The sequence below is a fragment of the Onychomys torridus genome, chromosome 12 (assembly GCF_903995425.1).
Source record: "Onychomys torridus chromosome 12, mOncTor1.1, whole genome shotgun sequence".
In the NCBI taxonomy this organism is placed as follows: Eukaryota; Metazoa; Chordata; class Mammalia; order Rodentia; family Cricetidae; genus Onychomys; species Onychomys torridus.
The window spans coordinates 60,063,247-60,135,335 of record NC_050454.1 but is presented as its reverse complement, the minus strand read 5'-3'; positions in this window follow the sequence as shown (position 1 = coordinate 60,135,335).

Below are 72,089 nucleotides of genomic sequence, written 5' to 3'. Positions count from 1 at the left end.
TCTCATAGGGTTAAGGGCCCCCTTGGGTAGTCAACACCAGCTAGGTTACCAAGTTGGGGCTGATTAGGCCCCTCCTCCCTGCTCAAGGCTGAGTAAGGTATTGTAGCGAATGGGCTTTAACTATCCAGTTCTTGTACCCGGGATAAGTCCTGGTCTCATTACAAGGGTACCTATAAGCACATCAAGTTACATAACTATCACACACAGTCAGAGGGCCAGAAAATGAAGATATTCTTAAGATAATTGTAAGATAATGAAGCCTAATGCTGGAGAGTGGAATCCTGTGCAGTGAGGATAGTTGACTATCATGCAAAAATCTTTTCAATTATACAACATACTTATTTACTGTACATGTAAACATCTATTTGGAGTAAAAACTCATATCCTTATTTTATCTTATACTTATTTATGAGTATGTGGTATACATATATTTTATACAATAAAATCAGTAATTTCAAACAGTTCAATAGAAAAACACATTTCAAAGGAATAATGAATCTCAACCCTAAAGGTATTCATTAGTACAAAATATGATTAGTATAGCAAACTTTATTCCAAAGGCTGTGAATGATGGATAACCAAATATGCCTTATATTTAATATATAGAATATTAATAGTTAGTATTATATATTTAATTAGGTTGCATTCTCAAATATCTTTCTTAAGAAAGATTTCAAATGATTTTTCTTTTGTCTCTTGTAATTTGTTCCCCATTCTCAGCTTTATTAAGCAAATGTGAAACCAAATTTTAATTACTTTGACTTCTCAGTAAATGGCTACTGAGAAAATGATCTTTGTAACAGAGGACAGTAGTGGCATTGTTTAAGCAATCCTCCAGAAGTTTCCCAAGGTCACTTTACATAATTTTCATCAAATGTAAACTATTTCATCTCACAAACATTTCAATGTTTAATATCTATATCTTTCAGGCAAGAAACATTTTAGCAGCCTTGAAGCCTATTTTATTTCATGAAGGAAAAGTAAATGTTTTAAATGTTATGTATATTTAGAAATATCACAAAAATATCACCATGTTTGACAGAATTTTGTTGAGTTTAATGGATAGATAGATTAGATAAATAGATGATAGATAGATATACAGATAGGTGATAGATTGAGAGATGATAGATATGATATGATAGATACACACATAGATATATACAGATAGTTTAGTATAGTTGGGAGCAAATATTAATAATGAAGCATTGATTATACGGTCTTTAGCCAGGATATAAGGTTACATCACTATTGCTAAGAGAACTTTTAAGAATACTGGGTGGAGATTATGTAAAGTGCCAAGGGCTTATGTAGTGCTCTAGTTTACTTTCTTGCTACAGAGATTAAGGCCACAAGCAACAGAGGAAAGTGTTAGCTCCAGCTTATGCTTGCAGGTAACAATCCACCATTGAGGAAAGCATGAAAGGAACTCAGAAGTCAGAAAGTGAGTCAGAAAACTTGGAGGAAGGCTGCTTCCTGGCTTGAGCTCGGTATGGTGATAGTGCTATCCACAAGGGCTGGGCCATCTGTGGGGCATTTACCCACCAACCCCACAGCTCCCCAGAGTTTTCTTGAGTGTGAGCAGCAGGAAATATTAGATAGAAGGATTTATATTGCAGAGATAAACAAATAGAAAATAAAGGATAGCCTTGAGCGGGCCTGGAACCTTTTCCAACAGTCTGAGTGTCTCTGCCCCAGGGTTTTTATAGAGATGCCAAGGGGGTGGAGCAAAAGACCTCCTCCCCCAGCACAGTGCAGACCGTTTTAGACACCTGCACACAGGCCTGTGGCCCTAATCATCCTCTATGTGGACCTGCTGGGTAAAGCCACAAGGAGCCTGAAGCCATCTCACATCAAATGTCAGTCAAAACAATCTCTCAGGGTAGTGGGAAAAGACAAATCTTGATACAAGTAGACACATGGGGAACTTTACCTTTCTCTGGCAAAATCCGTGTCACACCCTATGTGTAACCCAAATATCTTCAACATTCTCACCTTTACTCAGCAAATGTAAAGCCAGACTTTAATTCTTTTAATTTCACAGTAAATGCAGCTACTCTTTCAGGATTAGATATTTATAATGAAAATTTCTTGTTTAACTCCAGATTTAGGGGGTCTCCCATACCTAATACAAGAAGGTTATGTGTTAAGATATTTTTCCTTCATGTTCTGTCTTTAACGGACTTGCTTTCCATGATCCGTTTTTGTTTTAATTTGCTTTTTCAAGTACCGGTATTTTACTATCAACAGTATCAACATTGGATGGCAAAAAAAATGCTAGCTCTTAAATGTCAGGCCTTGTAAAACTTGCTTGGAGAAGACCTGGTTCAATAAAACTGTGTCAGTGTTTAATAAGTCCTACATGATAGTAATAAAAATTCAAAGGATAGTTTTTCTTTTTTTCCTCTACTGTAATGTCAGCACTTCTGGGAAGGAAGCAAACCATATCATCCCACCATTATTGATTATTTAAGAGGAACCCTTGTTTTTGCTGGCATAATATCATCATTTGTAAAATTATCGTTCCTCCAATTTTGTAAGAAGTGCAAAACAAATATTCATTGTTTAATTAATTAATTAGTGCAGTTATCCAACTTTGCAATGTAAGAGTTTTCTTTTGGCTGTGGACTACAGGAGGCTTGCCAGGTAGGTGGTCAGCACCTGAAGAGCTGTTTGCTAACAGTGATGAATGCCTGTCAGTGGATGCTATCAAAGGGAGGGACAGAGACTGATGCACATGGAGATAATAAGTATGCTTGTCAAAACATCTCTCTTGTAGAAAGAGCTTCTCAATGAGAAAAGTGTTTACTGTGATCTCAATGCCTCTCACTGTCTAATTCTACTATCTAATTCTACTCATTATTTTTCCTTTGTAGGAAAAGTGCAAAATTAGTTCTTCAAATAGATATGCCAAATAAGGAGTGTGATACATCTTTATAGTCATAAACAAAATAATACCCCTGGATACTGTCATATTAACTACAAGTAATGTAATTTGAAAATTATTGTAGATAAGAGGTATTTTATAACAGAAAAGAAAATAGCAACATTAAAATTACTGTAATTTTCTTCTCTCCATACTCTCTCCATATCTCTGATTACTTTGACTATAAATTTTTTAATTTTATAGAAAAGTTTTAATGGCTCTTAGTATACAATAAATCAATTATAAGAAAATTAATATAAACCTGCTTTTACATTTCTTAAAATTCCTGGTTTTATTGAGTGTCCTTTATTCTTTTAAATATTTATACATTTCATCTTAATTTTATCTGCCTTTATTTCTTCCAAACCTCTCTCCTGGCTCTGTCCCACAATTTTCCTTCCTTTTACATGGAAGAAAAAAAAAGCATTTATTTTTTGGTATCTGCTTTATTTCATTAAAAATGATAGCATATACTTTCATCCATTACCCTACAAATGATATAATTTCATTTGTTTCCATTGAATAAAATTATGTATATAATGTATATGTGTGTTGTGTGTGCATCTGTGTGTATATGTGTTTGTGTGTGTGTGTGTGTGTGTGTGTGTGTGTGTGTGTGTGTATGAGAGAGAGACAGAGAGAGAGAGAGAGAGAGAGAGAGAGAGATTCTCTATCCAGTCATTGTTGATGTTCATCTACTTTCATAGTATTATTGAGTTATTTTGAATAATGCCACAGTAAAGGTTGATGTGCAAGTATCTCTGAGGTTCACTGGATCAGATTCTTATGGGTATGTTCCCAGAAATGGTTTAGATGAATCATAGGACATTAAAGTTTTAGTTTTAGTTTTTTGATGTGGACTGCACTACTTTCCACTCACTCCATCTGCATTGTAGAGGAGCCTCATGTCCCCAGGATTCTCACCAGCATCTGCTAGCTGATTTACAAGTTAGTCTCAGTAGAGTAAGAGGGAATCTAAGTGATGTTTGACTTTGCAGGTCACTGACAGCTGATGGTCTGGACTCTTAACTTCTATATTTACTGGCCATTTGTAATTTACTCTTGGATATGGCTCCCTTAATTTTATTTACTGTTGCAGAATGGATTATTCATGCTTACATTTCTGAGTTCACTGTATACTCTAGAATTAATCCACAGTCAAAGGTACAGGAAGACAAGACTTTCTTTCATTCTGTAGCCTGTCACTTCAATTGATTTTTGTTTTTTTCTATACAGAAACTTCATAACTTTATACAATTAATTTATTGTTAAATTCCACTTTTTTTCCAGAGATTTTTGGACTGATTTTCAGAATGTCTTTGTATGTGCTTATTTCTGTTTTCCCTATGATATACTTCAGCAGTTTAAAATATAATATCTTCTGTTGATATTTTGAAAAATTTTGTATTGATTTTGATGATGCTTGAGAGATGAATGTCTAATTTCATTCACCTATATGTGAATTCTATATTTTCCGATACCATCTTTGAAAGGATAACTTTACTCCAAGGTGTGTTTCCAGAAACCAGCAAATATCAGGTTGCTATGCCAACACTGCACCTCTGAGCTGAAAGCTTTGCCCATTACTGAATTTTTGATGTTTATTTTTCCTTGTTACAGTTTCAAAACTGCAAATGGTGAGGATGTTATTTCTAAAATTCATTTTAGTGTTTAATAATAAAATGAGTTTTCATAACTGTTTAAGTAGGGCTGTTGAAAGAAAAAGAGAGAGTATAAAACAGACAGTTGCTAATTCTCCCTATCCTAGCAATCACTAGTTACCTGAAGGTTTTGCCAATGATGGGTCTGCAGGAGATGTTCCTACTTCCACAGTACCATGTCTACTATATATTGCCATTGTTCAATTCTTATTTAGGCAGCCATGTCTAAAAAACACAGTCTCTCCACCTTCCTTATCCTCTGGTGTTGGGTTTTTCTTTGGGCTGCTAGCTCACAAATAATGATATGGAGATTTCTTATTAATTATAAAAGATTGTCCTATAATTCAGGCTTGTTCCACTAGCTCTTTTTTTGTTTGTTTTTGGTTTTGGTTTTTGATTTTTCAAGACAGGGTTTCTCTGTGTGGTTTTGGTGCTTGTCCTGGATCTCACTCACAGAGTTCCACCTGGCTCTGCCTCCTGAGTGCTAGGATTAAAGTCATATGGCCACCACCATCTGGCCTCTACTAGCTTTTATAACTTAATATGTATTTATTAATATATGTTTTGCTATGTGTCTTTTTACTTTTCTTTCATACTGTATGTCCAACTCCAACCGTGTCTTGTTGGTATCTCATCTGTACCTCAATTATCTCCTCTTACTTTCTCTCTCTGCCCAGAAGTCCCACCTATACCTCCTGTCTAGCTATTGACCATTCTGCACTTTATTAAAAAAACACAGCTATATATCTTTATACAGTGTATAAATCACTCACAACACTCTGCTTCTTGCAGTCTTGCCTTCCCTCCCTCCTCTTCCATGATGCAAGACTTCATCCTGTGGCATCAGGGGAAATGAAAATCAAAACTACTTTAGATTTCACCTTACACTGGTCAGAATATTGAGATTAATAAAACAAAGTTCATGCAGGTGATGTTGAGTAAGAGAAACACTGACTCACTCCTAGTGGGAGGGCAAAGTTGTTCAGCTACTATGGAAATCAGTGTATAGTTTCCTCAGAAAGATAGGAATCTATTAACCTCTAAAATACACTATCCCATTCTTCAGAATTTACCTACTAAAAGGATGGTTCATAGTCCTATAGATACGCATGATTAATCATGTTCATCACTGCTGTATTTATAAACCAAAAATTTGAAACTATATAGATGTCCATCAATGAATGATGAATGAATAAATAAAATGTGATATGTTTATATAATAGTATATTATTCAATTGATAAAAAAGTAGAGATAAGGAAAACTGAATCATGAAAATCACAGGTAATAAGTAAATGGAGCTAGAAAAGTCATCCTGAGTGAGGTAACCCAGATTTCAAAAGACAAATATGGTATATATTCACATATATGTAGATGTTAGCTTCTTAGACTTTGAACAATGGGCTATAATCCACACAACCACAGATGTCAGGAATACATTAGGGAACTGGGAAGAGGAGGTTGGATCACCCTTGGAAGAGGAAATATACCAGAGATTAATGGACGGATGGGGACAAGGAGACTGGTATTGGAAGATAAAAGCTAGAAGGAGAGGGAAAGGTGAGGTAAGGCAGGGGACATAGAAAAGGACAGCTAAAACTAAGGAATACTTGAAGGGTCACAAGGGAAACCCAGTATAGTAGAAGCTTCCTAAAAATTATATATTTAATGCAATCTCAATGGATTCACCAATGACAGGGACACAGAATCCTACCTGAGCATCTCTCATCATTAAATGAAGTCTCCAGTTCCAAGAACAACAGATTGAGTTGTTGGCCAAAGGGGCCCAATGGGAAGCCACAAGCAACTCAAGCTATTGTTGCTTGCTCTCCCCAAAGTGATGACAAGGCCATTTTGTTGAAGACAGCACCTACTCAGCATGAAAAACATGGAAAATTCAAGTGGGTGCCTATCCATATGGTTCACCTCCACTGACTAGTGTTCTGCTCATTCATAAGTTACTCCAAGTGCTACCAGCAGAGAAAGTTAAATAGTAACCCAGCTACAAACCTTCAATCCACACTAGTGACCTGCCTGCAGGATTCACTAATGCAATAGTGGCACAAAGCTTGTGATAGTAACCTCCCAATGTCTGTTTGGATTCAAGGCCCACTACATGAGAAGGAACCATTTTCTGACACTGTTTAGGTGTGACTTATGGGCCTGAGTCCTAGGAGAAATACAAACACTACTGTCCTGCTAAAGATACCAATTAAATGACTCCTAAAGACGTTTTGCTGTACTCATAAATCAAGGTCTTTCTCAGCCATCATCAGAGAAACTTCCTCCTATAGTAGATGGAAATAAGCACAAAGATCCACAGTAGCACAAGGTGCAGGAATTGAGAGACAATGGAACACTGGTGCTAAATGGAATGTTTCCATAAAATTCCTCATGCAGAGTTCAGGGAATCCTGCAGAAAAGGCGGCAGAAAAAGTAAAAGAGCCATAGTGGATATCGGACACAAAGGAAACAAGAGTTTGTAAACACAGCAGGACTAATGTACATATGAACTCACAGAGATTATGGCAACATGCATAGGGTCAACAAAGGTCTGGGCCTGAGGAAGTCCCAGTGCTGTGAGAAGTGGACACAAGCCCACATTCCTAACAGAAACTATATCCAATTGATAACTTCTTGAAAATAAAAAAAAACAAAACAAAACATAATGTTCTATAATGGAGTCTCACTGGACATGCCAACTGATCTTAAGGCAAGACTCCATGTCCAACAGTAGATGGCCAACACAAAACCAACTGCATGGGGTGTGAGGAGTTTCTTTGTCTCATGTTTGGTCCAGACTTTCTTTTCTTTTTCTCCTTTCCTTTCCTTTCCTTTGCTTTCCTTTCCTTTTCTTCTCTTCTCCTCTCCTCTCCTCTCCTCTCCTCTCCTCTCCTCTCCTCTCCTCTCCTCTCCTCTCCTCTCCTCTTCTCTTCTCTCTCTCTCTCTCTCTCTCTCTCTCTCTCTCTCTCTCTCTCTCTCTTTCTCTCTCTCTCTCTCTCTCTCTCTCTCTGTCTCCATTTTTCCTCTTTTATTTTTTACCTTATAGGACTTTACATAAATATCCTAGTTTCCTTAAATTCCTATTTCAAAGAAATTATTTTAAGGAATGCACACAGAAATACACAAGATATACCAGAAAACTTCAGGACAATCCAGAGGCTCAGTGTTGACAAAATATAAACTAATCTCAAAAACTGCTCTGTGCTCAAAACTAGCTATGTATGAAAGTTTTTCTCAAAAGTACAGAAAGGAGGAAGAAAATGTGGTCCAATGGAAATAGTATGTATAAAGTCTGTTAGAGAATGTTAGCAGCCTTGTCCATGTGGTATAGTATTTACGCAGACATGAAAGAGTCAGAGTTTCTGAAAATATGGATCCTAAAACAACAATATCAGAAATCCTGTGGCCAGGGTTTTGTTTCAGGGCTAGAGTCATCAAACGTTAACCTTGAGAGGTGACTATATAAAGCTATGAAAGTAAAGCTAAGGTAGCTGTGAATACTCTAGCATGTTTATAAAGCCATGACCACTAGTTATTCACCAAGTAAAGCTTCATACATGGAGTGGAGTTAGCCCAGATGTAAGTCTCCTGTATGTGTGATGTAAGCCTCCTATATGTATGATGTTTATTTCTATATGGAGGAATGGCACTAAGCACTGGGGAACACGGATGTTTCCATTGCCACATATGGAACTATAGAATTTGGCATTTGCCTTTATTGATATTGGTCTTTTTGTTGTTCTCATATTTCCTTGCTATGTTTACATTTTCACTTGCAATGTAAATGTTTCCATTGTTCCATTTTACATTTTAACTATGTAACTTATGACATCTAACTAGCATCTATGTATATTCCTACTTATTTATCTATCCTTTTACTTTTCTGTATTTCTATCATCTAGCTAGCTAATGATTCACATAGGTGTATTAGTCTTATAGAAGAATCTGCATTTAAACTGTTGAGCAGTGTTGGAACTATTAAAGACTACAGAGACTACTGGAATTGATTTTTGTGCATTTTTTATTATGAGATGGTAATGAACCTATGAGGAAAAGTGTGAAATATTATAATTTAAAAAGGAATATTTATAATTTATATTTTAGCATGTTGAAAAGGGAGGACTTGTGAATATTATTCTCACTTGTAATTGTGATGAGATATCAATTTTTTTTATTTATACACACATACACAAATACATACACACAACACACACATATATTCATATGTTTCTGTTTGTGTATATGCACATTTCATATTGTAACTGTGGAGGTCAGAGGACGACCCAAGGGAGTCAAGTTTTCCTTCTACATGTGATCTTGAAAATAAAACTCAGATATCAGGGTGTCAGCAAATAACTTTATCTGCTGAGAAATCTTGCTAGCCTTATATGGTTTTAGAAACACTTTGTATACAAATCTCCTGGTATATCTTTACCATATTTCCCATACCTGATTAACTAAAGTCAGAAGAAACACCCCCACTGAAGATGCCACATACTAGCATCGTATAGGCTTTGTTCCTTAGATGAATAAAAAATAAACAGTGAGAGAATCTCCAGAATTCATTTCTCTCCACTTGATGTTTGTAGAAGCAAGGCAACCAGCACCTCACAGTTCTGCTTCCCTGTCTTCCTACCATGAAAGATCCTATCCCCAAACTATGAAACAAGATAATTCTTTCTTTACATTAGTTTCATGCCATATTTTTATGACAACAATATTAAAAAGAATAACTAACTTGCAATGCTCCTAAAATTATTGCATGCTATTCAGTTGACTGTATGCTTAGAACATATTTGAATAAAGGGATAGACAGAAGTCCTGTGCTGAATGAGGAAGCCAGTAAATTCAGAAGCTCAAGATGAAATTTACAGAAAGTTTTGCTTTATGGAAATATATAAAATCAGTGACACGATGACCTATCTTTCTACTTTCTAAAAAAGTTGAAAGGATAAGACCTGAGACACTGGGCTTTAGAGATGTATGTAAATAAAAGCTACAAGATCACATCTAGAAATATTGTTTCATGTCATAAAAAAACACTTTCCACTACTGCTAATATCTTAGACTTTCAGCAATTTTGATATTGAAAGTAGTTGATTAAAGCTTTCAGTCGAATAAAACGATGGGTATTTATTCTTAAATGGGTTTTAAATCTTAAGTTAGTTCTGTACTCTGCCTTGTAGATTCCAGTATTATTTTTATTGTTCTTTCCAATAGTGATTTCTGGAAGTAAGCCGTTTGTTTGGTTATTGCATAGAGCTATGACCCAGTTTATAGAGCGCAGAGGCAAAGGCCAATTCACAGACTGTACAAAAGTGCTTTATTTTGTCTATTATATAAATATAATATAGTGCATAAAATTCTGCTGTGGTGATAGATCAGAAATATTTGATCCACCACTGTCCTGAACTATAGTAGATTTAAAGATAATTTCAAGCCAGTTACTCCTAATGACCCTGTTCTTAATGTAAAGTAATATCACACGCAGTTTAGATATAAATAAAATATTAATTTCTGTTCAAGTTACATGTACAATTTTAGTACTCTATAAAATTCTGATCATGTATGCCTGACATATTTAGCCACTCACTATTGTATAACATATTAAGAAAAAAAACATGCTGTATATATTGAAAGCATCATATTTTATACATCTTTATTCTGTTCTTAAGTATTAGGTCATGGATATTACAATAAAATAAAATTACCCACTTTAAAAAATAGTTGCAGTAAGTGAGTTCAGTAAAGACAATCCATTTATGTTCTGCCACATAAAAACCTGAGTTCAGATCCTCAATTGTCTTCCAAAAACATTGGGAGTCATCCATCTGTAGCCTTGTGCTAAGGAGACAAGACAGATAGCTTCTGGGAATTCACCTGCTAGGTAATATAGCCAAGCTGTAAGTTACAGATTTTATAAAAACATGTTTTCTCAAAACATAAGCTCCCTGGGGAATGAGGAAGACACATGACATTGACCTCTGGCCTCAACAAACATGGCTATGCACACACAACATATCTAAAAACAATGCAAAATAGTCAGTGTCTCTACATTGAAATGAACTGTAATAAATTAATTAAAAGAGATTAATAATGAAATGACTATTAAAATAATATATTCTGAACATATACTGGGGCTTTATAATCTTTCTCTACTGGTTAGTCAAGCTCTTCCTGTTCATTTTCCTCTGGTATGGAAAATTTGCATATGCTTTACAGCTGTGCAACATCACTATTTAACAGTAAGCAGTCCCTTCCAAGAATAAAATAAATGCCAGGAGTTTCACTTGAACCTGAATTTGGATCATCACAAAATGTAGAGATTGTCATAGAAAATTATTTTAAGACGTGTTACATTTATTTTTGCTGTAGAACATCTGTTTAGTGATGCAAAGCTATGTTGCATTTGTTTAACTCTGTGGAGCTGTGTTACTTTGCCTGTCTCAAACAGCTGATGGTTAATAGACCTGAATGGCCAATAGCAAGAGAAAGGTGAGGCTTGCAGGCAGAGAGAATAAATAGAAGGAGAAATCTGAGATGAAAAAAGGAAGGAAGTGGCCAGAGAAGGAGGACTTCAGGGGCCAACCCCCAGACATCCTGCCACACAGCCAGCCGTGGAGTGAGATTGAAAGTAAGATAAACAGAAGTAAGGAAAGGTAAAAGCCCAGAGGCAAAAGGTAGATAGGATAATTTAGGTTAAGAAAAGCTGACAAGAAACAAGCCAAGCTATGGTCAGGCATTTATATGTAAGAATATGACTCCTCTGTATGTGTGAATTATTTGGGAGCTGGGTGGTGGGCCCCTCAAAAGAGTAAAAGAAAACAAACAAACAAAAAAAAACAAAAACAAAGAAAAAACAATCACCACAAGAAATGTTGATAAAAAAAATGGATGATTAATGAACAATTTGTTAGAACTGTAATTCAGGCAATTAAATCAAACAATTAACTAACATTTTAAAGCATTGTGTGGACCTCCCTCTCTGTGTGTATGCTTGTGCCTATGTGTGTGTGTGTGTGTGTGTGTGTGTGTGTGTGTGTGTGTGTTTGGATCTGTGAGTGTGCAGTGCCTGAGGAGTCTAGAAAAAGGTATTGATTTCTCTTGAGTTTCAGGTACTTGTGTGTTACCCAACCTGGGTGTTGCAAACTGGACTCCAGTTATCAGTGAGAAGAGAAAGTGCTCCTAACTACCCATCTCTCTAGCCTAAAGTATTTAGTAACTTAGTATGACAATTTTGGATTAGAAATAGGAGAAAATGTACTAGAATGTCAGCAACTTGTCAAAAGTTTAGTTCATGTTTCCATGAATAAACACACAATTATATTCCTTTCTATACAGTAATTTTCAAAATGTACTCTTAATAATTTTACTGACAATACTATTTTAGCTTCTTTGACTCTCATTTTTAAGAAAAATTAAAAGTGCCTTGTATTTTGTGCTTTGTCAGTCAGATTATCTGCTGAGCATAAAGTATTAAGAATGATAGATTTGTATTTTAATTTTTTTTTCAATTTTCATTCACTTATTTTTATGGTGCTCTAGCAAATTTGCAAGCATATGTTATTATTTATTTTGTTGAACTTGCTGATGGAAATATTTATTTTTTTATTTGAGATCAAGGTGAACTGTTTCCTTAGACTGGAAGTCTCTGAGTCTTATCCAAATGAATCTCAGCTGAACTGCTGCTCCAAAGCCTAAAAGCTTAAGCAGTCAAATGCTTCTAGTTTCTAGTCCTCACGCCTTATATACCTTTCTATGTTCTACCATTACTCCCTGGGATTAAAGGCTTGCTTTCTGGGATTAAAAGCGTGAGTCACCATGCTTGGCTGTATCTTTGAACAGGTGGATTTCTGCCTCTGGAATGCTAGGATTAAAAGTGTGTGCTACCATTGCCTATCCTCTATGTTTAATATTGTGGCTGTTCTGTCTCTGACCCCAGATAAGTTTATTAGGGTGCACAATATTTTGGGGAATACAATACTACCACAGAAGAGTCTCACTGAACTTTGCATTTATACTGGAAATAAATCTATATTTCAGGCAACATGTTAATTCCTAAAACATTAGAAAGGGAAAGCAGAATTTTAAAACATATATGATGATGTATTATATTATATATATTAATTTGTGGGCCAAAAACTATTTAATATTTAAATATAAATATTGAACCTGTATAAATTAGTGCATATATTATATATACAAATTGTGAGCCAAATATTATTTAATATAGGAATATAGTTACTGAACCTCTAACAAATTATACTATATAATTTTTAAATATAAAATTAATGAACTACTCATTTCCAAATTTTTAAGATTGCTCCATGCACATCTTTATTAAAAAATGGGCCAAACTTTGTAGGAGGAATTGTAAAAGTTATCCCCAAATATACTATGTAAGTTTTTATGTGAAACTTAGGAGAAATATAAGAGACAAAACTACCAATGAAGTTTCCCCATTGCCTCTTTAATGTAAAAGGGACAAATTCTAGATTTGCATAAAACCTACACTTATGCTGTTCTCCATGATGATATTACTCTGTATAATGTTATAAATTTATCTATAACAGTATTATTTTTTAAATTATTTTATTTTTCATGCATTTTGATATTTTCACTGCATATTTGTCTGTGTACTATGTGTGTGTCTGTGGACTTCACAAGATAATGTCAATTTTTCTGGAACCAGAACTGTAGATGACTGTGACTCACATACACATGCTGATAATAGAACCTGGACTTTTACAGGAGAACTCAGTGCTTATAACCACTGAGCTGTTTGAAACTGCAGCACTATTTAAATCACATCTATGCCTTTACTCCAGAAGCATTTATGCCATTTATCCATTTTTTTTTCATGTTTGGTGACTTTAGATACAACCAAACCCTCTCTACACACATATACATACACACACACATACACACACACACACGCACACACACACACACACACACACACACACACACACACAATGATAAACATGTTTGGATATGTATTCATAAGTGCACACAAGCTTGTAGTCTTGGAGAGAGAGAGAGAGAGAGAGAGAGAGAGAGAGAGAGAGAGAGAGAGAGAGATTGTTATCAATTTTAAACTTGGATTAGTGTTCTTTAACAATTTCAAATGTGCATAATATAGGAATACACATTCTGACTATTATTCTCCTAACCTCCATTCCAACTTTGTTGCACACCTGTAATTCATAGTTTTTGTTGTAAATGTTGTTATTTGAAACTCACTGAATTTATCCAGGGCCTTCTGTGCCACTATGGGCTTTGTAGTTGTCTGTTGTAGCCTGACGAGCTCTCAAGTGGGTCCTCCAATGAGAACAATGTCTACTCTGTCTACTCTTCCACAAGAATCCTTCAACAGCCAGTTGTTCAGAACGGGGTGGGCATTGCATATCCCTTAAAGCTTCTCCCAGATAGATACCTTATTGTCTGTGGAAAGGTCCAATTTTATAAACTTTTCATGACTGTCTGTAGCAAAAAGGCAAAAAAGTGTTGGAAGTAGAAGTTGAGCAAAAGACTTCCATTATCAATGCCCTTGAGAAAACTGTGTGCTAAGATATCATTTAGGACATTTTTCTATGAGAAATCATTATACATGTAGATGGAGGTTTAGCAGTATAGAGAGGATTTCAAAGTGAGAGCTCAAAACTGTATTTTCCATAATACATTTTTCCATAATTTACTTTCCAGTGACTCCTCCCTTCCTTTATAACATCATAACAGTGATGACCTCACAAATCTTCCTGCTCTGAGGGCTCCATTAGCTTTATTAGCTAACATGTTATCCTATGGTTTACACTGTTCTTAACTGAGGTGGTTGAAAATTTCCTTTAGTGTGTCCCAAAACTGAAAATGACTGTTAACTGTGCCACTTCAAACAAACACAAGAAACACAACAAAAAACAGTAATGCATTCTTTCAGATGGTGTTCCTGCAAGAACATTAACAATAGAAACTAAAGAAAGCCCTCCCAACTACCTGAACATTATTCACATGTTAAATTCAGAGCTGAGCAAGTTCTCTGGACAGATTAGAACACTCAATTTCTTCCTAATTTAGGGTACACTACATCAGGAAAACCCTAGTGCAGTTACAGAGTGATTCACAGTAGCACATGAACACTTTCATTTATACTGTCTACTTGGTCCTTCACAAAAGCAACCTGATGCATGCCTGACTTAAATGCTCAATATATACTACATTTAAGTGACAATAATACAAACAAGAGACAAAAATAAATTATAGGAATGAGTTAAATTTCCCCAATGCTGTTGCTCAAGTGGAAGATAATTTCCCTTATAAATAGTTTCAGAATTAGACATTCCCTTTTCCTTTTCCCACATTACTGTTTTCTACCTGACCTGTTCCTGTCCTGCTATTAATTTTCTCCAATAAACAAAGCACAGTGAAATAACTGCAACTTGGTCAAAAACCCAGAAAATATGAGACTTAGACTCTAGTGTGAATGACCTAGTTTTTCTATACTTTGCTCAGATCAAACTTCAATCTTATAATGATGGCCCTCCAAATATACTACTTTAGAGAGGATTACACATTTTAATTCAATGAATACTCATTTTAGAAAAATAAAATAGTGTAACTCCTTTTCTCAACTGTTTCTTGACCTTTTGCTTGAATTATCATATACTGTGTGGAAGTCAATGCAAGTTTCTGTGAAAAGCTCACTTGTAGTGGGTAGCTGTTCCAGCTTTGGCCACCTGGAAATACTACCCCTAGTGTGGCTTCTGGTAACTGCCATGCCTACCTATGTCCTGACCCTGAGGTGGGGCCAAGACAGGAACCCTTAAGACCCAAGATCCAGATGTGCCAGCATCTTTGTTCCCCATTATTCTAGATGCTAGATGACAGAATGTGTGAGAGTTCTCCAGAGAAACCCCTGGACTACACTTCACCTCTCCCAGGTCCTATAACCAACCCCTTTACTGGCTGTAAGTTACCCCAAAATAAACCTCCTTTTTAACTATGTGGCGTTGCCTTGTTAAATCCCCACATAATGTGCTGCCCAACATGGGGCATGAACACATGACCCTGAGATTGAGAGTCTCATGCTCAAGTGATTGAGCTAGCTGGGCTCAGTCAGTAGAACAAGAGACTCCCCCTGACTGAGAATTCATACAATTACAGAGTCATATTTGTTGTAATGTACATATATTTCTACTCTTATTTGAATATTTGTATATTAATACAAATGTAAAATTATATTTTGTCATACTGTATGTATGTTCTATCCTTATTTAGGATATTTGTTATATTGGTACATATTTAGGATTATTGTCATATTGCATAAAATAATTGTAGATTCCTACCTCTGTTTTAGCTATCTTGTGTATTGTCACATTTTGAGGTCATTGTCCTTTCACTGTACATTTGCTTACATATTGTTTACCCTGTTTATGTGAAGACTTAGTCCTCAGGTTATCTAGGTAGATAAGATTTACAGATTTATAGTCACCTATGCTTGTCATCTCTATAGTTATATTAGTTAGATTCTCCAGACTTACAAAAACCTATGTCAGATGAATAGGTAGTCTTCAAATACTTCTTAGACCTAGAGCATATAGCATTTAAATGTTTTGATAACTTGGAATTCTGTTGACTTAGACACTATTGCTCCTGGCAGCATTGATATGATCCTGAGAGAATGTTGGACTTGTGAGACATTTCCATGTGAAAGTTTGTCTTTATTTTGGCACAAAATGCCATACTGAGCAAAGAACTGCTTTTGCCTCGACTGCTGACAGTAAAATGGTCTGACAGATACTCTAGGCCTGTTGTAGTCAGAGTTTTCCTGCCTCGCCCAGTCAAGACAAATCTCTCTTACCCGCCAGTCCCACAGTTGCTCAGTCCCGACCAAGAAAGAACACAGAAACTTACATTGTTTAGAAACTGTATGGCTGTGACAGGCTTTTCGTTATCTGCTTCTTCTATCTTCAATTAACCCTTTTCTGTTAGTCTATACTTTGCCACATGGCTTGTGGCTTACCAGTGTCTTTACATGTTGCTTTCCATGGCGGCAGCTGGCGGTGTCTCTCTCCAGTCTTCTACTTCCCAGAATTCTCTACTCTCTTGTCCCGCCTATACTTCCTGCCTGGCCACTGGCCAATCAGAACTTTATTTACACAGAGCAATATCCACAGCACTTCCCCTTTTCTTTTTTTTTTTAGGAAGGTTTTAACTTTTACATAGTACAATTACATATAACAAAACAATTATCAAGCAAGAATTATAGTTACAATATTAAAGAAGATATTCTATCTTATATTGGTGAGCCTAAGGTTTTATATCTAACTTATCTTGTATCATAACTGAGCAAAATTATAACTATCTAGTCTTCAACCATATCAAAGACCTCAGAAGGACGTAATATTACCTGAGAACCAGGAGAAGGATGCAAGCATTTTTCGGGAGTCTTGCAAGAGTAGACAGAGACAGCTGGCAGCCTGGACAGTCACCTAATGTTCCTTTGTAAAGTTGGGGCATCTGTTTTCAGCCCACAGGGCTAGAGTCTCTTGGTCACTTCTCTCCAGTCTTCTACTTCCCAGAATTCTCTACTCTCTTGTCCCGCCTATACTTCCTGCCTGGCCACTGGCCAATCAGAACTTTATTTACACAGAGCGATATCCACAGCACTCTGTAGCCAATTTGAATGCACCAATGATGCTGAGAAAATTTAGATGACTGTCCAGGTGGCCAGCTGTCTCTGTCTATTCTCGCAAGACTCCTGAAAGTTGCTTGCATCCTTCTTCCATTTCTCAGGTATTATTACATTCCTTCTCATGTCTTTGATGGGATTGAAGACTAGCAGTTATAGTTACAATCTTCTTGTATCTTAGCTAGAATGTATTAAGTATTAAACTAAGGTTCTTTAGGATAGGAAACCTTTGGGAATGATCTCTGTACACGCCATTTACCTATGCTCCAGACTTCTCTGGATTTTAGTATGTGTCTCTTGTTTGATGTTGTTCATGTTGTTTTAGTTCCATCTTGTCTAAGTCATTATCCCTTATTCCTTCTAGACAATATTTGATAATCATTCTTATTGTATATAATTTTGTATTAGGTTTATAACTTTCTTATATGACAAAAGGGGGAGATGTAATGGTAGCTGTTCCAGCTTTGACCTGAAAGTATTATCCTTATTAAGGCTTCTGGTCACTGCCAAGCCTACCTGAGACCTGACCCTGGGGTGGGACCAAGATGGGAGCCCTTAAGACCTGAGATCTGGGCATGCCAGCCTCTTGGTTCCTTGTGATTCTGGATGCTGGATGGTAGACCCAGTGAGAGTTCTCCAGAGAACCCCACTGGACCGCACTTCACCTGTCCCAGATCCTGTAACCATCCCCTTTACTGGCTGTAAGTTACCCCCAGATAAACCTTTTTAACTACATGGAGGTGCCTTGTTAAACCCCCACATTACTGACATCTGACTATAAGTATGTTAAAGCATTGTAATAGATAGCTCCTTGTCTTTGAATCACATTTTCAAGATATAGTTACAATTTCTACTGGATTTCTTTTGTAAATATTGAAAATTAATACACATTAATTTGTTAAAGAGAAGTAATTGTGGGTTTCTGTTGGCTAAATTCAATTCAAACTCATACACTTAACAACAGAATGTGAAATGTGAAACTTGAGGGGACTTTTTTTTTTTTTTTTTTTAAAGTATGGCATATCTCCATAAGCTTTTAGTAGAGCAACTACATCTAGCAAGTCAGCAGGATTTTCAGTGGTCTGGAAACACAATAGCAATAGAGAAACAGAGTGGCCTGCCAGTGAAAAGCAGACAAGGAAAGTGCATCTAATACATCCGATCCTGTTGAATCTCCATGACACCACAGAGTACTGGTTCTCTACCTGTAGGTTACAACCCTTTGGACATCCAAAGACACTTTCACAGGGGTCATCTAATGCCACTCTGCATATCAGATATTTACATTATAATTCAGAAGAGTAGCAAAATTACAGTTCTAAAGTGACAAAAGGAAATTTATGGTTGGGTGTTTCCAGAAAAGGAGGAACTGTATGAAAAGACTTTAAGCATTAGGAGTGTTGAGAAACTCTGCTACATAGTGATGAGAAGTGGAAACACTGTGAGCTATTATAATTTGTAACCTGAAGAATTATAAAAGCATATATATGATCCTTATGTTCATACTACATGCCACGACAATGGTACATCACTTTGTAATTTACTGGTAAATAAATATCAAACAGCTAAATTGCAAACCCTGTTACCCACAAATGAGTCCCTAAGGCAAAATCTTTTGAGAATCAAAATCATTAAAGATTAAGAATTAATGAAAAGACCAAATGAAAAATGACTGACTTTAACATAAAGTTCATTATGAAGTTTTGAATTGAATTCAATGCTCAAAAATTGTTTGGCTCTTTCATAGAATGAACAGATATGTGTATGTATGAGTGATAATTTCTAATAAGGAAAAAGAAAAGAACACAGATATGCTTTACTTTCATGTTCATTAAATTCTTATCTGTAGTGGAAAATGAAGATGCCCGATCCAATATCTAAAAATGTATTTAATAATAAACTATATATATATATATATATATATATATATATATATATATATATATGTGTGTGTGTGTGTGTGTGTGTGTGTGTGTGAGAGAGAGAGAGAGAGAGAGAGAGAGAGACTTTTATCTTCAAAAATAAGTTTAAGTAAAATCTATTGTGATGTTACTTTCAAAGTTGGAAATTTTTTTTCTTCAGGGTTTATGTATTATTGTTTTGTAAAAAACAAATACCTTTTAAAAATGCCTGTCATTTAGACTGATAAAGGACACAGTTTGAATAAATGCCCATTTACTAATTTTACTTATTAACTTAGATGGACTGATTGCTTCTAGAGGGTCTACTTTAATTCACCATACATTTGGAACAGTGTTTCATGTTAGCCTATTATAAATGTGTGTGTTTGTGTGTGTGTGTGTGTGTGTGTGTGTGTGTGTGTGTGTGTGTGTGTTTGTGTGTGCGTATGATTGTATGTGTGTGTATTAGCATGCATCACATATTTGTAGTTTATAAACTGTGCTTTGCACTTTATACTAGGAGGATTGGACTGGGGTTTGCTGAGACTTCAGGCCAGGGATATTCTGCATAATAGACATCTTAAAACTACAGGAAATGCAGTCAACTTATTTTAACAGATGGTTATGATGCTCTTGGACACGATTTTGGGAAATCAGAGTGGCAAGCTAAGGCATGGCTGCCCTGCTGAATTCCATTGCATGGTGAAGAAACCACTTTTGCGTTGAAGCTAGAACACATCCAGCCAAAATGAAGATGAGAATTCATGAAAATAATGCTCTGGAAGTGACTTTGGTAACCCCCTTATTACAAAGAGAGAACGTTTTTGAAAAACAGGCCAGGATAATAACTATAAATATTCATATCAAATTCTCCATAACCTCCAACAAAACAAGAATAATGTTTGTGAAAACTGTGTTATTTCAGGGCCTGGATTGTATCTAGCATCAGATAGAGCCAGAGCCTTGTTTGCGACTGTCAAAGTGTTAATTAGTATATGGGCAGATTAGTTGGAGGGAGCTATACATAAAACAAGCAAAACGAAACAAAACAAAAAATAAAGAAATAAGTGGTAGCCTGCCATGAAAAAGTATAAAAGGCTTTTGTGTTGATTTGCTTTTGTCCTTTTACTATTTATTTTGCTACAATAGAGTTGCCTTCTGTGAGAAAGAGGCATCTGTGTCTTAGCCAGGGCAAAATATCTGCTTGTTTTAGAAAACATTGCAGCAGTGGCCAGCACCCAATTTCAGAAGCAGAGTCACAAAATGAACAATCTAAAGACAACAACCTCTGTGGCCATTTGGATTCAAAACCAGCAGTGCTTTGAGTTTCTGGCCCAGCATGCTTCATAAACAAGTACTTGGCAACACAGAGTTGTTGAATATTCAGGGAACATTGCTTAATTTTGCAGAGGAGGATGTGTGAAAAAGTCCTGGAAGTTATGCTAAAATTAGGACTTTCACACTAACTAAGGCTATTAACCCATACACACTTGTATTTAGGAAGACTGGGAAGAAACAGGTGCAAATGGTCATTTCAGGCAATGGCTAATAAGTCCTTTCACTTAGTTCTTTGCTTATTTTCCTAAACTCTGAAATATCTGGGTGATTACTATAGTTTCCTAATGATGTAAGGAATGAACACAGATTTAGTTATTTAAAGCTGCCCATATGATTGTCCTTTTGAATCTGGAGATTAGAGTTTTCAGTGGTTGCCTAGTTCCATTCTTTCTGGAAACTTAAGGTGACAATCCAGTTATTTACCTTGCCAGTGTCCACAGTTCTAGTTCAAACTTCATTCCCAGAGTTACACTCCACTTCTGATCCCTACAGTATAGTTGAAGTCAGTAGTATGGAAATTTCAGATACATATATTCAGAATGGAGAGGAAGAGATAGGGGGAAGATATTTCATTTATTTGTATGGCTGTGTATCTATCCATCATCATCTCTAATATTATTGAAATATCCTGTCTGTAACTTCCTGATCTGCATCCTTGAGAACCCTTGTGATTATAATGTCATCAAAGACTTGACCCGAGATAATCTTTCCATTTGAAAGTTTTTAATCATAATCATAATCTTTGTTATAATACTGTTGCATTATCCAAAGCAGTTTCTGGTGGACAGATAAATAAGTAGTAGTGAATACAAAATAGTTGAGGTCTCACTTTTTTTCCTCCGAAGCTTGAATAAGTAAAAGCAGCAATGAGCCTAGGCCAGGACTTTGTTACCCAGGTTCTGCCCCAGTGTAGATGAAGAATTCTGATTCCTCACACATTTTTTTTTTTTTTTTGGTAATTGAATAACTGAATGCTAATATGATATGTAAGGAGGTGCAGCAACAAACCACTGAACACAGACATTCTCAAGGAAAGAACAACTTAATAATTGAAACAAAAATTGTACCTGGACAGTCAAGTGAGTATTCCTTATAGTAATTTGGTTGGCTTTGTTGAGGACAGATGCCTCAGGGCAGCATCAGTGTTTGCTTGTCAGGCTGGGAAGATGGAAGAGTGTTTCCTTTGGCAGAAGGACTTGGAGGACTGACCTACCTAATGAGACTGAGTTAGGCTGTGAACCCTCCTATGACCTAACTGTGGACAGTTTGGGCAAGACCCTAAGAGAGATAAGGTGTGGGGCAGATCTTTGTACAGGGGCTAATGTTTCCATACTCAAAAAAAAAAAACAAAAAAAAAAACAAAAAAAGGGCTGCGAAATTTAGTAAAATTACACTTAAAATGGTAAGGAAAATACAGTCCCCAGTACTATATTTATGGTTTAAAGTTTATTTTGATATTAAAGGATCTTCAATTCAATATTTACAAATTTTGAGATTCAAATATAACAGGGCTAAAATTATACAATCTTAATTTTATAAAAGTTGTTATATTATTCTAAATTTATAAAGATGATTCAGACATGCAATTAATGGTCAATAACCTTATAAAAGATCAAATTCTTCCATGAGCTCATAACCATCTTTATAGTCATGTTAAATACAAATGTAATTAATTCATTTACAGGAATTTACAAGCGTAGAGGCAGAAACCAATTTATAGCTCCCGTTATAGTCTTTTGTACATACTGTCAAAACTAAGCCTAAACAAGTAAATAAAACAAGTTTAAAGTTTGTTTAACATAATATAATATTCAAAATCAAGTATGTTAAAAACAAGCAAACAGCAACTTAAGAGACTATGTGATAGTTCTCAGATCCTTCAGAAAAAACCAAAAAACAAACCAACAAACAAAAAAAAAACCCTCTTAATTATGGCACTTACAATGTTTATTGGAAGAAACAGATAATTTCACAAATTCTGTATCCTTTCTCTCTCTCCTTCCCTTCCCCCTTCAGTCTATCTCTTTTTATTTTATTTTTTTGTGTGTATGTGCATGTACGTGTGTGTGTGTGTGTGTGTGTGTTTGAATTGTGCTTTTATTATTTTTAATAATCTACTAAATCCAGTTTGCGCTGTTTGGATACTAACGTGTGAAATGCCATCTGCAGATAATAGGTGACCATACCAGGGACTGTACCTATAAAGAAAACTAGCTTGTTTTCTCAAGCAGCCACCAATCATCAATTAATCATCAGGTCGAGGACAAAGGTTCATTCGCCCCCTTTTCCTATTCAAGAGTGATGACTGACTTGAGCTTATGTAGACTTTGCACTGGCTGCCATAGGGGCTGGGACCTGCCAGTTGAATCCATAAAACAAGTCACTATGTCAATCCAGTCCTCCCTGAACTCTGTACTTTACAATTCAGCACACCTCACTCCCTACTTTGAAGTTCCTTATGCCTTGAAGAGGGCATAAGTGTGATATAGATGTCCCCAATTTAGTGTTTAGGACCCATTGACACATTTTCTCTTCAATTTGAGCAATTGTAAGTTTCTGAGATAACAACTCTCTGAGAGGCATATGAATCTATGGGTAAAGGGATGCATATTTAGAGGGCAGTCTGATACTATGTCTATTTAGCAGAATAACACTAGTAGCTTTATCCCTTGGGCCTGTGAGCTCTACGGCATCTATGTTCTTGGTTAGACTTATAGTACTAGACATGCATTTCTTCTGGTGGAAGAAATGAGTCAAATTGGAAAGTAATTAGTTATCTTATAACAGCCATACTTCTATTGCACCAAGTGTGTATATCTTGCCAGGATAATCATTACTGTACTTTATAGGATTCACAACTGAGTAAAATGTTGTAGCTTGTGTAGAAGCTTCTAACACCATGAAAAATAGACAGTTGGTATGTGGCCTCCAGATAAGTACAGCTTGATTTACTGATGTCTTATAACTCAAGCATGCAGTGTCTGAAAGAAGATACTACCGCCAAGTTCTAGAGAGGGTAAACAAAGTCAAAGGCAATGGAACGTAGTGTTTGAGAGGGTCTACTGAACAACAACTAGAAAAGAAGTAATTCATTCCTGGCACTGGAATTTGTTGGCAGCTTGTTATGTTTATTTTCATAATGCAGATTTCATGATACAGATTTTCACACTAGAAATATGAACATAGAATAATACGGAAATGTCCTTGAGAATGGTCAGTGGATGAGGTGAGAAGGATTTTAAGAAACATGATAGTAGAAGACTAGAATGTTTTGAGCAGGACCTTATTATAAATATGAATGGCACTCACTATGCTCTACAGCAGTGGGAAACTCACACTTACAGGAGGCACAGCTTGGTGTGATTTGGGAATCATCTATATAAAATATGATTGAATAAAGCAAGTTCTAACACTAAACTCTCCATAAGAAAATGTCTTTATTTTTCAAAACAGCTACTTACATTCCACAGAATAAAAAATATTGCCCTGAAGCTTTGCATGTGAGATAAATAGGCATTGAATTACAGATAGGGAATTTATACTGAACAGGTGCTATGTGGCAAAATCGTCATACTATTTTCTTTATTTTTGGAAATGAGATTATCAGATATATAAGCATTTTATTTTATGATTTTCCTCTGGGTATGGAAGGCTATGCCAAAAATATTTTAAATGTTTTAAGCAGCTGTAATACAAACCACAAAAAATCATAGTAAGTTTTATTTAAAGAATAAATGTCAGTTTTTCTTTGTTTAGAAAAACTACCTGTGAGTTTTTGTGGGTGTTGATGAAAAAAATACTCATATTTCTACAGAAATGTGCTAATAAATACTTTAGATGTTTTTATTTGTTGTGTGTATGCCCTAGATTGTGAGGTCAAGCCTTTGAGCGTTTGAAAAACAAAGGAGATTGTCAATGTTCCCCTGTATCCTGCTCCATAATATTTCTTTGTAGCATGGTCTGTCACTTAATTTGGAGTTTTGATTTTGTGGCTAAAATGGTAGTCAGCAAGTCTCAGTAATCCTTGAAATTGGAGGTGTGACAGGGATCACATTTGACTTAGGTGCTAGAATCCAAACTCTGGTCCTTCTCTCTTCAGGAGAAGTATTTTTGTCCATGGAGACATTTCCTCATCCCTATGTTAATACATTTTAACTGGGGAAAGTCTATGCTGAATCCTTTAAAGAAAAAAAAAATTGCATATCCAAGATCTAGTTATCTGTAAAAAACATTCTTTATCTTGTCTATGTTTCTTCATAATAGAAAATTTGACTTGATTTATTTCTATATTGCTTACATTACTATTTATCACAATCTATGAAGATTTCATTTTTCATGTCATAGAAACTTTAAGACACTTTTCATTTACAATTGCAGAATATGTTCCAAGTTGTACTCAAACAAAAATACATATTGATGTTTCTAGTTCTCTGTGGAAATATATATAACTACATTTTAGTGTATACTTTGTTTAAGATATCTTCCTGACATTTATTTTCCATGAAATTATAATCAAGTGAGAAAGCAAGGTCTCTGTCTGAGTTCTGAGCAGTTTTCAAGAACAAGAAATGTAAAACCAAACTTCAATTTGCACACCAGGTCATGGATGAAAATTGTGTCTTCCTATTACTTGTATATTTAATTTAAACATTGCTGTTGGAAACTGCTCAAATTTCAAAACCCTCTGTGCCCCCAGCCCACACAGCATCAGCATCCATGTCATCACCAGCCTCCAAATGTAAAACATTTTCACTACTGCCACAAGTCAAATACCCTATGTAAAGTCCCTGATATCAAGGCTTCCTCTCCTTTCTCCTCTTTGTAAATAGACTTTCTTTGTACCAACACCTCTCAAATAATGGCACGGAGACTTTTTTTTTATTAATTGTGAAGCCTTGACCTTAGCTTAGTCTTGTTCCTGCTAATTCTTAAAACTCACATTAACCCCTTTATATTAATCTAATGCATCCTGCCAAAAGTGGTTCACTACCTCTCCTCAGTACAGTACCTCCCACTTCCTTCATGTCTGACTGTGAATTCCCCACCTCTCATATTCTTCTCAGAGATTCTGTCTCTGCCCAGAAGTCCCACCTATCCTTTCCTGCCTAGCTATTCGCTGTTCAGATCTTCAGTGAACAAATCAGAAGACACCATAGTGAGGGAGGACAGAGATACATCTTCACAGTATAGGAAAAGATTCTCCCATAACACCTCTCCATCTTCTCCCCCCCACCTCTCTTCTTTCCCTCTCTCTCACTCCTCATAAACCTCTTATGTGAAGTCTGTTGCATGTCATAATCTTTGTGGTACTCTTTGGCCTTGATCTGCCAAAGTACTTTTCCTCTTTAAAACTCTCACATAAAATAATGTTTCTAAATGCAAAATAATCTCAGAATTTTAGAATCCTGATATAATTTTCTTTCCTCCATATTTCTACTATTAGATAGGAAAACTGAATATACTGAAGACCTATGTTGTGTACAATGCAATATTGGTCTATTTCAAAAAGTAAATAAATACAATTGTATCCAAAATGCAGGTTTGACGAATACTTTTGTCAAGTTACTTTGATTATTCTTCTAGCAAGTATTGAATCCTATAATAAAGTTAATATTTACATTTATTATACATAATTATAAGTGTGCAACAATATATAGAGTATTTCCTCAGCAGTCAATATTCTTGGTACTGGCTATAGATACAAGTAATAGTGGGGTAAGCAATCAAGTACTTGATCCAGATTGTGAGATAGCCTTGGAGGCTGGATTTGAGTCTTGTCTCTAGAATTTACTACTCTTGGGGATGTATAAATATACAGGCTTATCAATGAATCCACAAATTCAGTGACAGAGTACAACAGAACAGGAATTCCACAGACTTCAAATTTATTCTTCCTCTCCAATGTGTAACTGAATTATAGCACCTGATATTCAATGACCTATTTAAAAAGAATTACTACATCTTACTTTCATGCAAGCTTATTTTCTGTAATCTCATATTTAATAGATTATTTACTATTTCCCCTCAAATATTCGCTTTATATTGTATCAAATCAAACCCCTTAATGTTGGGGGAGATTTGTTCATGTTGATTTCTCCAGAACACCATTGGATTTGATCTCCATTCTGAAGATGAAGTCCACATTCCACTGTCAGGTGTGGACCATCCAGTTCTCTGTTGGACTAAGAGGAGATAGAAAGGCACACAGGGAAGGAAGAGGCAGGGCCAAGGGGTTGTCTGCTCTCTTGGATTGATGAAGTGAGGAGGCAGGATCATGTCTTAGTCACTCAGAATTTCTCAGGTTTATTCTTTAGTATGTATCCCCATGTTCTATGTTTCATTAAATGATTAAAAATCATAATATCTTAGTTTTAGGAGTTTGACCTAATCTGAGGTCATCCTTGTGGATTCCTGGGAATTTACCTAGCACCAGTTTTCTTCCTTACTCCATAATGTCTCCCTCTACCAAGATTTCTCCCCCAGCTGGACCACCCTGTTCCCTCATGTTCTCATTTGCCATCCCCTCCCCTTTCTTGCCTCCCTTCCCCTACCTCTGTCCCCAGTGACCAGTTTATTCATGGAGATCTCCTTTGTTTCCCCTTCCCAAGGTGATCCATGCATCCCTCTTAAGGTCAAACTCCAGATTAGACTACTAGCAATAGTGGAAAGGGTGTCTTACAGGTCAACCCTGATAATCGGATTGGTGACTACGCTAATTGTCATCATAGAATCTTCATCCAGTAACTGATGGAAGCAGATGCAGAGATCCACAACCGAGTACCAGGCAAAGCTCCAGGAGTCCAGTTGAAGAGTGGGAAGAGGGAGCATATGAGCAAGGGAGATCAAGATCATGATGGGGAAATCTACAGAGACAACTTAACCAAGTTCATAGGAAATCACAAACTTTAGACCAACAGCTGTGGAACCTTCATGGAGATGGTACTAGGACTTCTGCATACAGGAGACAGTTTTGTAACTTGGTGTAATTGAGGGGCCATGGCAGTGGGATCAGGAACTATCCCTGGTGCTTGAGTGGGCTATCCTGTGCCCACATACTTTGCTCAACCATGAGGTAGGGCAGAGAGGTTTGGTCCTGCCTCAGCTGAATGTACCAGGTTTTGATGACACCCTATGGGAAACCTTAACCTTTTGGAGGAGGGGATTGGGGGATGGTTGTGGAGGAGAGGCTTGGTGTGAGTGGGAGGAAGGATGAGAGGCAGATCTGTAAAATGAATAAAAAACAATTTAAATAAAAAAAGAGTTTGACCTATTGAAGATGCTCAGGTGTTTAACTTGTAACAATTTGGTCAGATTGACTATCCCAGAAGGTGGGACCAACTGCAATTAGTTACCAGTAGAAAGACAGGTGTTTGATAACATGAGAACAGTATCCAGGCAACCTAGAAGGAAATAAGTTGTATTGTTTAAATAGTTATCAAAATTAAATACTTTAAAATATTATATAATACATATTCATGATGAATATACAAATGGATAACTTCAAATGAAAATTTTAAGTACCTATGTCTAGAACAAGAAGTATTCCAAATACAGTATCAGTGTTACTACATTTGTTTGTTTCTTTATATAAAATCAAGATTAATTGTGGAAGAGGAGATGAAGAGCCACAGCAAAAGCACCCTTTTCGGTAGGCAATAGGTAATTATTAAAGTCATTTCACACTCTACAATACCAAAGTTTCAAAGTTCATACTTTCTTCATGACTGCCTTTTTGCAGTGTTCCCAGAATATTATGTTTGCTCTACTGCTTTCACCTTCCTTGTGAGGTACAAATTACCATCCCCCTTCATTGCTCACATTGCTTAGATGTGTTGCACATGGACTATCACTGTCACAGCCCTATTGCTTCTCCCTGGGGCCCTTTAGGACTTGTGTTAGAAGCACTCTGATCTCTCTCTACTCTTCACATTCTACTAGGTATATTCTCAAACTGTGAAAAAGTATCAAGTATAGTCTCATTATGAAAACTAAATAGATAGCAGCAATTGCCATCTTCAGATAAAGGAGCATTCTGTGTTCTATAAGAGTAGGAAGTGAGCTTTAAGCCTCTACTGATTTGGTAGATAGTTTTTTGAGTGGGAGAGAACTACTTTTGTTATCTTTCTGCTTGGGAGTGCCAATACTGGTCAGAACATGCCTAAAGGTTTAGTTAACAGTTTCTGCTATTGCCTACAAAAGTACTTTTCAAAATCTGAGACTATGCAGGTTAAGGCTAAAATAAGGAAATAAATACCAAAATAAATATGAAATGGGCATTTGTTTTAAATGTACAGATTAAAAGAGTCATTTTTGTAATGTCACAATCATCAACCCTGTCATGAGAAAAAGAACTTGACAATTTGTATACTGTGAAACTTACAATTTTAAGACTCTTTAGAATAATTTTACCAAAAATTTTCAATGCAGATGAATTCATATCATATAGTAATACATTAACAAATGTCTACTACCAGGTGACAAAAACACATAATATTAGTTTGTTTGACAACTTGAATATATATATATTAGTTTGAATATATATATATTAGTTTGTTTGACAACTTGAATATATATATATATATATAATAGATTTTAAAACTCACTATGTAGAATGAATGAATTAATTTTCTTTAAAAGTATGTTTGAACTTTCCACAAAATCAATAAGATCTACTGTATACTATGCCTTATATTAAAAAATAAAAGAAAAATAAAATACTTAACAACAGTAAAATATTTACAGACGTTTCCTCAGTTGAAGAAAAGTAAATTACACAAATTAGACATTTACTTGTCTATGTGTGCTAATTTCAAATGTGTCACACCTCATTTTGTGTTCCATGTTCAATCTCAATTAGATAAAGATGCAACCATACTTAGATATCAGGAATTTAAAGAAGAATTTTTAGAGATGAGGCAATTAAAGAAGAATTTATTGTTAAGCAGGTGAATATTGGGTGGATCCTTGTCCGTATGACTTTTTAAAAATAGAACTATCAAAAAAAAGATAGTATTGAAAATGAGGTCAATAGACAGTCAGACAGATAACACACACACACACACACACACACACACACACACACACACACACAGAGAGAGAGAGAGAGAGAGAGAGAGAGAGAGAGAGAGAGAGAGAGAGTTCATAAAGTTATCCTGTGTTCTGTCTGTCTCTTTTCCACACTCTCTTTCTACCTAACATTTCCTATCCTTCTTTCCTCAAGTATACCCTGAGAAAAAATGGGAAAATATGGGAGTAGGCCTCCCACAGTAGGTTCAATTGATGATGAAAAGTCACAAGTGGATTTCATAAGAAAGAAGTTTAAGCAGTATACTAACAATAAGTTAGCTATTTCAAAATACAGATAACAGGTAATATGACATGACTGAAAAAATAAGGTTAATCTGTGAGGAAGGATTTGACCTCTGTGAGTCTGAGATTGTTGACATGTTCTTTGATGTCTGGACATTATACTGATGTACAAAGATGAAGAACATGTTCAGCCTTAGCCTGAATTCCAGAACATAATCTTTCCATGAAGCAACATTTAATTGTACTCCTCTTTTCAAAGTAGCTAATGTCTAGGTTGTGAAACCATTTCTTAGCATTTGAAGCAGGCAAGATCTTTCACTGTTCATCTGGCTCTAGTAGATATTGAAGAAATACATTTTTCTGAAATATTTTATTTCAAGATTAACCTCTTTTTTAAAAGTTTCAATAGAAATTCCACAAGTGCAGTGTTTATATTTTAACATAAAACAAATATCAACAGAGTATTGACAAAACCATGAATCTTCTACACAATAGTGGAAAAGCATGAGAAAAGGGAAGAAACAACCTTGAAAATGAAAGAGCATATCTTCCAGCTTTTCAAAAGGCAGCAGATTAATATCTGGAATATAATTTAGTAAAATAATATTTAATAATAAGAATTCATGCTTAAATTAAAATAAATAAAACTCTGAAGGAAACATCTTTAAAATTCAAATATATTTATGAAACATATTCATTATACTTAGTCAAAGAGAATGTAAATAAAAAAATAATCTGATAATTTATCACACTTAGCAAATAAATTTTTAATAATAATGGCAACTCCACATGAAGATATGTAGAAATAGTGACACTATATTTGAACCAAAATTAGTCACTGTAGAAATGATAATGGAAGTTTCTGGAATAATAAAAATAGAAGTAACATGATTCATCAAGGCTGATGTAATAAATATAGGCAAGAAATATCTGAGACTCCATGTTAATTAAAAAAATGCTCACAACATATAAGAGGTACATGGACATCAGTTTGTGTGTTTGTCAACAGATAAATGGAGAAATCACACTACAGGAATATCTGTGACTATAGTGGTTAGTCTTCATTGTCAAGTTGAAGATCATCAAAGAGACATGCCATTGGGATCGTCTATGAGGGAAGTTTTTTGAAGAATCAACTGAGAATGGACCCTCTTCAAGAGTGAATAGAACCTTGCAGATGTAAAGAGGCCCCAGGGACAAGCCCTGCTACTGCTTGCTTTTCTCTGTTCTCACTTGATGGCTTGTTACTCATGGTTGTTGCTAGTGTCTTAAAAGTCCCTGTTACCCCTTTCGCCAGTATATTCTGGCTTCCATCCTTCCATGCTATAAGCACCACAGACATTCTAGGAATTGTCTACAATTTCTATATCACGTTGGTGCTGTTGAGGCATCTAGTCTTGTAGACTGAGTGTCTACCATGTTCTCAGTCTCTCCAGCATACATAAAGCCACAGTTAGATCACCCTTCCCATATCAAGTTAGCTAATGTCTAGGTTGTGAAACCATTTCTTAGCATTTGAAGCAGGAAAGATCTTTCACTGCTCATCTGGCTCTAGTAGATATTGAAGAAATACATTTTTCTGAATTATTTTATTTCAAGATTAACCTCTTTTTATAAAAGTTTCAATAGAAATTCTGTAAAATTATATACATATATATTTATATATGTATCTATTATACACATACACACATGCATACATACACATAATTGGTTCTATCCTGCTAGAGAACCTTGAATAATATAGTACCCAATTAGTTTCCTTCAGATATAAATAAAAATAAAATCCTGTCTCTTGCACAAAATAAATGGAATTTGAGGATATCAGGTTAAACTAATTAAGTTAGCTAGGGAAGGAAACATTATATATTCTCTCATTTGTAGGAACCAAAGCAAATTTCAAGTTCAAAGAAAACAAGGATCATCAGGAGATGGTGAGATGGTTAATTCTGACTCTGCAGTTGACTGATCAGAAGGACTCCTATATTGGTAAATCACACAGTGGATATCTATGGGAGTGTTTCCAGAGGCATTTCAATATTTAAGTCAGGAAAGCTCTAAAATAGTGAATGATTAAAATTAGCAATGCTTCTAAAGTTGAATAGACCATTAGGAGTTAGTCAAACTGGGCTTAGAAGAGAAAATCTTTGTGGCAGAAGATTGAGTGTGCTTCTCAATTCAGGATAGACATCCTGTTGTTCTACTCTGGTAAATAAGCAGAGCAACTCCTTTTAAGCACACACCTTTGACTTTAAGATATTTCTTCACCACAGATACACAGCAACTGAGGAAGACAACCATGGACTGAAAGTCTATGTCTAAATAATCCTTTCCATCCTTAAACTGTATTTCTCATTCTGAATAACACAAGCAAAAAAATCAGTGAGTAAATGAAAAGTAGTTGAACATTGTTAATGTATATTCCAGCTATACTCCTAATATTATAAATGTGTACAATGAATAATCTGATAAGCATTACTGTGTCACAAAGTCAATTATAAATAAAATTAGTATGGTAGAAATAACATAATGATCATGATGATGTCATATTAAATATGATTTAAGAAAAATTAAAAATTAACGATTTTCAAAAATGTATTGTGATAATTGATATGATTATTATCTATCAATATTTACCTATTTTATGTTATCTACATCCTTATTCTATTAATTAAGACAAATTATTGCAAATGAATTTTATATTTTTGAGTGAAACAATGCAGTATTCTGTATATCTAACAAACTGCAAAATCAGTAAACCTCTTCTCAATCCATCCTCAAGGCAAGTGCATATCCTGTTTTATGAGTTTTACTATAACTGAAATCCTACACAAATCCTAATTGAAAAGAGCTTGACAGTCTGAGTTTTAGGATCCTCTAGACAATAGGATATATTTCCAGACCATATTGCACAATTTGGTGCAAACCACAGTTTGCTCAAGAGAGACTTAAAATGATGATAAATGACAGAATTAGTTAGAATAAGTTACTTTTGACTTTGAAAATGATTTCTAGGCCACATTGGGATGGCATAAAATCAAGTCACATAAGCTAAATCAAATCTGACAGGGAAAACGTTCAGAAGCTTAGAGACAGTATTTGCCATGAGATTCTATGTTGAAACTTAAAGAAGTAGAGATGCAAAGTGCACTATTTGGATATTCTGGACTTTAAGGATCCTAAGTAAATAAATACCTTGGTGAATCCTATGCAAATGTTTTGCAGAAGAAATATAGAAAAAATTACCAAGGCTAAAATAAAATCTATAAGTATTGTTCCTACTCTAAAGTATACTTCCATTTTATTTATTCATCTGGCTGAAGAACATATTAATAATTTAATTGTTTTAATAAAACTACATTAAGTATTATAGCTGATTGGTTGAGGTTCTATATTGCCCTGGAAGGGATATACCACTCCTGTGTTTCCTGTACCCTTTGTCAGATACAAGAAGTCATGTTTATTCATTTATGTCATGAAGAAACAAAGATGGAAATACTAACATATGAGAGAACATATTTTTATTTTATGATGAAATAATTGTTGCCAATTATAGGAGGAGCTTTGTGGTCTAGTTTGGTATGTACCTAATATACATAAAGACAAATACTTTATTTTATTTCACACTTTTATGGTTGAGGAATTAGGAGCTTCTTACATAAAAATATTTGGGATTTCTAAAATTAAGTAATCCAACTAATTAGTAATTAGGCATATTTGAGAGAAAGTCTGAACTCATCTAGTTCATTCCCATTGTCATGACATGTCAAGATGTCTCTTTGTAGCCCTGTCATATTAAACTTTCTGTTGAGAAATAGCGCCAGAATGGAGCATTTGTAGATTCCGTTACTGTAGTTCTCAGTCTCATGAGACCTCTTTTTGGATTGTTTAAGCACATCGCTATGGCCAGAATAGGATGATGAATGAAATATGATCACTAAATGATAATTAAGAAACAATTTGTGGCCAGATTGTACCATGATGAACTTGAAAATGTGATCATTAATGAATGTTAAAATATCTACTTGGCCAGAATGAACATGGGAAAAGCATTAGTCCACTTCAAATGTCACTTGAGTTAAATCCATAGCTCATAGTCTATCACAGTCTAGCTTATCACATATTATATAGTTTGGTTGAGTAATACATGAGAGAAATAAAACCTATGACAAGGACAAAAAAAGAGTAGAATAATATTGTATGATGAGCAGAGAGTATGTTTATTAGGCACTGCTCTAAATGCATAAATATAGTTAAGGATCACTATCCATGGAAAATAATGGCATATATTATGATTTTCCCATGTTATGGATGCCATATATAAAATATGAGCTTTAACCATTTTCAACTTACTATTTGGGTTAGCATTGTACATGAATTAACTGCCATAATGGTCAGGAAACAAACATTATATTTCATTTGTACAGTGGTAATGCACTACATTAAATGTGTAAGATCTTGTTAATATGGTTATTATTATGTAAACCAAAGAAATATTCTCTAACTAAAATGGAAATAGTGACTTAACTCCATAGTCCTAGAATATAACTAATTACAGCATGAAGTCTATGACATCCATGATGGGCTTTTATAAGCACAAAGCACATATAATAGAGTGCAGTTTACATATGCCTACAAACACACAGTTTAGCAGTACTAAAGGACACTAAATATAATTAAAAGTAATAATTTAAAACCAATACCAGTATCAAGAGCTGCAATTATTGCATCATAGAATAATTCTAACAATAGTCAGAAATGTGTTAGAGTCAGAAACAAAATTAAAGAAAAAAAAAACCACCATGTTGCTTTAATAATGTCTTTTACTCCTTTCCTTCTACTGCTTGTTGTAATTATTCACTCAACATAACATATTTAGTAGAGAAAGCAGGGTATTGGCTTTAATTATATCTTAATGATCAGTTTGAAAAGTAATACGTATGATTTGTCCTTATTTTCCTTCAACCTTTGTTAAACATTTCAAAATAGTCTTACAGTTTGCTTCTGTGTAATTGGTAACTATGGTTACTAGATGTGAAGGAGTCCTCCGTGTAGTTGGAGAGCTTCTCTCCAGGTGTCAACAAGCCCTGTTAGTCTGATAACTCACTTATGAAATAAACACATAGACATTTATATTATTTTAACTGCTTGGCCATTAGCTCAGGCCTACCATTGTCTGGCTCTTACTCTTATATTTAGCCCATTTCTATTAATCTATACTTTGCCACATAGCTCATGGCTTACCAGTACCTTATCTCTTTCTTGTCATGGTGGCAGCTGGTGGTGTCTCCCTGCCTCAGCCTTCCACCTCCCAGAATTCTCTTCTCTCTTGACCCACCTATACTTCCTGCCTGGCCGCTTGCCAATCAGAATTTTATTTACACAGAGTAATATCCACAGCACTTCCCCTTTTCTTTTTTTTTAAGGAAGGTTTTAACTTTTACATAGTAAAATTACATATAACCAAACAATTATCAAGCAAGAATTACAGTTACAATATTAAAGAAGATATCCTATCTATCTTATATTTGTGAGTCTAAGGTTTTATATCTAACTTATCTTTTATCATAACTGAGAAAATTATAACTATTTAGTCTTCAACCACATCAAAGGCCTCAGAAGGATATAATATTACCTGAGTACCAGGAGAAGCATGCAAGCAACTTTCAGGAGTCTTTTAGGGTAGACAGAGACAGCTGGCAGCCTGGACAGTCACCTAATCTTCCTTTGTAAAGTTGGGGCATTTGTCTTCTGCCCACAGGGCTAGAGTCTCTTGGTCACTTCTCTCAGTGTCCTGTAGAATGTCTGGCAGTTTCCTCTGCGAAGCAGGAACCTGAAGGACCATTTTGTCAAACAAAGTTTACTGGTCACCTTTCTATGGGTCCTGCATGTCCAGTCGATCAAGCAGTCCAGGCAAGAACAGTTTCTTGTCCAAATGGCTATTTTTGCCAAGGTAAAGATAAACTATATATGCAGTGTCTTTAATGCCCATCCTCCTCTCTGAAGTAAATCAGTGTTGCCAGGAGCAGACATGTCTCACTGTCCAGAAAGTCTAAATTTTAAAAATATTTTAAGTGTCATATTTTGTAGGTCTTTGAAGTATTTGAAGATTATCTGTCTATCTGAAATATCTCTGTGTATACCTAGAAGACTTAACTAACATGGCTATGAGTATGATTATCATAGATGACTAATTACTAATCAGTTTTTAATTATCTATTACAATTTTAAATGAGCCATACAAACATATCTTAAATAAGAGTACATATGTAAACACAGTATAACAAAATTAACTTTAAGTTTGTATCAATAGACTAAAATCTATACAAATGTAAAACATTTTAAATGAGTTGCTGCTCTTTAGAAGTAAGTTTATTAATCTACCCTTTCATCCTATTATATCATATCCCCTTTTCTTCTTTAGAAAGAGATCACATTTAGAGTCAACCTGTTTTAAATAAAAATAGTTTTTTTTTCTGTCCCACACCAGAGGGCTCTTTTGATTTGGGACACAAAAATCTCTTAACCTTTTCTTTTAGCAATATGTCTGGGTTTAGAGAAGGAGTGAGCCAATTCCATGTCCAAAGCCAGTTTGATAATTTTGGGAAATTGGGCGTAGTTTTTTTTACTACTTCCTGCTGGAATGGGTGCTGTATCTTATGGGGACATAAAGAAAATTTTAGGATTATGGGGTAGTCCATGAGGGTATATCATTTGAACCAGTTGCCTTGAAACCATTCTGAATGTTGGATCATCTGGGCCATGGTGTCATCAGAGACCTTTTAGGGGGTCTTGGCTGATCAAACCTGATGTATCTTAATCTGGAACAAATCCATAGCCTCTGGCTTTCTGTGAAAACAAAAGCAGAGACTCTTTTCCAAAGCAACATATCCTTTTATCCAAATTTTGAAGTCAGGATACCTTTAAAATTTACATATTTGTTTAACTCAACAGCTTTTACAATCAAATCTTTTTTTTTGTAGTTAAAAATCCCAAAGACAACACAAACCAGATTCTCAGTGTAATGTCCATCTTTGTAAGACTGAAACACCACGGTGGCTGCTGGCTCCGCCCACCTCAGCATCCCAACATGCTGGTGGTACAGTTTACCGCCAGCTCTGGGTCTGGAGCCATGTGTACCATGAACTATCAGAAGCAGTTCTATCAAAGCAGCAAATAGCCCAGAAACCTTTTTTTTTTTTTTAAACTAGCAAAGACTAAATCCACCATGCAGCAGAGTAAAGTGCCGCTTGTAGACTCCTCATTCCTGCCACACTGCAGGTCAGACTCACAAGCCAGGAACCTGCCATACCCACAGCCGCTGCCATGAGAAGCAACATGTAAAGACACTGGTAAGCCACAAGCCATGTGGCAAAATATAGACTAACAAAAATGGTTAATTTACAATAAAAGAAGTAGATAACAAGAAGCCACACAGTTTCTAAGCAATATAAGTTTCTGTGTGTTTACTTGGTTGAGTCTGAGCGACTGTGGGACTGGTGGGTAAGAGAGATTTGTCCTGACTGGGCCAGGCAGGAAAACTCTAACTACAGCTCCTAGTTCTGTAAGGCCATGAATATCACTATCCTGGCTCTCCCTCCAAAAGTCCTGTGTCTTTGTAAATACTGTCTTTCCCTGATTCTTCCTGTCAAGGTTGTTCATCAGAAAATTTCTGCTCTCTGTTCTTTTTGTTCGTTTAAATGCTAATAGGTACGATGGGGAACATAGAGGCTGATTCATTTCTTTTAGTACAGGTACCTATCATAAATTTGAAAGCTACTTTGTACCCTCAATAAAGTGTCCATGCTCAGAGATCAATTAAAAAACAAAACATGCTGGGCAGTGGTGGCACACTCCTTTAATCCCAGCACTCAGGAGGCAGAGCCAGGCAGATCTCTCTGAGTTCAAGGCCAGCCTGGGCTACAGAGTGAGTTCCCAGGAAAGGCACAAAGCTACACAGAGAAACCCTGCCTCAAAAAAACAAACAAACAAAAAGCCATTATCCTTTAAAATACATTCAAAATAATATGCATATCATTGCAATTAAAAGTTTTGTCATTTCTGTACATGGTCTGTTAATTGATCAGATTTCATTGTACAGGTGAAGTATTTATCAAAGGTATTTATCATAAATTTAAAACCTAATTATCCTGTAGAAAGTAATTGAATCACCAATAATGCCAAAATTCAACACAATTGAAACTGGATCAATTTCTAATTAATACTAAATAATTTTTCTTAGTTACTACTTTAGTATTGGCATATTTAGTGTTATCCCCTTTTTAAAAGTTGAATTTTATTTTATTTTGGCTATGGAAAGTCATCTTAGGCTAACAGCAGAAAGATTACATTGTGCAAAAGGTTAAGTAGAGAAATAAATTCTCATATTTATATTAACTTGAAATTTTCTGAGAATCATTATTTGTGTTGTCAAAAAATCTGTAAAATAATTTTCTTTTGGTGTATTAATATACATTTAAATATTAACTACAAGAAAGTTCCCAGTTTCTATACTATATATGTAAATATATACATCACTATCTTGAATAAGAATATATAGGGATAGATTTAGGTATATCTACATGTGGAAATTAAATTAACAATATTATCTATATATAATCCATTAACTTTCTCAAACTTAATTTAGAAAGCATTGTATATGATGTATTTTTAATTATAAAATATTATGTAAATATGAATTCATTTACTAATTTTAAATATTTTTATATGTAACACAATTTCTCTGAATGTATGTACATGAACCACTTGCATGCAGTAGTTATAGAGACCATGAGAAAGTATCCCATGCCTTGGTACTGTAGTTACAGACAAGTGTGAGGTATCATACAGATATGATGACCAGAACCTGAGTTTTCTGGCAGAGCAGCAAGGCCTCTTACCCATAAAGACATCTCCCTAGGCCTGACCTGGGCCTTTAAAGTTCTTACTCGGTACTTAGGAGATTATTTTGCCTTTATCTTTCATCATAAATCCCTGATTTTATATATATCTTGTAAAAGTTAAAATAACCATTGCAGGACAAGTTAGCAATGCCATTCTTACCTGCATTATTTTTTACTACATGTAAAGTAAGTCTTCTATGAGGTTACTGATGTCTAAGTAGCTGAAATAGATATTTTACAATAATTTTAAATAACACATTAAAAAAAGATCTATCTCAGGATACATGATATGAATCGTTATTTGTAATTATTACTATACGGCATTGTACCAATAATTCACTGACACTCATCTCTAACGTGTATGAGAATGCCATCTAGGAACCATACTTGCTCTTTTTTACACATTATAGCAATTTCTTCAACTATTTTACTATAATCAAGGAAGATAATATTATTTTTCTCAGTTCACAAGGGGTTGGTGTTTATTTACAATATATATTATTCATAAAATGATATGTAATATATTATCGAATTTATGATATCTCTCTATAGTGACATTTTGCCCTGGTGGGCTTTACATTTTACACTTGCAAGGTAAAAAAGGTCATGTCTGGACATGCAGTTAATACAATGTATTAAAATCTGCTAGCTAAAGTTCAAATACCCAACTCTTCTGGATGAAGTGGAAAGGTGCATTTGGCATTTAAAAACAACCACCTCTCAGATTATAATTAGGTCAAGCTTACAGAGGCTGTTATCATAATTTCTACTTAAAAGGCAGTCAATTTCATGAAAAATAAAAATATAAATTGTCTTTTAATGATGTGAGAGGACAAATTAATGAAGCATTTACAAAACTTGTTGTCACAGCTTGATCGCTCCTTTAAAGTTACATCAAAGGTGGGGTGACTCAGCTGAGAATTATTTATTTTGTACTAAGAAATCTTCAAGTAATACATCAATTTAATATGATTAAATTACTCTCCAGAAAACCGCTATTGGAAAAAGGTTTTACTGTAAGAGTTTGCATTATGTAAGTATCTATAAATGCTGTATTTACTAGTTATCATGAATAATATTAACTTTTATAGGCATTCAAAATTGTAAACATATTTTAAAGTAGATTGGCTATATTAGTCATGTCTAAATAAATTTTCATGAAATTAGAATAAACTAAATCATGCATTATTCTGGTGTTATCAACAAATGTAAGAAACCAAGATCCAAAAATCTGTGCATGTTAAAAATGTTAATTTTCACATAGTTGAGGAAGTTGAATAAAGACTGCAATATTATTTTTCTAGTAACATGATCCCATGAGGTTCTGCTTTTTAAGATCGATTAGGTGGGCAAAAAAACATATAAACTTTTGTGAGCTAATATTCACCAGAAAGAAAATATTTATATATCATTAACGTTATAATTTTAAAGTATGTATCATTATACATACTTAGAGAACAGTTAACAATAGTTCAAGAAATGGAAAGTCTAACACACAAACCTAAAAGTCCATGCAAAGAGACACATATCTGCTTATATAGAAGCCCACCGTGCATTAAGTAGTTTATCCCATAATTTAATACATGTGTATTTGCTCCATGATGTTTTGAGGATATATTATTGGAGCAGATTTCTTCAATGTTTAATGATGTCACACTGAGGAAACCATTCACAGATGGCATGAAATAACTCATAGTAGAATTTCAAAGGTAAAGTCAAAAGCTCTTTTGTTCTTTGAGAGAATTTTAATTTCAGTCTTCTGGGTTCAATGTTCAACAAATCAAAAAGGTAGTTAATTGATTTCACAAATCCTTTTTCTTCCCAGCAAAACCACCTTCTAGAGCTCTATAAATTATATGCTCTTTTATTTCTTGGGGAAGTAATTGAGGTGACAGCCACTGAGCTGTCCTTGATTGAAACAGAGAAATGAACACAAATCAGGTTAATCATGACAGAATATTATCCTCATAGCATTCACTTAAAAAGCTGCACTATTACCACTATCTCTTGTCTGGATTAACAAGTATTGATTTAAAAGCCTTGCTTCTCTTCACAGATCTCTCAGTAAGTATTCCAATCTTTAAGTCTCCATAATACCCCAACTTACATAGTACCATATACATAAATATAACATGCTCAATCCATATAATTTTACTTATATGTATATATCTTCAGTGTCAACATAATTTGATATTGGATTCTCAATTGATGAGTTCTTTCCTGTTCAAGATTTTTTCTCCTACTTTCAGTTTTCCTTACTTTCCTGAGTTCCAAGGCCTTTTGAACTATATGTAAAATATATGTGTAATACAAAATACAGCAATGATGCTCATAGTGCTTTCAGTAAGCAGCCATCCACCTACTGGCCAGTGTAACATCAAGGCTCAGACTAACTCAACTTTGTGGAAATGTTGAGTCAAATCTGGCACTGGAAAGATGGTTCCATAGGCAAGTATGTTCCAATAGAGCAGCCAAATAAAATCTCCATACAATTTCTTGGGCCAACCATACCAGTACTCAGACGCAATAAGGGTAGGGACCAGTTAAAAACTGAATATTTCTGTTCAAATAGCCTAGAAAATTGATGTGCTTCATGCTTCATATGAAACCGTGTCTCAAAAAATGAGGTGGAGAGAGACTGGATTTACCATTAAATGATAGCCTCCACATTATTCCTCTATCACAAAGGCTACAGTACATTACAGTACTGAATTGTAGTCATTCAATTTTTTTGAACTTTTTTTGTTATAATAAATGAAGAGATTGAAATAGCAATAAAAAGGCTTACAGTTACAAAAAGTCTATGGCCAAATGGATTCACAGAAGAATTTGAGCATATTTTCAAAGAAACAACAAAAATAATAATAATAATAATAATAATAATAATAATAATACAGCAACCTAAATCAAAATAAAACAGAGGAAGGACTCACATCCTAACTTTTTATATAAGCCAGTAATACTTTAATACCAAAACCAGGTAAATATAGAGCAGAAAAGCAAGACAAAACAATACAAAACCTTACTGGCCAATATCTCTGATGCACATTCCACATGGATATAGATAAAAAATGTACAGTAAAATACTTGCAATCTGAATAATTAAATGTATCAAAAGTATTACCTACTATAACCAGATTGGTTTTATCCTTTGTACACAGTGATGAGTTAACATAAAAAGTCAACATATGCAATAAACCACAAAAATAAATGTAAAGGTACATGATCATCTCAAGATAAAGAAAAGTATGTTGCCGGGCGGTGGTGGCACACGTCTTTAATCCCAGCACTCGGGAGGCAGAGCCAGGTGGATCTCTGTGAGGCCAGCCTGGGCTACCAAGTGAGTTCCAGGAAAGGCCAAAGCTACACAGGAAAACCCTGTCTCAAAAAACCAAAAAAAAAAAAAAAAAATGAAAGAAAGAAAAGAAAAGTAAAATATGTTGACAAATTCTAATATGTCTTCTTGCTAAACGACCTATGTAATACTACAGGGAGAATACTACCACCACATAATAAAAACTACAGAGGAGAAACTCTCAGGCTGCACCATTCTAAAGGGAGAAAATGTAATCTGACAGAAGTCAGGATGGAGACAGAGCTGGAACCAAATGCAAGACAAGGAAAGAGAAAGGATACACATAGGAAAGAAGTCAAATTATCCTTATTTTCAGATATCATGTTATACATTGGAGAACATAAATATTCTACCAGAAATCTTCTGCCAATGATGAACAAAGTCAGTAATACAGCATGATACAGGATAAAATGGCATAAATCAGGGTTGGAGATTTAGCTCAGTGGTAGAGCACTTGCCTAGTAAGTGCAAGGCCCTGGGTTTAGTCCTCGGCTCTGGAAAAAAAATGCATAAATCAATAGCTCTATACACATAAAACACAAAGAAAAGGCAGTCACAGACACACTCCAATCAAAATATATTAAAAGCAAATACAGTATCTCAGAATAAACCTAACCAAAAAAGTGATAGACATCTATAATAAAACTTTAAAATTCTTAAGAAAGAAATAATAAAGACACTAGAAAATGGAGAGACATTGCATGCTCACAGACTGTTAGAATTTAGAGTGAAAATGACAAGTTCATTGGTTTTATATTTTTTCCAAAATTGGTTCTTCAAAATAAATGATTATATATTATATTCTTCTGCATTTTCTTTTAATTATTTTTGTTCTAGTTCTTCATTTGTGGCTATGCATGCAACTTTCAAAATTTGTATGAAATTGGGTTTTGATGTTATTTAACTGTTTTTATTTTAATATTCAATATTTACTTAGCTGTTTTTTTATAAATGTTAAGATTAATTACAACTATTATTATCATTGGTGGTTGTGATTAATAGCTGTGATGTATTTCATGTTGCCAGCACTTGAATTTCAAGTATTCAATAAGTAATTTTGTTTTGTTGTTTCTTTTTTCTGCTTACAGAAAACTTATAACACTAAGAATGGTGTTATACCATTCAAGTGTACGTGTTTCTTTACCACAACTGCATTTTCTCAAAATTTTGAAATTGTTCAATAGTTGCAAAGGAAATCTAAGTTTCAGAGTAGCTCTTATTTTTAAATCTCTCATTGAATTATCATAAATTTTACATGCGTTTGAAGACCATCCTTACATTTTTTTTATTATTCTTTGATAAAATATTGTGTATTTTCCTTGAAGATTTTTATTCCTTTTTATTTACTTTTAGAAGACATTCATATGTTAATAAAATGTGTAATCCTCCCCATGGGAGACCTCGATTTGGGGGATGTGGGGATATAGGGTGGCTGGGAAAAGAGGGCTGGGGAGTGGGAGGAGGGAGGAGGGAGGGTCTGTGGATAGCATGTGGAGTGAGTAGAAAATTTCTTAATAAAGAAAAATGAAAAAAGAAAACACAACATCAAATGTAAGTAAGCAAATTCACTGCTGGAATAAAAATCGTCAAACTTTAAAAAAATAAAAAATTGTGTCATCTGTCTGTAATACATGCTACCAATTTATTTTCATGTTTAAGTATTTTCCTGATGAAATAACTGATTTCCCTGGCCATGCTCCATTGAATATCTTCCATTATATATTTTATGATGGTTCGTTTTGTGACAACTTAAATCTGTTTAGAAGAGGTATCCTGATGAGCTTATGGAAATGCTTCCTCAGAGATGACTGATATGCAAGGACTCTGCTCACTGTCAGTGCTGTCATAGTCGGATGGTGGTCCTGTTTGCTTTGAAAAACCATTCTGACACAACCATGGGATCAAATCAATAAGCAGGACTTCCTCATGGCCTCTATATCCATATTGTCTCCAGGTTCCTACCCTGCTTTTATTTCCTGCCCTGCTTGTTTCTGTTCTTACTTCCTCCAATAATAGACTATTATGTACAAGTATAAACAAAGTAATACCTTTCCTCAAGTTTCTTATGGTAATGGAGTTTTATCAAAGCAATAGAAACCCTAAATAAAATATACTCGAATTATTCTTTTCTTTCTAAAACAATTTTTATCAAGGTGCAGTTCAAAAGTTTTAATTACTTGAGTATGATAAGATTTAATCATGTCTTAAGTGTATTGTAATTTAATATTTTTAAGATTTATGTAACTGATCTCTATGAAATATATTATGGTGTTATTGACTGATTGTATTGTACTTCATTGTCTGACCTTGTACTGTGTCATGATTTGAAAGAAAATGGCCTCTATAGAGTGTAGCACTCTTAGCAGGTGGGACATTGTTGGAATATTCCTTGTTGGAAGAAGTATGCCACTGTGAGCACAGGATTTCAGGTCTCCAGTGCTCAAGCTACACCCAGTGGGAGAAACAGATAATATTGTTGCATGTAGATCAATATGTAGAACTCTCAGCTCCTTCTCCAGGACCACGTCTGTCTGTACACCACTATGTCCCACCATGACAATAATGGACTAAACCTCTGAAACTGTAAGTCATACCAATCAATAAAATGTTTTCTTTCATAAGAGTTGTCATGGTGTCTCTTCACATCAACAGAAATCCTAACAAAAACATCCCAACAATGTTATTTGTCAGAACATCTAGATTTGTCCAAAAGTTTTGTTAGTCATTTTTGTTAGTCATTTTTGTTAGTCATTTTAGATTTGTAATATACATGCAAATTAACTTACTAAGAAAGACATAGTTATAATAAATTATCTTCATGGGTGCCATGTTTTCATGTATATTTCATCCTTGTTAAATTTTATTTCAACCTTTGTACAATGCATGGGTTTGGAGCTTTTCTAATAAGAAATGCTTTTTTATACTCATTTAAGTCCTATTTTGTCTGATTTACATTTAAGGGAAACTCATTTCCTTTATTTTCCACGTATTTGGAGTACTGTAGCTTAAACTCTGATGCTGTTGGAAAATTAAGGTTTTGGTGGTCCGCCATTATTTAGTGAGTGTGATCAGCACAGTAACACATTCACTACCTCTTTTCTAAACTCTTAGTGAGATAGTGGTTTTGTTTCTTCTACTCTCTTGATCGGTGGTTTGTTTGTTTGTTTTTTCAATAGTTAAAAGGCTTAGTATATTCCTTTACACCCTTTGTATAAATTAGTAAGGAACATTCAAAACAAGGTTATAAAATAAAATTTAAAAATATTCCTTTAATTTTTATTCAAGAAACATATATGTCATTCTTCTGATATTCAAGGAAAAGTGCTGAAGAGAGGAAAGAAGGATGTTATGAGGCAGAGGATTAGGATGACAGATGAAAAACACAATTTTCTGAACATGACAGGGATGATGTGGCCATGAACTCCCAGCAGCTGTGGTTGCCTGCAAAAACCTGCATGAGATCAAATCTGCCAACATTCCATGATGTGAGGGAAAAGCACTCTCAAGTTTCTGCTACCAGGTAAGCAGCTGCAGATGTTCTATGACTGCCAGGAAAAGGGAGACTCAATTTTCCTCTCAACCGTCACTGGTATCCATGTGTATACTGACACAACTAATTACACTCAGTAGGTCCTCTTTCTTCCTCTGTGTGCCTGTCTCTATTTCTGTCTCTATGTCCTGTCGATTTCTCCCTCTCTCCTTCCCTCCTTCTCTTCCTCCCTCCCTAGCTTCCTCCTTCTTCTCTCTCTCCCTCTCTTTCCTCTCTATCTTTGTAGTGGCTGAAATAATCATAGTCTAACATAGCATCTGGAATTTGAATTATTGGACTTCAGTTGGTGGCACTGTATGAGGACATTTAGAAAGAATAGATTTGATGGAGGAAGTATGTCTCTGGTGGCAGAACTTGCATCTTGATTATCCTACCACAGTATCCAGAACTTTGCCATGTTTTCCCAACGTGATAAACCCTTATTTCTCTAGAACAGTTAACTGAACACTATCTCGTTTTATAATTTTTGATGGACATTTTTATTTACAGAATAACATAAAATAGCTAATACAGAAGTTGATACCAAAATTGGGACAAGGCTGTCAAAAACCTGATCATGATATTTTTTTTTTGAGAAATATAGAAAGCTTTGGAATTTGGACTAAAAAACTGATTGGCTGATATGAGCCGAGCTTTAATACCCATTGTCATAAGAGGCTGGAGGTGAGTAGTCCTGAGAGCATTGTAGTCTGTGGATGCCAAGCTCATGAGATTTAAGAGGGTAACAATATCAGAAACTGGACTGAAATCCAGTGCTATGATATTTTGGTAAAGAATCTAGCTGCCTTCTGGACTTGACCTAAGTACTTGCCTGAATCTAAATTACCACAGAGTGTGGTAATTTGTTTAGCAGCAGAAATTTCAAGAGAGCAGAATGTTGAATCTGTGGTGTGGTTAATATTGGTAATGCTTATACATGTTTACGATGAGAAAAGGACAAGTAAAGCAGAGAAAAAATAAAGCCAAGTTGTTTCCTGGAAAGAGTTGCTACCACTATGCTTCAAGGTAGCCAGGGTCCTTTGCAAGATGCCAGGAGAACTTGCTAATTTTGTCTACATGGCAGGAAGAATGCAAAAATGAAGGACTTGAAAATTTTTCTCCATGACTTCAGCAAGCTAATAAGCCCAAATACTTTAGAGTATAGGAGTCCTATTTACCTCAAACTTCATGTCTTTTAGAAATAGTCTCTGCATTAGTATTTCCCCATTATTATGAAGAAACAGCTGATAAAAAGCAATTTAAAGGAGGAAAGATTTACAGTCTTCCATCATTACATTAGATACATTCAATAGATGACAAAGGAATGGTGCCTTTGGTTCTATACCAAAATTGTATGCTGCAAGCATTTCACCGGTCTTCATATATCATAAAAAGTTACAGGAAAATGGAGGTGGGACTTTCTCTTTTTCTACTTTTTATTCATTCTGAGTTGTCTGACTATAAGATGAGACATTCCTGGACAGTCTTTCTCACCCAGTTAATTTTCTTTGTAAATCTCCTCACAGACACACACAGAACATTGCCTCACTATTGTCTGTATATCCAGTGGAGTTGACAATGGAAATTACCCATCATACTTTCTTTAATTGGGATAAAACTATCCTAAGGCTCTTTTCAAGAATTCCTTCTTTCATCTGAGCTATAAGAATGAGAAAAAAATGTTCACTTAATTGCAGAGAGATGTATCTCAATTAAGGAAAACCTGTACAATGACATTAAAGGAAAACAATTATATAAGAGCTCTCAATTTTTAGTTTCATGAACTTTAGCTCTTTACATAGAAAAACATTAAAATATGACAAATATGACAAGATGATTATATGTGAAGTGCCAAGTACATGATAGCTATAAACTCAGTACTTTTTTCTTGTTTGCCCTGATTCTATTTTTCATCTGATATATTGACATTTCTCATTTCTCATCTGACATACCTCATCTTATTCATGACAATTCAAGGCTTGAAAACAAATTTCTTTTCTCTCATTGGCCCTAAGTAATAAGGAAAGGAACACACATTATATCTCCCCCTATGCCTGAGGGAACAGAACATGCCAATGTCCACCACTTCCTGTCATTTACTCAAATGGAATCTTGTCCAAGAAAAGAAGTAATTTCACAAGACACTGTCATTATTACGTACATTTTACTTTTTAAGACACTGCAGATTAAAAATGGAATCCTTGGGAAATGTCTCAAACAGCTAGAAGAAACCCAGTGCATTCTTAAACTAAATCATGGTAGTTTCTATTAATGAATTTTCTTACATATTCATTGAGACTTCTAGTAAAAAATGAAGCTCTGCTGATTATCATTTGGCTTGTCATTATCTATCTTTGGATCATATCATTTAGCTTGAAAAGGTTAATTGGCAGTGAGTCATGAATGATTTTATAAAGTGGGTAATTTCAATCATCTGACTTTCCGACTATACTTAGTTTCTGAAGTACATCGCCTTTTCCTTTCTCTCCTATCATTCTCCTTGGTTCAAACTAGTGCTTGAGAAAACTGACAATGTATAAGTTAGTCAAGCAAATATCCAAGACACATAATACTGTTTAACAATATATTTATACATTGATAAATTGAGTTGTTCACAATATATTCAAAGACTACTTTTAGAAATACCAATATGCTACTTGTATTTTTTTAAGTAGTTTTTGTTAACAAATGATGTTTGAGAAATGGTCTCACCTAGTAGCTCAGGCTGCCCTGTAATTCATTATGTATTCATATCACAGATAAGCCTCAACATCATGGTAAATCTTTCTTCCTCAGCCTCATGTGTGTTGATTACAGCTTTTCGCCAGCATACTCAGATGGTAATAAGTTTTTTATATATAATTCATGACTTATATTTTCTGTTTCATCTCTTGTAATATAATAATATTCATTATATTAAGGGTTTTGATATGATATTACATATTTACAATTGTAAAGCAATTCAGAGGACACAATCTCTTTTGATAATAAGGACTTCCTTATGTTGACACATTACATTGGAATTTTGCTTGTTTTTATCCAATTGAACAGCTGATGATTCATATACAAATTATTTATAGTAAATTCAAGGTGCAATACAAATAACTTTAATGTAAATATGGCATCTCTTAGATTAGTAGAGGCAATCTCACTTAATAATTTCACGAGTGTTATTTTAGTTACATCTAGTGAGGCACTCTGAGATTCTGTCTCAATTGCATATTCAGAAAGCTTTACCTAAGCCATAATTACTGAAAGTAATTATTAGCACAGACAGTGTAACTTTTCTTATGATACTTTCTATACCTGAAATGTTCATGAGAATGTGTGAGTCCTTTTATTTTCATGCTTCTGCCTTTTACTGATTAGTAATATGAGTAGTTTTTTGAATAAATACTTATTTAATTCAAATGTAGTTTTCAATTTCTATAAAATACAAATTAATACATGGTACAACTAGACAACACATGCTAAGGCTGTTTTGTTCATTTATTCTAAATTAACTACAGGGCACTAGTGTCTGTCAAGTTCCTCATATTCATCAGTATATTATTTACTTTCCCTTTTATTACAACAAAGGGAACAGCAAACTCAGAAATATAAAATAAATGTTTTGAATAAATACACAGTTACAAATATCCAAGGCCATATGAGTGATTGTTTCATTCTTATCTGTTTTTTAACAGGCTCTGTGTTTAACTAATTTTGCCCTCAAAGAGTTGATATTTGTTTGTGATTTCTCTAACACACTCATTAAACAATTATCTTAGTATGAAATACTTTTAATTTATACATATATATATATATATATATATATATATATATATATATATATTTGAGCTGAGGATCGAACTCAGGGCCTTGCACTTGCCAGGCAAGTGCTCTACCACTGAGCTAAATCCCCAACCCCATAATTTTTAAACTTTTCATTAGACAAGTGATAACTTCTCTCTATTAAAATAAACAATTTTTTGTTTGTTTTTTTTGTTTTTTGAGACAGGGTTTCTCTGTGTAGCTTTGCACCTTTCCTGGAACTCGCTTTGTAGACCAGGCTGGCCTTGAACTCAGAGAGATCCGCCTGCCTCTGCCTCCCAAGTGCTGGGATTAATTAATGTTTTTTAGTAAGCCCATTAAACTGTGAATGTCATATATTGCTGCCTGGTAAATTACTTTAAACTGTGTAATTCAAAATTTCCCCTATGTATGCTCTCACTGAATTTCTGCTAGGCATGACATTAGCAGGGATTGAGTTGGACAGATTAACTGTGGAATAAAAAAAAACAAAACAAAAAAAAAAAAACAAAAACAAGGTCAGTATTCTCATCTGGAGCAACAGTGGTTTCAAGTTCCTCACAGGCTCCCTTTGAGGCTTCAGTTCCTCACAGCATGTGCCTCTTCACATGCCTGCCTAATACATCACTTATTTCACTGAGAGAGAGCTAGGGTAGAAGAGAGAGAGAGAGAGAGAGAGAGAGAGAGAGAGAGAGAGAGAGAGAGAGATTGATTGATTGATTGATTGATTCTGCCTTTCCTGTTAAACAAACCTTGTAAAATATATGAGATTTCAAACATTTTCAATGATAAGGCACAGGTTTCATTGAAGACCTCACTGAAGTATGGATAGCTTAGTCTTTTCTAGCCTCAATGATTTACATATCTGCTATCAATAATATACAGCCACCTTCTCATAAATCATTGCTAAAATCTCATTCAATCATCAGTTCAAATCTAGACTCTTGTTGCTGTATCAAGCCTAATGGTATATTGGGCTACAATTATATTTTGATCCTTAAACAAAACCATTAGCCAAATAAATCTCACAACAGGAACAGGGTGTCCCTAAACTATGAAATTACCATGACAAGTTGTTGTACCAAAACACACCCACTTTATAATTGTGTAGCTGACATAGCTAACCTTCCTCTTCCTACCAGTATAATTTTGATGGTGAAGTTAGTTTTTTTGTTTTTTGTTTTATTGCATTATTTTTGTCCAAGTTCAAACTAGTAACATTGACAGATATAGAATCTCCTTAAAATGCTTATGAAATGTATTGATGGTTATGTTGCTGAATCAATATCTGATAACATTCTCTTGTTAATAATCCAATCACTACTGTAGCTAGAGTTTTTCTCCAGTTCTGCCTGGCCCACAGGACAAATCTCTCTCACCTGCCAGTCCCACAGCCACTTAGACCCAACCAAGTAAACACATAGAGACTTATATTACTTATAAACTGTATGGCTGTGGCAGGCTTCTTGCTAACTGTTCGTATATCTTGAATTAACCAATTTCTATTAATCTATAAGTTGCCATGTAGCTCATGGCTTACTGGTATCTTAACATCTGCTTTTCATCATCATGGCTGACAGCATCTTTCCTCAGCCTTCCACTTCCCAGAATTCTCTCTCCTTGTCCAGCCTATACTTCCTACCTGGCTACTTACCAATCACCTTTATTTATCAATCCATCATCTATAGCACACTACTGGGGAGGCAGTGTGACAGGAAATGACACTGGAATTATAAATCCTGGGTGAAATGATATATGAATGATATGTTTTATTCTCCTTATAGACACTTAGTCATATGTAATACTTTGATTTTTTCAGGGAACTCAATTAAATATTTTAGAGTCTCTTCAAATTTGCATGTGCATAGTTTTCTTAGTATCTCTAATTGAATTGAAACATCCTAAGAATTTTAGCCTTCTTTTCTAACAGAGAAGATTGAGAATTTTCTAAGTCACTAAGTATATGAGTTCAAATAGCTTTTCCATTTTTTTTTCTCATTTTTCTCTCATGTTATAACAAAACAGCCTGCCTCCACCTTAGGTTTAAAAGTTATCTTATGATAAAAGCCAACTAGACTGATTCCTGCTTTGTTTTAATTTATTTCATTAAATCTATTTATCAAGAATTGGACTATTACCCATCTGTAACCTTAACTACAATGTTTCTATACTATTTGTTTCAGGAAACAGCAACCATGCCTGTGTTTCAAAAGGTTATTATGACCACATTGATATGACTACCTTGTTAGGATGTAACCTTGTTATGGATACCTTGTAACTCTGTCTTGGTTTCATAGAGGTTGTTATAAACAACTTGTTGTTATATTTATGTTCTGCTGTGAAAGGCCAACTTCTTGCCTTCCAAAAACCCCATTTGGAAACCCCCTACTCTTGAACTATAATAAATCTTTACCTTACCTATGTCAATGATAATATTTTGAACCCCTGTGCAAAAAGAACAAAACAATAACAACAACAAAACAGTTTGGCCATGATAATTTGGGTTGTGGTCTTTCTTTTCACATCAGTCGGATTAACAGTTACTATTTAATTCAAGACAGGGTCTCAGGTATCTCAGACTTTCTCCAAACTCACTCTGTAGCTAGGCTGATCTTAAATTTCTGATCCTTCTTCCTGTTTCCAATGTAGTGGAATTATAGGGTTGCATCACCACCCAGCCTCATATATTACTGGAAATAGCAAGAAGAGCTAAGGCAGCTAAGGCAGCCGTGTAGCAGTTTAGGTTGTGGATGAACAGATAGAGATCCATGTCTTTTCCTCCCCATGTTTTACTATAAACAGAAAGAAATATTCAGGCTGGCCTTATTGTTAATATTTTGATTGTTTGCATGTACAGCTTTTTTTTCAGAAATTTTGATTTCTTCATACATTAGCACATACTCTACTGTGCTTTTACTGCTATCGAACAAAGATTTCCTTTGCTGAAGATTCTAGTCATCTATTCATTCCTTGTGAACATGCACCAGAAATACTTTCAATGCCCAAATTTCTAATTATGATGTATGTATAAAATACTTGAACAATTCTCTGGGGAAAATTATTTTCAATACTAACTTCACTTTGTATAGCTGTCAGACTAAAGGGACTGTATGTATAATAATGTATCTAGAGAAATATAGTCTCTGTTTAGCACTGTCATCCGACTTTACTAGCAAGTAGCTATTTCTCAATTTCAAAATCAGTTTTTCATTTTTAAATATTTGAAATAGGACATAGTTTGTAAAAACTCCCCAGTTCTGGAGTCAACAACTCAGAGATTGAAAAGAATATGATCTCACATTTTTATAAACAAAGTGAAAACCCTTCCTAACTTAACTAATCTTGACAGGTAGTAAATGAATCCAGTACTCTTGGAGGAGCTCAAGGAGGAATCTGTTGTGCTGTCTTTTCTAGCTCCATTTTCCATTATTTAACTGCCTTTGACCAGACAAATATTTCTTATGATGCATCCTTATATATTTCTCTGACCTTCTTTCCAATACAATAGTGAACCACATGAATATTCTTTTTCTGTAGATTTATTTTTTATTAAACATTTTCATTTATTTTATAAAAACAATGACATCATGAAATTTACAGACAAATGAATGGAACTAGAAAAAATTATCCTGAGTGAGGTAACCCAGACCCAGAAAGACAAATATGGTATAAACTCACCCATAAGTAGATATGAGAATTTTGTTTTGTTTTAGCTTTCATTTAAATTTCATTATTTTGTACTATTTATACAGGATATATGTATGTGTATATATATATATATACATACATACACACAAACACACACACATATATATACATACATATGTATATGTATGTATATATTTATAGTGAGAGAAGACAAACATTTGACAGCACTAAATTATTAAATTATTACAATAGTCAGTGTTTGGTGTCATTGACATTCTTCTATATATTTCTTTGCCAATTAGAAACAGTGATTATAGTTGGGCAGTTGTAGCACATACCTTCTCAGCACATGGGAGGCAGAGGCAGGCAGATGTCTGAGTTTGAGGTCAGTTTGGTGTAGAGACAGAGCTCCAGGACAACCAAGCCTACACAAAGAAATCTCTCTTAAATAACCAAGAAAGCCACAACAACAAAATCAATCAATCTATTGGCAGTAAACATGTGAAGTTCTCAGTTTGATTACTTACATTTTCCTGTCCCATGAATGTAAAACACAGGTTATCTGAGAATAGTTGAACCAAGTCATGGGATACAAAATTTATGATGTGAGTTTGAGTCATCTTTTCTTACCAAAATGACTAGTCCAGAGAACCAGAAAAGTCATTAACTCACTTAAAATGAAGAAATTTATATTAATTGAGTAACAATATGTTGTACACTAAAGGCAATATGTTTTACTCTATAACACCAACAGTTTTAATAAAGTAAGACTATTCAATGTTAGAGATAAATATATTGGAAGTGATAGTACAGTTTTCTTGAAAGAAAAACATTGAGTAGTAAAATGATGATTCATTTTTATTAATATTCAAAGACACATAGAATTTTAAAGGATGTACAATGAAAACTAAGAATGTATCAAAATGTGTTCCCTGTCGCTACAGCTGGGTCAAATAACCACATGTTTCTAACAAATACCCCATTGACCAGCCTTTGATTACCCTTTCAGACTTATTGGGCCCTCACAACAGTACCCCAATGTCAGCTCAAAGAAGTTCCAAAAGAGAATTTGTCGTCCTGAGCTTCCTGCCCAAAATAGGTTGAAATGCTGAGTCAAAAGGAAACTCTCTGGCATTGGGGACAAAATGGCTACCTATAATGCCCATTGACATACTAGGAAATCAGACCCAGAGTTGTCAATTGATAGATTTATTAACTAAAATGGTTCTGTGATAAGATAGACACTTGACCTTCTTTATATATAAGTGAAGATATATATATATCCTTAAGAAATAAAATATTGTTTCTATATAAATCATTCCAGATTATGATCTGGTTGTATTGAAAGGGAAGAACTACAAGGCTTTAAGAACAGCAGTAGATAAAAATGTCACTGCCCTAGAAAAATCTGTTAGCTAATGATTCTTAGGTTCCAATGCACTTGAACCTCTGGATCGACAGAACCCCTGTCTTTGGTACTTGTGAAGGAGAGAATGTGTGGAGCCAAAACAGGTTGACCACACAGCTGCCATGATGCACTTAGGGTACCCCACACAGCTACCATGACAGATTTACTGGCAGGTACCACCCAGTCCCCAGAAAAAGCTATAAGTTGACCTTTCCTAGGGAGGGCCATTATCTAAGGTGAAATACATGATATTCCAAACATTCCCAGCACATATTTATACCCCTAGACAAATGTCAGCTAATCAGAATCCTGAACCCTAGAAATACCCTCACCCCAACCTCTGCTATGATAAAAACCCTACCCTACAAAGGCTTAGGGCTCAGTTTGATTAGAAGTATCTTTCATGGGCAAATATGATCTTTCTAGAAGACAAGGGTCATTAATAAAAATGTCACTGACATGAACAGATTGCTTCCTACAATTTATTGATCTGTGTGCCCTGGAGTCAATGAGACAAGACGATATTGAAAACGCTCTTGATATATGATCATACCTAGTTGGTAAGATTCTATTGCTGAAGACACCACATAATTTGATTTCAGAACACAGAATTCAATCTTGAACAGACCACAAGACTAATTTCTCCCTGGATAGGTTTTATAGTGTCAGTAAGTGCTATGCAGACTCATGGGAGAGAATATATACCAGTCGTCTTACCCCTCATATGACTCTGCATACCTATCAATTGATCTGTGAGGTAAGATGTTCTCATTTGAGTAATAACAGCAAGGCTGTCTGTAGGAGATAATAATTACTCTCGTGATTGGATTTGGGACTTGCACTATAGAAGGCAGTTTAAGCAAATATGCAAACATGGACAATGACCATGACTATGGTTGCCACAACTTTTAGTGGGGAGCACATGGATACTGTTTTGCTAAATGGTCATGTTGTCAATCTCTTCTAAATATCAATATTTAAATCCACATATTTGTGCTGTTATTAATTTGCTCTGTAAAGCTTCTCATTCCAATGGATAATGGTTGATGGAAAGATGCACTACTCTTCAAAGTGCCAAGAGTAATTGAGTATGAGTACTCAGCAGTAGATAAGATATTTATTGTTAATTTCTCAACCCTACTGCTAAGGCTTGTAGGACATTTGAAAAAGGGACTAAAAGAAGGTAAGAACTAGACGAAGGTGAACAGTGTTCTGAAGTCCAACCTTTCAGTAGAGCATGTTTTTTATATACATGGACTCATAGCAGTTGTGTTTAACCCCAGAAGACCAACACAACCACAAGAACTATAAATTCTAGCATGAAGAGGGATGCTGTATATATCAGAAAGTACGCATATTGAATGTCAAATATCTCAGATGCATTTAACAAAACTGTGTATACTAGTTGACTATGAGTAAATATATATCTATATCTATCTATCTATCTATCTATCTATCTATATATATATATATATATATATATTTCTTGATTATTATTCCACAAATCTCTAGATTAGCCAGTCTTAACCCTTCCTCTCAGTGATGACCTGTCATGGTCTGTTTCACCTTCACTGTTCTTGTTGACATTGAACATTGCTATTTTCTTATTGAATTTAATTTGTTTTCTTATTTGTTGACATTTTACAAAGTCTGGTGAGTACAGGAAATTTTCTTTACTTAATTTTGTGATGAGATCCCAAAACCCACAACAGTTCCAGATACACATTGAGCACCTCACAAAAGCTTTTTTAAATACTTCATCAATGATAAAAAAAATTCCATTACTTTTGTACATTGAACATGGTATATGATTATAATCAAACCAAGACTGAGAAATTTATGCATCAGAACAAAAGATGAAGCATATATACTTTTAATGAGTTACTATATAATCATATAATTTGTTCATATTGGAAATTACATGCTTTTCTATATTTGAAATTTTTGAGTAGTCTTGTTCATTTGTTGCTTCAACATTAACAAAGTTATAGTGTACACTAAGATTTATATTCATGCATTCCTTCCCATTTAATTTTACCTATCAGATTTATCTACTTTTTGATCACTTGTATTTCAAACTCTGTCTTCATATGACAAATAAAAATTGCCATTGATTTAGGCCATGCATTTGCTTTTAAATGAAGCTGAATTGTCTCAAAGTAAAGGTCCCACGTTTGCATTTATGGCAGCAATGCAGCAAACTAAATACCACCTGTCTAAAACATTCTTTGGTTGTGTTGTTCCACTGAGTACATTTAGGTTTTAACCATAATAATATAATAACAAAAAGTAAGAACTGTGCACTTTGTATTATTTGACAAGGACATGACATTAGGCATTCAGAGTAAGTTTCTGAACTGTATATTCTAGAATGGATTTATTTTATAATGATTGCATTTTCCTTTCAAATGTATCTTTTCTACTTGAATAATGCAGCCACTAATATAGGAAATCACAGTTATTTCAGTAAAGAAAACTCTGCTATTATACAAGTATAGAGAAGCATACTCCATTAACCTTTCTGTCCTTGGAAATCAGACTGACTTATTGTGCAACTTCAATTAGCTTGTCAAATAAATGCATTGCCACTACAATTTTTTCCTTTAGTTCAGCTTTAGGAAACAGGTTGTGCCAAGAACTGAATAAGCATTATAATTTGCCTTTCTGGAGAAATATAGACAATGAATTTTGAAGCAACTTTTAAACTGAGAATAATTTTTAATTAAATACAGCATTAATGAATAATAGAGGTAGTCTTGATTTGAAATTTTATCTAAATATTCTTATAATAATAATTTAGATTATACAGACAAATAATAAGTATATCATAGTATTTCAGTGATGATATGTGAAGTAGGAAATGGAATATATTTTATTTCATGTAGTTAAGCTACATTTATCTTTTTTTGCTATATGGATATAGTATAACACCTACTAATGTAAAATCCTTAAACATAAATATTAATGGATATAAGCATGGAAATAGAAGCAGATGCCTAAATAGAAGAAAGAACTGAATCTTACATCTCATCTAAAAATCCTCATTGATCAAAATTTTTCATTATCTGTTTCACTTATAACATCTGAGGAGCAGTGAGCAGGTTACCAATGTAACATCATAAGGTAAGTATTGGGACAAGATACAAGAAATGAACATTGGAGGTGGGAAACTGTTTTTGCTTCAGAAAATAAAATTAACTAATGAGTCATGATCAAAACAAGAGAAAGTGTGTCCAGTAGACTGGAAGTAGTGAGGCATGCCAGATACTGAAATGATCAGAGCAAAACTCACAATGTACAGTCATCATTAGCTATAACTGTTGCTTTTCCAGTGATAAACGAAAAGAGCTTAGCTGAAAAGTGGTGGTGCACAGCTTCAATCCCAGCACTCAGGAGGCAGAAACAGGTGGATCTCTGTGAGTTTGAGGCCAGCCTGTTCTACAAAGTGAGATCCAGAACAGCCAGAGCTGTTACACAGAGAAATCCTGTCTCTGAAAACCCAAAATAGATAGATAGAAAATAACTAACTAACTAACTAACTAAATAAATAAATACATAAATAAATAGAATAAAATAGTTATTATTTTGTTGAAGGTTGTAGATAGCTTATTTTGTTCCTGTTATACCTATACATGCCTGAAAAAATCAAAATATTTTAAGATTGTATTATAAATATGTTAATTCTCTTTGGTTATTAAACATGAAGAGACACAAACTCAGATTCTTCTTTTGGCATAAAAATTTAAATTGTCATTTTAATCTTCATAGATTTGCTCTGCAGATCATGTCAGGAAAGAGAAAGCTTTTAACTAATTTTCTGATTAAAAACAAAGATGAATATTCATGAAAAGATCATCTACAGTTGTAGCTGTAGTATAAATATTTGTATTCATTCTTAATAAAAATGAAGGGAGATATTCTGAAATACATTTATTTTTTTTTTCTTCTCCAGAATGTAAGTTTGGGTTTAAATGCTCAGAAAAGCAATATGTGGATTTGTTCTCATATAATGCAGTTGTTTTCAAGCATCTGTTTGATTTATACACTGTCAAAGAAAGAAGTCAATGTTGTGCTAGATTGCAGTGAAATGTCTTTGAAATTGTCCAGTTTTCTTCAGCTTTTTGAGAGGGTGCGTCTCCTCTCAGCAAAGAGTACACTGAAAGAGTCTGCACCCAGTGAACAAAATGTGAGCAGGATAAACTTTGGTAATGAAACTGTGTTTCCTACTTCAGTAAAACGCTCTTTTCAAATTTTCTGTATTCTTCTCTGTTTTATTTTATTCTCAATAAAATTACTGAAAATAATAATTGAAAAGAAAAATAAAAATACTGTTTCTTTTTTTAATAAATATTTTTTTCTTTATTATTATGTGTTTTAAATTTTATACATCAGCCATGGGTTCCCCTGTCCTCCCCCCTCCCGCCTGTACCCCCACCTTCCTCCCAGCCCCTCCCCTCCATTCCCATATCCTCCAGGATCAAGGCACCCCTGGGGATTCATTTAAACCTGGTAGATTCAGTACAGGCAGGTCCTGTCACCTCCTTCCAGACTGAGCAAAGTGTCCATGTGTAAGCCCAAGGTTTCAAACAGCCAGTTCATGCACAAAGGACAGATCCTGGTCCCACAGACTGGATGCCTCCCAAACATATCAAGCTATTCAATTGTCTCACTTATCCAGAGGGCCTGATCCAGCTGGGGGCTCCACAGCCTTTGGTTCATAATTCATGTGCTTCCATTCATTTGGCTGTTTGTCCCTGTGCTTTTTGTTTCTTATGGAAATGATACCACCATGAAAAGTAGGTTAGATTTGTTTACAATCATGCATAAGTATAAGATACTTTCATACATAGAAGATAATGGTAATTTTTTTTTAAAAAATATTTTTTTAAAAATATTTATTTATTTGTTATGTATACAATGTTCTGTCTGCATGTATGTCTGCATGCCAGAAGGCACCAGATCTCATTCTAGATGGTTGTGAGCAATCATGTGGTTGCTAGGATTTGAACTCAGGACCTCTGGAAAAGTAGCCAGTGCTCTTAACCTCTGAGCCATCTCTCCAGCCCTAAAAAAATTTCTTTATCTATCAGTATGAAGCTATCCCAAAGAGATACTGAGTAATATTGAATTAATATGAATTCCTATTAATATGCAAAATTAATCTGTATATTTCAATGTATAACCATGGAGTAGATGCTTTCTAATTTTTGACTCAACTTCTAACTGATATATGATATCATAAAAATATTTCATACATAACATTTAAATCATGTTAAAATCATTCACCTCCTCAATTATCATTTCTTTATAGTATGTAATAAACTTTCAAATTCTGGTAGGTTGTAAAATGCTAAGTTTGAGTATTTATCCCAAGTCTTTGCAATAGGCTGACAAAACTCTTTTTTTTTTAAGTACCCATAGAGCAATATCTTTCTATTTCTCCTATTCTCCCAACTCCTCCTCCATTGGGCTCTGGGGACTAATATCCAGTATATATATTTTTTTTGGGGGGGGGGCGAGTTTCGAGACAGGGTTTTCTTGTGTAGCTTTGTGCCTTTCCTGGAACTTGCTTGGTAGCCCAGGCTGGCCTTGAACTCACAGAGATACACCTGCCTCTGCCTCCCGAGTGCTGGAATTACAGGCGTGTGCCACTACAGCCTGGCCCAGTATATATTTTTAATAATCTAATAAAGTGAAACTTTCTTTTTGATATTTACAGTTATGAAACATATTTTTCCAAAAACTACATTTTTGAACCAGTGACACTAAATATAAGACAGATTACTAGAACTTTTAAAGAAATGTTTTTGTTTGTTTTGTTTTGAGACAGGGTTTCTCTGTGCAGCTTTGCTCCTTTCCTGGAACTCACTGTGTAGCCCAGGCTGGCCTCGAACTCACAGAGATCTGCCTGGCTCTGCCTCCTGAGTACTGGGATTAAAGGAATGTGCCACTACCGCATGGCTAGAAATGTTTTAATTGAAACAGAATTACATCATTCCTCAGCCTATTACATTCCTTCCCATTACACTCCTTGAAATTCTAACTAATTTCAAGTTGGTAGCCTCTTTTCTCTCACTATATTTTTCACACATATGTATGCACATGTTTAAATGTGCTAAAATATAAATATAAATACACCCCACTAAGTGCATTTTTGCTTTGTGTGTCAAAAATTTCAAGACTGACTTCTCTATATTGAGCAGCCTATGAGGGGTCAATCCTTAGAGATGTTAATGATACTTCTCCCTGCAGTTATTAATGGCCTATAGTTCTTTGTCTAGGAGTGAGATGTAGATGAATTTCTAAATGGTCTTATTAATACAAAAAAATAATAAAAAAAAAAAACTGAGCCAGAAATTGGTATTAAAGCTGAGAGATCAGAGGAATAGGACAAGCCACAAGCCAACCTCACATCACTGACCTTCAGTCTCCAAAGTGACCTGCTTCCTGTATACCCAGGTCTATATTCCTTTCTGTTCTTTTAACTCATTTCCTCTCTCAGCCCAGCTACATCACTTCCATTTCCCGCCCTGCTCTGTTACTTCCTGTCTGTCTGTACAGACTGTCAGACCTTTATGGTTCACTAGTATTAGAATTTAAGGCATGTACCCAGTGTAGCCTTGAATTCACAGAGATCCAGACAGATCCCTGTCTCCCAGATGATAGGACTAAAGGAATGTGCTACCATTGCCTGACTTCTTTGTTTAATATAGTGGCTGGCTTTTTCCTCTTATCCTCAGATAAACTTTATTGGGTGACACAGATAAAATATTACCACTGTGAGACACCATGAAATTTCCACCCTTCCATATTAAAATGTTTACTGATATTTCTATGTTTATGTTTATGAAGTGATCTAGGAGAGACTATTTCACAGAAGACTTTCTGGTATTCTTGTTCTTACCATTTTTCTTCTCCTTTCCTGATGCTCTCTGAGGCATAGATGCATGAGCTGTGGTATAGATGTATCCATTGGGGTTGGGCTTTCCACAATCCTTGATCTCTGTGTTGTGTCCAGATGTGTTTTCCTGTTATGGTATCCATTTACTATAAAGAGAAGCTTCTTTGATAAGGGGTTGTAGCTATATTTATCTCTGACAATAAGTATAAGATATAGAATATAGTAAGGAATTATATTGGTCTAGTATAGTGGCAATAGTAGATTATTCATGATATTGATGATCTCACTAGTCCTGGGATGATGGCTAAGTTTCTAGTAACAGATACTAGTCCTGGGATGCTAGCTAAGTTTCCAGTAACAGATATTAGTCCTTGGAAGCTAGTTAAGTCCCCAGTAACAGATGTGTTTTGCCCCTGCTGAATGGGCATAAGTCCAGCTAGAACGTTGCTGAGTGACACCAACATGAAGCAAATTTCTTGTTTTATGATTTTCAGTTGAAAACTGATTTTTATAGTAAATACAGACAATGTGGTTTGAAAAAAATAAAAACTATTATTTTAAAACTGCTCTGAAGAACTTATATCTATCATAAACATTAAAAATATTCGTCATGATTTTTCCATTTCTCTTCTGTGATATACCTTTTAATCAGATTTTTTTTTTTTTTACTTAATCATACCTATGATCAATTTTTGGTCCATTGCCTTCTTATCTCGAACTGAATCATGTAAAAATAAGTACTTCCAGGCCAGCATTTCTCAAACACACATGTGTTAAATCTCAACCACATCAATTTCTCTCTGTATCATGATTTAATTAGATATTGTAAAAATTTCATCATTGTTGTATATTTATGTCATATCCTTCTTTCTCTCTGTTTTCTCCAACTGCTCCTTTTCCCCTCCACTCCCTCCCCAACTCATGACTTGTTTTCCTTCCATTACTGGTACAGATAGATTATCATCTACATACATATAAACAGCTTAAAATGTAAATATTGTAGCTCTTTTGTGTATGAATTTGGGACTAACCATTTGCTATCAGATAACTAATTAGGAGGATCATTCATAGGGAAGAGTTACAGTTTTTCCCTCATTAGTCATTAATTGCCCGTATCTCTTAATCTATGGGCTAGTCCTTAGGCAGTCATATTGTTGGGATTTCATAAGTTTATTCTCCTTGTCATACGTGATATATATATATATATATATATATGCATATATTTATTTATTTATTTATATATGTATTTAAAGCAGGTGTCTTTCAACTGCTCTTCTTCATTGTTTGTTCACCTTAGGTGTACAGGTATCATTTTGATAGCCCAGAATATCAAGATTTAATTTCCATTGTATATTTAAACACCTGAAAAATATTGCATATAATTTAATTTCCATAAATAATTCAGTGCTCATATTGGCAGTCACGAGAGTGATGTGGGTAATTAGGATGAATATAGTGTGATTCTTTAAAATATAGAAAAAAATGTCTCATGAATAATTTATAGAGATCAAATCAGGCTCAAAGCTACAATTTTGGAAAAGAACACTGTTTCAGAGAAAGTAACCTCAATATTAATACTGTTTCCAAAATTGGTAGAGACAGTTCTTGCAAATAACTGTGTCCCTTCTGTACCCCAAACCAAGAATGCAAAAAAGCTAATAAAGTACCCAAACAGTAGTCACTTCCTTCTTAGAATGTTTTTCTCTTTTGTCATTTCCAATTCAGTCTTACATAAATGGTCTTGATTATTAGAATACTAGATGCAGTAACAAATGGATATATATATATATATATTTTTTTTTTAATTTCTTATGTTCTTGTCCCAGTTGGTTGAGCTACTACATGAATGTAACCCAGACTGTAAGACTCCAGTAGTAGAAATTTATTTCCTGTCATCAGAGAAGGAAGAGATAGTTCCGAGCATTACAGCGATTGCTTTGTGCTTTTAACAATGTAGTCTTCTGGAATCACAGCTCCTCAATGTGGCCCCTGGTGGGAGAGGTGTTAAGGTCTTGATGAAAGAAAAAGATTGGAAAGACCAAGCAGGTCGGCTTATCTTTTCATAATGAAGAAAACCTAGCAAAGGGAAAATAGTTTCCCCATCATCTTATATGTCTCTGATTCCCAAAGACCTTAGCTCTAAATATAGCACCACCGTACAAGAAATCATGGCCTCAGTTCAGAACATAAACTATTGGAGGATGTGAGCATTCAGTCATAATTACCCTTGTATGTTTTAGTGCCCTCTCCTACATTTAATAGTCCAACCTCCAAACATGCATTACAAACATATCTTATATGAGTATAAATTACTTTTATATTACCTGAAATTCCAGACAAAACATTAATAAACTACACAGAATTGATTTAATTTGGACATTATCATTTGAATATTTTAGGAAAATATGCTGCGATTGATCGACAGAAACAGTTGAAATCTAATATATATATATATAAATTTTATAGACAATTCAAGTTTTTCTCATGATAGACTAAAAACCTGGAAATTTTGTGATTAATTGGTTGATGTCTAAGTTATTTTCTAATGGACATTCACAATTTACAAGCCTAGAAGATATTTTTCTTGTCACAATGTATTATATTCAACCATACTATATGTCTATGATATTATGAATTTCATATCAAGACTCAGTCAGTGGTTTAAGAAATGTGTGTTTTGGTTACAGTGGATAACAGGGACAGATGTTAGAAGGTAACAAAGCAGATGTTAAATGAGTCACTTTTTACAAGACATTTATAAAGGAGAAACAAAATTAAATGTCAAAATGATAGAACTACTCTCAGTTCAAAGATATAAACCTCCCTAAAGTCATTGTACTGGAAACAACAACCGTAACAGGTGTTTATGTAAGTGAAAATTTAAAACTTACACCATGTAAGAGAAAATAATTCTTGCTAAATAAGATACTTATGCTGATTTTAATTTTTTATGCTTAAATTCAGAAATACTTTGGCAGAGGACAGTTTATAATTTCTTGTCGTGAATTTAAAGAAACACAACTCTCGGAGCCACTGAAATGGCTCAGAGGATGAGAGCTCGTGTCTCCCAAGCCTGACTACATGAGTCTGACCCTCAGAACACATTTAACAATAGCAGGAGAGAACTGATCCCACAAAGTTATACTGGGACATTGCAGCATTACAAGGACTTTGTTCACAAAACTGACATTTCCTTTATGATTTTTATAATACCTTATTACACAGGGATATTTGAGACTATTGGTATTAGAGAGAAAAAAGTTTTTTTCTCTTTTTTTTATTTTTTTTTGCTTTCTTTTCTTTTCTTTTGCTTTCTTTTCTTTTCTTTTCTTTTCTTTATTATTATGTGTTTTAAATTTTATACATCAGCCATGGGTTCCCCTGTCCTACCCCCTCCCGCCCCCACCCTCACCTTCCTCCCAGCCCCTCCCCTCCATTCCCATCTCCTCCAGGGCCAAGACTCCCCTGGGGATTAAGCTCAACCTGGTGGATTCAGTACAGGCAGGTCCAGTCCCCTCCTTCCAGGCTGAGCAACGTTTCCCTGTGTAAGCCCAAGGTTCCAAACAGCCAGCTCATGCACTAAGGACAGGTCCGGGTCCCACTGCCTGGGTGCCTTCCAAATAGTTCAAGCTATTCAATTGTCTCACTTATCCAGAAGGCCTGATCCAGTTGAGGGCTCCACAGCTTTTGGTTAATAATTCATGTGTTTCCATTATTTTTTCAGAGTCTTTCTTCAACTATAATTTGAGGAAAGAATAGTTTGAAGTTATATTCTATAAATCTTTATTATTTACAGTCCTAGAGAATCTTAATGTAGTGGTTTTAAAACCAGAGACATAGTAGTGAGATTATACTGTATTCTAAAAACTTAAATAACCTAAATATTATACTTTATTAATCTAAGAATTATTAATATAAGGAAGAACACAAACATCCGTTGGCTTTATGTCAAAAAAGTAGCTCCTAAGGAGTGAAAAGATGAGACTGTTGAGAGCAGGGGCAGATGCAGGGGCAGGGACAGGAGAAGCAGGCCGCTAAAAGATCATTTAATACTAATGCTAAAATTGTGGCTTACTCAAAGACAAGGAAGCTCCAATTAGCTTTAAAACATTAGCAGAAGTGATCATTATGTACATTGAGCACCTGAGCACAAGCAATACGTCAAAGATACTTGACTGTGGATAAGCTGGGGAGCAGCACTGTGAGGCATTACAAACATGTGTACCAGAATCAGTGGTTCTCAACCTTCCTATTACTATGAGCCCTTAATACAGTTCCTCATGTTGTGGTAACCCCTAACCAGGTTGAGAACTGTGGCATCTATTGAATCGTGCCTATTGGAGAGTAGCAAATGGAGAACCTTGTGGTTTGTGTTGAGTATGGTACTCAAATTAAGGAGGGGCCCCATTCTGAAGTAGAGCCCTGTCTGAAGAAAGGAAAATACTTGCTGGGAATCATGCACACAGAGCCCCATTCCCCCAGGGGAAGCAGTATTCCCCACCAGAATACTGAGTTCAGATGCTCAACTGAATGAACCAGGTGGTGTCAGAAAGGGAGTACAGAAAGAATCTACTTTTTTTGAGGCAGGGACTCTTCTGTGCAGGTGAACTTCCTGAAGTATGGTATATGCAACTATACTTCAGAAACCACTTCTTTTGAGGAGCGTAATATAATTCCTTCTCCATCTAAAATAGAAAACACCATACCTAATGCCTGAGGAACAGGAAGTGGTACTTACTTCATTAAATTCCTACCACCTTTACCAAAGCTCAAAGAAGAATCTGGACATCACAGTTTAGGGGGGGGGGGGGGGGGAACTACAAAGAATGCAATCCAGGTCCCAAAAGAGAATATTGTCAAGCATTCTCAGCCCAGATCATTTGATTTAAAGACTTACAAATCTATGGGATTTGAATCTTCCTTCCTGAGGCATATTCAGGAAATAGAAGAGAAAGATTCTGGTTTGGATAACTGTGAGCCTTTAAAGAAGTTAACACTGAATAACTCCTCTCAGCCCAGTAATGTCTTGACAGGGAATGTTATGGCAAATATCATAGTGAATGTTAGTGATTCTCAAGTTAGTTGCAGCTTAAGCAACATTGGTTCATTCCTTGGAAAACCGGAGGGACTGTGGAGAACTTGACTGAGAAAAATTTTATTTTCTTGGACACATGGTTTTCCTTGAATGATCTAAGCTCTCCAAACCAATTTTAGGCTTGTTTCCAAGAAAGAAAAGAAACTAGATTTGTGTAGAAAGTTACTAAATCGCTGTTTTGGTTTTGCATGGGGAAACTTAACAATGTAAATAAAGGGTGGGAATGAGCCACCCTTGTTCAATGTAGAATAGGCTTTGCACAATGTGGATGTACAATATCTATGTAAGAAGTATTCGTGGGTCTACTGGCTCTCCAGTTGGCTTATTGATTGAAACTTTTGATTGATTATTTAAAAATGGAACTATAAAGAAAAAAAAAAGAGCTTGTACCTTAGTGGTTCTCTTATTAGTCAAGAACCCTATGTCCAGTAATCATATTAATGCATTTAACTCTAACATATATAGGCTCAGCTCAGTCCCTGTAAGGGACAGTTCCTAGCATCATGTAGGTACAATAAGGCTTTGCTTATCCACCGGTATACTGTTTTACAGATGACATCCACAAATATTAGGGGTAATTTCCAAAAAATTTACAATAGTAATAGAGATCAAGTGATTTGCTGAAGTTGCAGGCTTACTAAAAATGAGTTTGGCAAATCTTTTATAATAGTTTAAACTGTTTTGGTACTCTCCATTATCAATTTGACCTACTTAATATCTTTTGTGACAGATCAAGTCAGGCAAGTGGTTTCATAACTTGAAGATAAAGGGTGAGATTAATGTGTGTTCCTAAAAATCTAAGCCTTACATAGTGCATTGAAATGAAGAATGTGGCCTATGAGTTAAATGTGCCTTTGGAGGTCTAGCATGGGTAGGTAATGAAAAACTATCCAGCTTAATTCTTCTATTTGTCTAGGCATAAACTGACAGTCTAAGGAGAGAAACCAGTTCAAACTGAAATACGTGAGTTTCAATACCCATAACAACACTGCAAATGAAATAAATAGGTTTTCAGCAAATAAATCAGTGACAGTATTTTAGACTTGAAACATAAATAAGCAATGAATGTTCTAACTCTTCCATTAAAATAGAAATATTGCTTGGCTATTCATGTGCTTTAGTTGGGTATAGAATGTAAGTTTTCATTTATACAAATAGTAGAAGACTATTAAAATATAACACAGCTTTAGAATGATCAAAGATAACATATATTTAAAAAATATAGATAAATTAAGGCCAGAATCCTATGCATAATACAAATTTTAGAAACACTAATATGCTTCAGAGTGAGTTACAAAATCCTAAATAAATTCTGTAAAATACATTTAAAAAAAGAACTGAATTGTATATTCTGTGAACTAGGAAACTTTTCTTACATTCTCATGTAAACTACAACTTAATTTAGCTTTTTTTGGATGCAATTTCTACTCTGACTAAGTGGATGTTTGGAGGTGCTCAAATATGGCCATAGAATGTTACCCATGAGGTAATCTTAGCCATCTGCAGGCTCTCCTGGAAGCCAGCTGTAGTTTGACATACCCGTCATGGTGCCTGGACAAGGAGGTCAAACTCCTCAGTGTTCATATGGGATGGGATGGACTAGCACTTGGCTACACTGACTTCTCTTTCTGTGCCTGCTGAGTGTAAACTTTTCTTAAATACTCTGGCTTCTTGCCTAGGAAGCTATTAGAGGTTCTTCATCTCTATTCACTTGTAAACTCCTAAGCACAGACTCAAATTCTCCACACACTCTCTCACTTCCCCTGTTTTTTTAATGTCTTATTATAAATGTGCTATGCATGTGACTCTGTGTACCTGTTGTACATAGAAAATCTGAGGCCTAAAACACTGAACCTAAATCTGACTATGCAAAAAGTTAGACCCTTCTGACCTCAAAATGCATAAATTTATATCTCATTTATTTTCTGTTAGATAGGCAGCAATACACCTTTCTTAAGGTATGAAAACCATTAAATTTGAATAGGAAATTGTAAAAAGTGTGATTTTATATAAATATATGTTTGTATATATATACATATATATAAAGATAGATATAGTTATATTAGATACACAGATATCAAACATTAAATAATAACCAATGTCTTTAAAGCACATATGAAATAAGTTAAAATTTAGTACTAGCTTAAACTTTTTATTCAAGCACTTGAGTTAGTTCCTTTTAATTGTATATAACCATATAATTATACCAACGTCCTTTAAAAATCTAATGCATTCTGTTGTAATGATGAAAAACTATCAAACATATTTTGTTTTAGTATGTGTAGTTTAGTTTTTAAATATATTTTATTTTAAGGTCTGAGTGTTTTGCCTGAATGTGTATTTATTAACCAGGTGTTTGCTCAGTTCCTGTGAGCTTAGAAGGCGTGTATCAGATTTCCTGGAACTGAAGGTATGGATGGTGAGAGGTGCCTCATGGATGCTGGGAAACAAAATCAGCTTCTTGAAAGAGCAGCTAATGATCCTAACTATTGAACTATCTTTCCAGGAAGTCTATTTTATATTTATTCATTTGAATATTTATATTTTGAACAAGAAAAACTATTTTATCCATCATTATTATTTGGTGTCTTTGGACTTTTCCTGGAAAATTAAATTACTTTAAGAGAATTGCAGTCTTTCTTTAGGTTGAATTTGTGAATTTTCATGCAAAAAAGTTTCAAATTTCACCAAATGATAATATATTTTATCTATATTCACCAGTACATTAAAAGAGCATTGTTTTAACGCATACTTACTTGTCTAAATCACAATATGTCCTTTCAAATGAAAATATAAGTATTTAGTCATGGAATTGTTACACAGAAACATGCCTGACATATGTTCACACATAAATATATCCAATGCATGAGAGATACGTATTTTCAATGGACACATTTATTCTCCAAACTAACAATTGACATTTACTTATTTATTGGAGCAAATTGATGGTGCTAAACTGACAAAATGTATCAGAAAACATTTTTTGAGCTCCTACAACTATAAGATTTTATCTATGCATGGTGGTACATATCCTTAATACTAGCTCTCAGCGAGCAAAGGATCTCAGATCTCTATGACTCCTATGCCAGCAAAATCTACATATTGAGTTCTTGGTTAGCCAGTGATGCATAAAAAGAACCTGTTTCTAAACAAAAAAACAAAAACAAAAAAAAAAAAGAAAAGAAAAAGAAAAAATATCGTGTATGATTTCTGTGATGAAAGTCTTGTTTCTTGACATGTTTGAGAAAGAACTTCAACTGGAGTGATAGGTTGCCTTATGCTTTAATCAGAGAGACCTGTAAGCATATCTGTGGGACATTGTCTTTATCGCTAATTGTTATGGGAGAACTCATGCAACTGTGGGTGGCAGGGTCCCTATTCAGGTCATCTGGGCTGTGTAAAAGGGCTAGGTAAGTAAAAGGTAGCAAATAAATCAGTAAGCAATATTCCTATATATTCTCTGATTGATTTCCCACATTCAGACTCCTGCTTCAAGATCCTGTTTGACTATCTCAAATGATTGTGACCTGGACATATATGATTAAATAAATGCCATCCTTCTCACGGAACATTAATCTGAACATTTCACCACAGCACCAGCAAATGAAAGTAGAACAACAGCCATGATAGAAATGACAACAGTCTTACATTCTTTTGAGATATAACCAGCTGATTTTTAATTTTCTTGACAAATAGAGCCTCTACCTCCATCTTTTCCTGTCTTTATCCATTTTCTCCTTTCTTCTACTTTGCTTTAAACAAGTATGTATTTGTTAGTAGTTATTTATTTTTGTCTGTGATTTATTTAGCATCAATAGATATATCAAGGAACAACACAAAAGAATTTTCAAAGACTTCTTTCCCAGTCACTTATTTCAAATTTCTCACTAAACACATGATAGGTCAAACTTCCTAACCCCCATCTATATGTGGTAACACAGCATAATGGCAGGGTGAAATTCAACACTGGAGAAACATCATAGGTTTGCGGAAGTAAAGACAAGGGCATGTTTATGTTTGCTTACAAATATTAAATTATATATATAGTGGGTGCTCTATGTTTATGTTACAGGAAAATTTGTAATTCATTCTATCCTTCAACCATATGGGTCCCAGGTAGCAGTTCAAGTTGCCCTATCAATGTTTTCTAAACGGATTTGTTGTTTTCAAAGTGGAGAATAATGCAGAGAAAAAAGAAAGAATTGTTATTTAATTATGACAGTGGCCAACTAAGTCCAAGGAGTGATCAGCATTCATGCATGAGTTAGGGAATATCCAGTTGTACACAAAAACTTACTAAGGGGCCACCATCCCCCCAAGTGAATAATCGTCTTTCTTCCAGAAGATAGCAACTGCAAATTTCTCCTTGGTAAGGGGTGGGACCTGAAAAGCACTTCCCTTCTCTATGTTAGAATTTTCCTTTATTTATCTTCTGCAGGGTATTCCAGGTAACCACAGTTGCTATAGAAGAAGGGAAAGGTGGAAGCAGGTGAAGGAAGAAGAGGACAAAAAGAAGACAAGGAGGGAAAGAAAATACAGTAAGAAATGGAAGATAAATTTGAAGAGAAAAATGGAGTTGATTGGGGGTATTATGGGAGGGATATGCAGTTACTTGGAGGAGGAAAATATGGAGATTATGATATTCATTTTTATATATGCATGGAATTTTCAAGTAATTTATAAATATGGGAAAGGTCCATTTTAATTTGTGAAACATCTCAAATGCTAAAATTGTCAGTAAGTTTCTAAAATCCAGAACTATTTTCTTTGACACAATGAGAAAATTAAAACTGTCTAATTAATAAAAACAAGTTTAAATCCTCATACGCAGAAGGGTTTAATAGAAAGAAAATATAGTATTACTACCCACAAAAGGATCAGGGCATGATAATTGTCCACTGATAATATTACACAAATCATAGATGTATTAAAGATTCTTAGAGTTTTAATTCACACTAAAATAATAACATGTTGTCATATATAGGACTTTATAATAAAATACTTCTTAATCAAAGCACCAAAATATTTTCCCTAAATGATTCCTTAAGAAAATGTACTTTGGAGATTTTATTTATTTTTTTACAGTGTACTAAAAATGTATATAAAATGTTCAGAGTCTATTTAAAATTTTGAAAAATTCAGATATAAAAAAATTATTGGATTATTATCAAAATAGAGGTAAATGATAAATATATAGATCCTGTTCCCCCATGAATCAACATGAATGCAGGTTCAATTCTAACAATAATGAATTGATTTGATCCCACACATATTTATCTTGCTGACATATTGTGTATGTTACCCATACTCTGCTTGTCAGATCTTATGTGAAGATAGTAGTTACAGAAAAAACACTGGGACTTTAATTGTGGGGATCTAGAAAAACACAATTTAAGAGCTACAATAATAGCACTTTCAAAAATTGAACTACAATCTTCAAGTTTGAGATAATTTTGTTTTAACATTTATGTTTGTTATCTCTTTCCAACGCTTGCCTATTATGGCTCTTACCCTTCACTCACTCATTGCCTAATTCCTCCCATTCCTTATTTACAACTGCTTTAGAGTGTCAGTCATGTTCCTAAATTGTGCTTGTAGCCAAGGATATAATGTAACAACACAAAACTTTTTCAGGACTCT